The sequence below is a fragment of the Cervus canadensis genome, chromosome 24 (assembly GCF_019320065.1).
Source record: "Cervus canadensis isolate Bull #8, Minnesota chromosome 24, ASM1932006v1, whole genome shotgun sequence".
NCBI classification, from domain to species: Eukaryota; Metazoa; Chordata; class Mammalia; order Artiodactyla; family Cervidae; genus Cervus; species Cervus canadensis.
Genome location: NC_057409.1, coordinates 14,847,852 through 14,918,588, shown reverse-complemented (window position 1 = coordinate 14,918,588; position 70,737 = coordinate 14,847,852). Strand labels below are relative to the sequence as shown.

At 48.8% G+C, this 70,737-nt stretch overlaps 1 protein-coding gene and 2 long non-coding RNA genes across 4 annotated transcripts; 2 read left to right on the top strand and 1 right to left on the bottom strand.

Annotated features, from left to right (window-relative positions):
* The first annotated feature begins 13,769 nt into the window (after positions 1 to 13,769).
* TRIM62 (tripartite motif containing 62) lies at positions 13,770 to 50,160 on the top strand. Of its 2 annotated transcripts, XM_043445189.1 has the most exons (6): positions 13,770 to 13,864; positions 14,295 to 14,818; positions 29,328 to 29,423; positions 34,429 to 34,685; positions 35,783 to 35,898; positions 47,653 to 50,160. In XM_043445189.1, the coding sequence occupies exons 2-6, from the start codon at positions 14,411 to 14,413 to the stop codon at positions 48,201 to 48,203; spliced, it is 1,428 nt and encodes a 475-aa protein (XP_043301124.1). In that variant the 5' UTR covers positions 13,770 to 13,864; positions 14,295 to 14,410; the 3' UTR covers positions 48,204 to 50,160. The 2 variants fall into 2 exon arrangements, with proteins under 2 accessions (XP_043301124.1, XP_043301125.1); XM_043445190.1 differs by lacking the exons at positions 13,770 to 13,864; positions 14,295 to 14,818 and adding an exon at positions 19,182 to 19,897.
* Positions 34,608 to 45,466, bottom strand: LOC122426349. The gene is made up of 3 exons (XR_006265145.1): positions 45,345 to 45,466; positions 36,230 to 36,316; positions 34,608 to 34,739 (listed from the first exon to the last, which is right to left on the bottom strand). It is a non-coding gene; the product is annotated as an uncharacterized LOC122426349 (long non-coding RNA).
* A 3,277-nt stretch (positions 50,161 to 53,437) lies between the features above and the next one.
* LOC122426348 lies at positions 53,438 to 61,458 on the top strand. The gene is made up of 4 exons (XR_006265144.1): positions 53,438 to 53,818; positions 56,772 to 56,895; positions 58,814 to 58,962; positions 60,407 to 61,458. It is a non-coding gene; the product is annotated as an uncharacterized LOC122426348 (long non-coding RNA).
* The last annotated feature ends 9,279 nt before the right edge of the window (positions 61,459 to 70,737 follow it).

The following is a 70,737-nucleotide window of genomic DNA, read 5'->3' as shown; positions in this document are numbered from 1 at the left end:
GTTATTGATACTTCTCCCAGCAGTCTTGATTCCAGCTTGTGCTTCCTCCAGCCCAGCATTTCTCATGATGTACTCTGCATATAAGTTAAATAAGCAGGGTGACAATATTCAACCTTGACGTACTCCTTTCCTGATTTGGAACCAGTCTGTTGCTCCATATCCAGTTCTAACTGTTGCTTCTTGACCTGATACAGATTTCTCAGGAGGCAGGTCAGGTGGTCTGGTATTCCCATCTCTTGAAGAATTTTCCACAGTTTGTTGTGATCCACATAGTCAAAGGCTTTGGCATATTGAATAAAGCAGAAGTAGATGTTTTTCTGGAACTCTCTTGCTTTTTCAATGATCCAACAGATGTTGGCAATTTGATCTTTGGTTCCTCTGCCTTTTCTAAATCCAGCTTGAACATCTGGTTAGGCTACTAGGGAATAATTTGACCCTTTCAAAAGCTTTGCTTTTAAACTTTTTGGACAGGATCAGAGTAGTATTTAGCTGATTACTGCGATAACGTTATTTTTATTTCGCTACTCAGATTCCAAAGAATTACGATATTTTCCTCTCTAGTTGGTGGAAATGGCCTTATTACTAGCTATATGTGAACTCTGAGAATTTTTTCCTCAAATCCTTCTGGGAGGTCCTTTCCCCTGTTGTGGGTCATGTCCTCATATATGTACACTGATCAATACTCAGTACTGGGCATCTCTCCCCTAGCTGGTACTTTGTCCTGTAAAATCTAGCTTCTTTGGCCTCCCTGGACTCCCTTATCTCAGGGCTCTGTCTCCTGATCTCAGGAAGTCCTCTAGAGTCTGTCTGAGATCCCTCTCCCGGCACTGTGGCCTGGAAACTTTCTCTAGGCAGTAAGCTGGGGCAACTACAGGGCTCAGTTTGTTAGTTTCCCATCTCTCAGAAATCACTGCCCCTGGTAGCCTCCTGTCTGATGCCTTGAGAACCACCACTTCATACATCTTGTCTAGCTTTTCTTAGTTGTTCCAAGCAGGAAGGTAAGTCTAGTTCTTGTTATTCTATCTTGACTGGAAGAGAAGTCTTTTCCACTGCGTTTAATTTTCTTCTTTCTGAAGTTCATCCTTTGTAAATTCTTGGAGCAAAGTCTAAGACAAAATTCCCTTGTCTCTCCGTCTGTGAATCTCCGAAAATTTCTTTACTTTACATTCACATTTAAATGCTATTTAGCTGAATGTAGGATCCTAATTGTTTTTCTGTTCACGCTGAAGTTTTATTCCACTGGCATCTATTGTTGCTGATGAGAAAATGGCTTCAGGCAGAAATCATTCATTTATGGATAACCTCCTTCCTCTCTAGCAGTTTTTCAGATTTCCCTCTTTATCTTCATTATTTTCCAGTTTCTTTACAACATCTCTGGGAATGATATTTTAAAAACTACTCAGAACTCAGTGTTTTCATTTTAGGGGCTCATTTTTCTTCATGTATAGAAAATTCTCATTATCATTTCTTGAAATATTGCTTCTTCCCTATTGTCTCCATCTGGGGCTGATTAGATAAGTGTTGGAACTTCTTGCTTTCTCCACCATGACTTTTAATTTATCTTTCATATTTTCCTTTTCTCTGTAATATTAGATAACGTTTACTGAGTACTTACTATGTGCTATAAGAACTATAACTCAGTGATAAGAACCATAAACTCATTTAATCCTAATGGTAATACCATGAGGGCTTCCCGGGTGGCTCGGCAGTAAAGAAATCTGCCTGCAGTGCAGGGGACCTGGGTTCGACGCCTGGGTTGAGAAGATCCCATGGAGGAGGAAATGGCAACCCACAATCCAGTATGCTTGCCTGGAGAATCCTATGGACAGAGGAACCTGGTGGGCTACAGTCCATAGGGTCACAAAGAGTCGGACATGACTGAGTGCATACACAACAAACAGGTACTAGTATGTCTTCATTCTGCCTTTGAGAAAACTGAGGCACAAGGAGGTTTAAAAATATGCCTAAGGCCTTATAACTGGGCTTCCCACGTGGCTCTCGTGGTAAAGAACCCAGCTGCAAATGCAGGAGACATAAGAGACAAAGGTTCGACCCCTAGGTTGGAGGAGGGCATGGCAACCCACTCCAGTATTCTTGCCTTGAGAATCCCTTGGACAGAGGAGCTTGGCGGGTTATAGCCCACAGGGTCACGAAGAGTCGGATACGACTGAAGCGACTTAGCATGCAAGGCCTTATAACTAGAAACAGAGTTGAAATTTAACCCCAGGTGTGGGGTTTCAGAGCCCTGCACTCAGCCGATATTCTCTGCTAGCTGTCATAATTTCATCTCTTTGTGCTGCTTTGTGCTACAGCCTGGGTGATGTCTTCAGGCCAATTCAAGTTTACTAATTCTCTCTCCAGCCTAATGTCTAGTCTACTTTTCAAAACATGAATGAGTTTTCAATAGTTTATTTCTACTATCTCTATTTGGTTCTTTTTTATTTAAAAAAAGCTGTATGCCTTCTATTCCTAATTTTATCTCTTTAAACATACTTCTATTCATATCTTTCAGACCTTTCTGTTTTGGGCATGTGCACCATTCAGAGCTCCCTTCATTAAAAAGAAAAATTCACCCCATTCAACCACAAGGGGTGCAGTTAGCTGACAACCTGGGACTATTAGTATCTTTACAACCTGCCTGGGCTTTTGAGTTGAGACATACTCTTTCTTGACGGTCTCCAAGCAATGACTGATTAGAAATAGGGAACTAATGTCTTACCGTTTTTGTTCAACATGGGACTCCTCCAATGTGTAATATTTGCTCTGTAATTCCCCTTTGGGTTAGCAGCCAAGGCTTTGTCAAGTCTGCCTCACACCCAAGGCTCTCACTGCCCAGTCTTGCTTCCTCCCCTCCTATCCTTCATAGGCAACACCCCAACTCCTAACTCCAATCCTGCCTTTATTTTCTGGAGGACACAACTAACACAGCATGTGAATTATCCAAGTTGTTTTCATCTTCTAACTTTTATCTCCTAGAAGTCTTTCTCTTCTTATACTTTGTAATGTTTTACTAGGAGGAGTTGATTCTAAAGAAATCCTATGTGCCCTACATTGCAGAGGAGTACTTTGGGTAGTTTCACAAGAAACTTCATTCGCTTAACCTCCATGACAAATTTTCTTTCAATTTCTTGGTTTTTCCCTATCACCGACACCACCACCATTATATTATTAATACAAACTTAACCCTCACATCCACACTATAGCAAGCTGTGATTACAATTATTCCCAGGTGACTCTTTTCTGCCTACAGCTTTTTATCTCAGCTATGTATTTGAAAATACATTTATTATATTTTATCAATAATTTCTATTTATTTACAGTAGGAGGTGAAAGGGACTTCTTCACCAGAGTACCCCATACTTACTGAAATCAAACCCCAAAATACACAGTGAGTATATGTAGTCGGTTAATTGCATGTAACTGGTTTCTCTAGTCACCCTATCTATTTTTTTAACTTTTAATTTTGAAATAATTATAGAGTCTCAGGAAGTTGTAGAGAAGTCTTGCATGTGCTTCCTAGTTTCCCGCCAATCAGGAATCTGCATTTTAACCAAATAATCAGATAGATGTAGACGCTGTCAGTTCCACATGTGTATCCCTTGGACCTTTCCTAGCATCTGTCCGTAACCAGTTATGCTCAGAGTTGGTATATAAAACACCTCGTGGGACTTCCCTGGTGGTTCAGTGGCTAAGACTCTGAGTTCTGAATGCAGGGGGCCTGGGTTCCATCACTCATCAGGGAACTAGATCCCACATGCCACAACTAAAGATCCCACATGCTGCAACTAAGGCCTGGCAAGGTCAAATAAATAAATATATTTTTTAAAAAACCCACCTGCCTTACCCCTCACATGGGTTATTTCTGAAGAACATGTTTTGTACCATTTCCTAGAGTTTCCCTGCTGGATGAAGCTTTGATTACCAGCTGTGGTAACTGGTTGTCTTCCTTTCCTTCATCACCTCTCACTTCTCTCCCAATGCAACCGACACTTCCCAAATAAGTGAACTGAACTCAAATCCTTGTCAAATCTGGACAGTCTGTACCAGGAGTGGTATTAGGAATCAGATCCTTAGGATGGAATTCTAGAGTTGGGTCACCTGCCAGTCAGGGGCAACAGGACCCCATTGTTGGAAGTCCTTGACATGCCTTGAAGTTGGTCACCTTCACTATAACAGGTGACCAATTCCTGTTATAAGGACTCTCATTTGTGGTGAATGGGGGACTTGGATACAAGTGTAAGGGGTGTGATGGTTTATACAGCCTCTCTAACATTTGAGAGATATGGAGGCAATGTAATTAAAAGAACTTGTGGAATTTGTTGGTTAAGTACCATTGATGTGATGAAAGAAGAAAATGATAGGCTGTAACTAACTAGCCAACTAACAATCTAGGGCATAGCGCGAGAACCAGAAGACTTCTATGACAGCATTTAATGATCTCGTAATCTCCTCAGCTGGAGGGAAAGCCAGGACCAGGACCCAATGATTAGAGTGGCAGAAGTGTCCCACTCCCCTTTGTTGGAGGGTAAGAGGCTCCCTCTTCTTGCCTAGAGACCAGGCAGAGGCCTCACCTAAGGCATATACGTTGCAAGAAGGATACTTGCCCTCTCAGAGGCCTGCTACTACTTCCTCTTATCACTTCTGGGCTAATCACAGGTCCAGTCCTAGCATAGCACCAGTGAGGACGTACTACCTCCGCTTGAAGACTTTTACCAAAAACAAACAAATGAAAAATGCTAATAAGTAATTAGCATTGTTATCTGACTAATAAGTAGCAATAGCAGTCTGGGAATGGATTTTGGGGGTGTTGAGTGAGGAGCAGAATGGAACATGGTGCTGGATTACAGAAGTTTGTTGAGATGGAAGTACTTTCCCGGGTCTCTGGATCTGTCATCGTGGCAAAGGCGCATGGAGCTAGGATGGCTCTTTGAAACTTGAAAAAATTAATGATCTGGGTTCAATCAGGAGACGGAAACCTCAACTCTATTTTAATAAAATCTAGTGTGGATAGAGGCCAATCTAAGCTGGCAGGCCACAGCCCATAGGGTCACGAACAGTCAGAGGCAACTGAAGTGACTTAGCACATTGCATACACATAAAGTATTAAGTAGGTATAGTGATATTAACTAGATAACTGGAAAGGTAAAAAAAGTGATCACTAAATTGTCACAAAGGCAGCAATTACAAGAGCAGATGCCATGCCCAAGGGTCATGAAATAAGATAAGAGGGTGGAATTACAAAAATTGAAAAGCTTAGAGGAGGGACTCCAAAAAACTGAAACTCAGACCTCCAAGGAGAGGAACCAAAGTGTTGCAAACTTGCAACAGAGTGCTGGAAAAACTGCAAACTAGATTCAGTGGTCGCAAAGGCACTGCTGTGCTAGAAGGAAGAAGTCAAGTCCCTCCTTCGTGCTTTAGCCTTGTCAACACCCTGCTGCACTCCTTATTGGCAGGGCATAATGGGGAGCAACTGGAGATGCTGACATATGACTTTCTGACTCCTGGCTCCAGTACTAAACAACAGGGCATAGCATTTATGGCGTAGTGGTAAAGAATCTGCCTGCCAATGCAGGAACGCAGGAGATGCAGGTTCAATCCCTGGGTCAGGAAGATCCCCTGGAGGAGGAAATGGCAACCCGCTCCAGTATTCTTGCCTGGAAAATTTCACAGACAGAGGAGCCTGGCAGATTGCAGTCCATGGGGTTGCAAAGAGTCAGAGATGACTGAGCAAGTATGCAAGCACGCACATGTAGCATTTAGGCAATAGTTTAACAACTGACAGAAAAAATAGCTACAATCAGCGATAAAGCAACACATGAACTGCCAGAACTGGAGGAAGCAGTTAAAAGGTACAGAGAAGCAGGCTCCCTAGAAGAAAAGCATTACCTAAAACAAGAGGACCCTCTAGCTGAGATGTTCCCAACAAGCTGCTTTCACTGATACTCACTGGAAATGAGCTTATGAAGGGGACACTGGCCCCCTGGAGCAGCTCAGTGGTGGCTGTCCTTTCTAAGCTGAGGATGGTACGGGAGGATGCTATGCACCTGGACTCTGTAGTGTTTATATTAATGGTGTGACAGTGGGATTCCAGAACAGCAGGAAAAAAAAAAAAAAAAAGAACAGCAGAGGCCAGGTGGCAGCACTTAACCATCAGAAGCAAAGTGGATGGAACGTCTCCCAAGGGCCCCTGACCCACAGGGATCTGAGGGATCGCTGATAGACCTTGGAGTTCTAAACTTGGTTCAAAAGTGGAGGTGGCCTGCACATAAAGGTCAGTCCTGGGCAGTGGTGATGGCTTGGTTGGTTAATCAGGAGCCTGCAAAGGGCAAGACTGAAAACTTGGAGTTATGGAAATCTGGAGAAGCAGCTTGTGGATTGACCTCGGAGAGAAATTACAGAATGTATGGATCTCAGGCTCCTTTCAGTGTCTACTGGACAGTGCCCATTGCAGAGGAGGCAGGGAATAGGCAGGTAGAGAGCACAGTTCACCGCATAGAAATGAGCCATCCTCTAACCTCAGAGCATACACAATCGGCCGGTGAACCAAATAGCCATGGCAGCAAGGATGGAAGCCATGCATGGCCCGAAGGCATGTGCTCCCTCTCACCAAAGCCAGTCTAGGTACTACTACCCGTGCTCAGTCTGTCAGAGTGAAGACAGATGTACTTGATAGGGTACCACCCCTGAAGGAGGGCACATGGCGCCCTTGAGGGCTCCATGTAATCAACACGGAGGTTGATTAAAAAGAACCCAACCATCCCAGAGGGGCCATGATTCGTCCATGACTTCTTGGGATTGATGCAGGTTTGTCTTCTCCGTTCATAATCTCTTGGCTAGCATTACTATCTGAAGGTTCCCAGAGTGTCTAATTTATCATGATGGGATCCCCCAATAACATGACCATGGAGGAAGTGGGCATGACCATATTAACCACTGGTCCTACCATATCAACCAGAAGCTGCCATCTTCAGAAAATATTGGGATAATCACTTGAAAGTATAACTAAGGCATCAGCTAGAAGCTAGGGTCAAAATGCTGTCCTTGGTATATACCTTCAGCCAATAGCCATTACTGCTGTATTCCTGATCAGTAGCTATACAGCTCTGGGAACCATGGAAGTGGCCCTTCTCACCTTTATTCCTGGTGCCCCATTTGGTAAATTTATGCTTCCTATCCCCAAACCCTTAGGCTCTGCTAGACTAGAGATCCTATTTCCTAGAGGGTAAGAGAACACTCCTACCAGAAGCCACCATAATGGTTTTTACTAAATCTAAAATTATGTATGCCTCCTGGCAACTTTGAGCTTCTCCTGTCAGGAAAAGTGCAGGCAAAGAAAGGAATCACTGAACTGGCAGGAGTAAGTGACCCCAGCTGACTCAGATGAGAGGCATCTAGAATGAGTGGCAGAGGGACTTCCCTGGAGGTCCAGTGGTTAAGAATCCTTGCAATGCAGGGGATGCAGATTCAATCCCTGGTGGAGGAACTAAGATCGCACAAGCTGTAAGATCCCACATGCTATGGAGCAACTGAGCCTGTGTGCCACATCTAGAGAGTCTGTATGCCACAATGAAGAGCCTGTGTGCTACAGCTAAGACCTGACATAGCCAAATACATTTTTTTTAAATGGGTGGTAGAAAAAAATAAAAACAAAATGGGTGGTAGAGAAGGAAGCTGATGAGCATCACTTTATCTCAGGACCAACAACAGCAGTGGCATTTTGGCTTGTTCCACTAATCCTCCTATTGTCTTAAAAAAAAAAAAAAAAAAGACTGGTCACCATCCTGAAGAAGCAGGGGCAGGACGTGAAACTTGAAGTGGGGTGCTAGTTGATCTGAGAGTGTGTAAGAAGGAGGGCCGTCACAGATACTATTGTTGCCGTGTCCTTATCCTTCAGCCCCCTCAGTGGGCCAGCATGTGTACTGTGGCTGAGGGATCTTCTCCCCAGAACTGCAGGAAGCTGACTATATACATCACAGGTCACAAGTACTGGGGAGCAGGCTCAACACTCAGCGATGGTGTATAAATACCCAGCTCCCTCGTCCTTGGGGTGGGATCACTGTGAGGCATGTTTTTTCCCCGCTTCCTAGAGGCTTCCCTGCAGGAGAAATTGTCACTTGCCCTCTGTGCTAGCTGGCTTAATAGTACAGCCATAGGGCGCTTCCTCCTGTTCCCTGTATCACTTTCCCACTTCTCCGTAGTGTTACTTAAAAACACCTCCCAAATGAACTGTTTTCTCAAAGTCAGCTCCTGGAAGGCCCTATGCTAAAGACACATGTGGCTCAAGAGAAGAAATGATTTAGAGAGTGAACTCATTTCTATTTTTAAAAAAATCTCTCTCTTAAGAATTACCTTAATTTAAAAAAATCTCCCTCTCCCCCTCCCTCTTCCCTTCTTCCTCGTGTGTGTGTGTGTGTGTGTGTGTATGCATGTGTATGTGTGTGTTTATGTGTGATAAATGCCTATGAGGATATAAGCCAAGTATTAACAATAGTTCTTTCTGGGTGGTGCAATCATGAATATTTCAAAGTTTCTCTTAATTTGTCTCTGTGTTTTGTTTCTCTGCCGCAGCAGCTATGTATTAGCAGCTATCTTTAATTGGCAATTAGGAGGTTATTAGTGAGTTCGGGGGAATGGTGGGGAGCAGGGCCAGGCTGCCGTGGCTGATGAATGGCAGGGGAGGGTGGGCAGACAATTCTTCCAAGAGGCTGCGCTAGAGAAAGGCAAGAAGAAATGAGGTGGTCGCTCAAGATGGGGGAAGTGGAGAGAGGGCTGTTTTAAGAGAAACTCCAGCCTGTTTATAGGCTGAGAGTAAGTAGTCAACACCAAGGCAAGAAATGAAAATACAGGGTGGAGAAGCAGAGAACTGAAGGAGTCAGATCCCAGAGGAGGCCTGAGAGGATCCAACCCAGGCCTAGGTGGAAGAATTAAGGCAACTTCATTCTCAGACTAGAGGAAAGGAGCTGAGGATAAATCAAGTTATAAATGCACTGACTTCATTCCATTTGTTTATTTTACACTCAGCTTCATTGCACAAAGGATGGATACAGGCTGAAGGGGAGTGGATGCTAAGAAGGCCCCCTGGAGGGACTTTTTTCCTAGTATGGGATGCAAGGTCCCCCACTGAGAAAGAAGCAGGGGCATGTCTATGGGACTTGAGGAAACAGGCAAAGGTTTGGTGTGGTGGGGAAGGGAAGAGAAAGGGAGGCTAGCCGGATAGCTTATAAAGACCATCGGATAGAGCTATGGGCCCAGATGTGACCCAGTTCCAAGATGCACAACTGTGGAGTCTTCTCTCCAGTATCTGGGGGTAGAAAAGTCTGTGCCTTTTACTTGCTTTGGTTTGAGGCAAGTCACGTCTCCCCTTTGAGCTGCAGTTTTCTCATCTGCAAAGGGGGAGAAAAAGGACAAGTCTGGAGGGCTGTTGCGAGGATTAAATAAAAGTCATGGACACCAAGCACCTGACACACAGAAGCGGCCCAGTCCACGTTCATCCTCTCACCGCTCCCCCTTTGACAGACCTGAGCCAATGTTGCTTGGTGTGCTACACATTCTCTGAGCTCCGGGGCTCAGTCGTGTCCAGCCCCGTGGACTACAGCCCACCAGTCTCCTCTGGGATTTTTTCCAGCAAGAATACTGGAGTGGGTTGCCATTTCCTCCTCCAGGAGATCTTCTCAATCCAGGGATCAAACCCTCATCTCTCACTTTGCAGGCGGATTCTTTACCACCGAGCCACTGAGGAAGTCCACAAGCCAATGTTACCTGGAGGGAAAGGGGCATGGAGTTTGGTACCTCCTATTGATGACTGCTGTTAGACACAACTTTAAGTACAAGTGACTCTTGACATTCACATAGTTATGTTCCACTAAGTCGCTGCAGAGACTGAAATAGGGAATGTTGAATCATTGCCCCTTGAGGAAACACAGAGGCAGGTTCCTGGGAGCCTCTGACCACATTTTTGTCAACCAATCAATACATAACCTTGTTTTAAGTGTGTTTCTGTTTAAAAATGCCTTATTTAATATATATTGTTGATTCACTAATGTTGAACTCATGGCCAGCAGCACTATAACTTATGCCTGAATGAAGCTTATCAAACACACTCCCCCAACCGCCTCCAACCCCCAAGGCCCATCGCAGCCTTGGTGCACTTGAGAACACGGGACAGCACTTTAGTGCCATGCTTGGGAGTTATTCTAAAACAGCAAAATCACCAACAAAACAACCCAGAAGTGAGAAAAAAAAAAGTGGCACTGAAAAGATCATGAAAAGTTGATAGTATGAGAGCTGACACAAGAAGATTGGTTCCACCTCTGTTGTGTATCAGACAATCTAAATGTTTGCTACCCTGGGCCTGTGTGTGTCCACAAATGACAATGAAAACATCTCAAGTGTTGATTGGGGGTGGGGGTTACAAGTCAATTTGAGGGGCAGGTAAATTTGCAAATACAGAAGCCATGAAGATGAGAATCAACTGTGTCTTTTTTTTATTGAAGTATAGTTGATTTACAATGTAATGCCAATCTCTACTGTATTGCAAATCTTTTTTTCTGATTATAAAATTAAACAACAAGCAAACAGAGCTATACAGTGTCATAATTAAAGTCCCCCTCACCCTAGCCTACATGTAAACACAGTTAGGATTGCTATAGTGGTCTACAGACTTTTGCTATATAAATGCCTGTGAGCATGCATAGGGCTGCATGTGCCTGTGTCCATGTATCTGTGTTTATGGGGTCTCCTTCTCCCTTTTTTTTTTAATCACTCAACAACATCTCTTGGATAGCGTGAAAAATAATTTTAACTCCTGATATTATTCTTTAGAGTATGAATAGAAGTGGGTGGCATACCCTGCAGTCAGGATCACAAAGTCTTGATTGACCTCTCAGCCACATCAGGTTGGAGAAACATATCCAGAAAGAGCAATGACTTGCCAAACAAATATAACTAACAGTCTGCAGGAGTGTAGTGCCCAGTATCTTAGTGGAAATGGGGGTAAATTCAGAAGAACAACAACTCGAAGGGCAAAAAGATTGAAAGCTGGAAAGAATTGTGATGGGTCTAAGAGACTGCAACTTTCAGCCAGAGAAAACCATGTTCTATACTCTTTAGAAGAGACTGGTGCTAGATTAAGAGGAACTTAGCTATTGAAAAGATTTAGACAATAGCATAAAATAGTATCAAAGCCTCTTCTAAAAACAGCTATAGGGTAGCATGGGGTAGACTAAGCTGCTACAACAGAGTCCCAAAAACAAAGGCTTCTAGAAAGTGGAAGTTTATTTCTCACTCTCTAGTCCACATTGGTGGGTGGTCCACTCTATGCAGTTATTCAGGAACCCAGGTTCCTTCCTCATCTTTGCTCTGTCAGCCTCATTGAAGCATTACTGAAGCTGGGTTCCTTACATGTCTGTGTTTCAACATGAAAAGTCAAAGTGTTAGTTGCTCAGTCATGTCTGACTCTTTGCAACCCCATGGAGCCCACCAGTCTCCTCTGTCCATGGGGTTCTCCAGACAAGAATACTGGAGTGGGTTGCCATTTCTTTCTCTGGGGGATCTTCCTGACCCCGGGATTGAACCCAGGTCTCCTGCATTGCAGGCAGATTCTTTACCATCTGAGACACCATGAGGGAAGAGGAAATGGAACACAGAAGAGCACGTGCCTTAGGACTATTTCTATTATATTTTATTACAAGGGATTTAGTCACAAAACCACACTCAGCTGCAAGAGCAGCTGGAAAATGTGGTACCTAGCAGACTCATCCTTTCTCCAGCTACTATATTGCTATAGAAGAGGAGGACAGATTACATGTTGAATAAATGAAGCCCACTGCTTCATCCATCATCAAGCCTTTTTTCATTTCAAGTGCTTCAATAATTTAGACCCTGCCCTCTTTGTAAAAAAAATGAAGGTACATATCAGTGTATCATTTGGGATTCTTTTGTTTGCCAAGGGAAAGCACAGTGCTATTAAACCTGCTTAAGCAATAAGACGGACCGTCTCATATATCCAAAAGTCTAGACTCTCCATCAGTGTACCAGCTCCTCTTCCCCAGGATTCTCCCTGCCTCTGTCATGTATTGGCTGCATCCTCGGACTGGGAGCAATTCCAAATATCACCACCAAACACATACAAGTACATCCAGAAAAAGGGGCAGACTGGTTTTGATAGGGAAGAGACCCTTTGCAGAAGCTGTCTCCTTGCTACAAGATTCCCCTCTGGTATTTAAGGCCAGACCTGCATCATATGTCCAAACCTAAGCCATCACTGGCAAGAGGAATGTAACCATCATGATGGATTTGGACTGAACAGGACTTATTCCTAGAACTGGACTGGGGTCAGCCAACCCTTGGTCACATGGGGAAGTGGGGGCGCACCTGAACAAAATCAGGGCTCTGACTGCAAGGAAAAATCCATGAATAGTTGTTACATGAGCTACCAACTTATTTCTGGCAATGATGGAGACATGAAACCAGGTAAGGATGTGATGGAGGACACATAAATAGCAGAGGGGTAAATGTCAAGCTTTTTCTTAAAGTTTTTCTTAAAGTTTTCTTAAAGTGCTTTGATAAAGTTTAACGCCAGTGAAGACGTTGCTGGAGGAGCCAGAAACGGGGGAGCCACCTTCATGCCTCCTTCTTTCTCACTCCATGTTCAATCCATTACAAAATTTCAGAGTGTCTATACCTTCAGTACCCTGTCTTTCTCTCCTTACCCACTGTCATGGCGCCAGTTCAGGTCTCATCACCTGCAGGCATGACGACATTAATCCACTGCTGCCCAGTCTCTCCTCTTGAAATCCACATCTTTGCTACTGTTACTGAGCTACACACCTTCACTGTCCACAGAGCACTGCACATATGTGGGCAAATCAGAGAGTCTGCTTTCATCTTGCTGATGGGATAATAAGCATCTCCTTGACTTCCTGAAACCCACCTCAGACCAGGTCAGTCCCCTGCTTGAAAGCTCAATGCTTTCAGGAAATCCTTCAGCAAGACCCTCAACGCCCTCCACCACACTCTAGTCCCTTTTCCACCCAATCCCAACAGTAGAGAATCACTCACACTTCCCCAAAATTTTCCTTCCCTTTCACACCTCCATGCTCCTGCAGATGCTGCCCCCTCTGCCTAGAAATCCCTTATCCCCTCTCCATCTGGCATGCAGACCAGGTCTCCTATTACTCTTTCTCCCTCTTCACAATACAGCACTCATACTATAGCACTCCAGGAATGCTTGCTGAGTGGAGACAACTCCTCGGGTCAGATATTAGTCAGGGCCAGGACTTTCCAACTTCCGCCACTAGCACTGCTTAAGAAAGTGAAGAGGAAATGGGACCCCAGGGCTTAGAAGTGTGAGGATCTTGAACTTGCTCTAAGCAAGCAGGGTATTTCTCGAGTTTTATCTTTACATTTTATGCAAAAGTTGTATTCTACGCAGATTAAACAACACACCTGTATTTGTTTTAATACAAAATATTATTTTTCACCAATCTTCACATTGATGATCCAAAAAGATCCTATACTCCTTATCCTCTCAAATTAGCGGGCCCACTTCTCCCGCCCCCCACCCGCACCCCCCACCTCCGCCGCAGGGACGCCAAGCGAGACCTGGATGTTGTTCCAAGTGCAGACCCTGAAGGAAGAGCTGGCTTTCGCACCCCTGGGAGCTGGAGAATGGTGGGGGCGGGGAGGGGTTTCGCAGGCTGGAGTCCGGGCCCTGCCCCTCCTCTCCCCCGCCCGCCGCGAGGGCGGAGTCACTGGGTCCCCGCCCGCGGGGGCGGGGAGGGAGCCGAGGCCGCCGGCAGCTTTGGCTCGGCTGGTTCCGGGTTGAGAGGCTGCGCTGGGACCGAAGCAGTGGCCTCTGAGCCGGGTAAGAGGCCGCGCGGGGACTGGTCTTGGGGCCGGGATCGAGCAGCTGAGCTTGCTCACACCCCTTCTCTCCTCTGCCAGGCACAGCCGAGGGACGGCTCTTCCCCCTCCTCGAGAATTCCCCATCCCCAGCTTCTCCCCCTCCCCCCACCGCACCCATCCTGGTATTACAGCCCCCCAAGGCCTCCGCCCCCGTCCCTGATCCTCTTCTCCCAGCACCCATCCCTCGGGACTGCCCCCTTCCCTAGACGCTGCTTGCTAGGAGCACCCTCCCTCAGACACCCACGGCCCTCTCCCTCCAGCACCCATCGCTCCGGGTCACCCACTACCTCAAGACCACCTTCCTGGGCTTGCTTCTCGGATAGTCTCTACCCCGGACCTCTTACTCGCATTACCCCGCTCCCGGATAACACCTCTTCCTTCTGTTGTAGCTCCTGCTTCTCCGGGCCTGCTCCTGGCACCCATTCCCAGGCTGCCCCCGACAGCGCCGCGCTCTCCCCGCTGCCCCCTGCATCTCGGGGGGACCCGCTCCACCGCCCCTGGCGCCATGGCATGCAGTCTCAAGGACGAGCTGCTTTGCTCCATCTGTCTGAGCATCTACCAGGACCCGGTGAGCCTGGGCTGCGAGCACTACTTCTGCCGCCGCTGCATCACCGAGCACTGGGTGAGGCAGGAGGCGCAGGGCGCCCGCGACTGCCCCGAGTGCCGGCGCACGTTTGCGGAGCCCGCGCTCGCGCCCAGCCTCAAGCTGGCCAACATCGTGGAGCGCTACAGCGCCTTCCCCCTGGACGCCATCCTCAACGCGCGCCGGGCCGCGCGACCCTGCCAGGCACACGACAAGGTCAAGCTCTTTTGCCTCACGGACCGCGCACTGCTCTGCTTCTTTTGCGATGAACCCGCGCTACACGAGCAGCACCAAGTCACCGGCATCGATGATGCCTTCGAGGAGTTGCAGGTGAGCTGCTCGCTCGGCCTGGGGGCGGGGCGGGGCGGGGCCGGGGGCGGGGTCAGGGCTGGACCGCGCGCGCAGGGCCCAGTCAGAATTGCCATAGGGCGGGGCCTCCGGCAGGGTCAGGGCCCTATCAGAATTAGGACGGGGCGGGGCCGCGGCGAGGAGGCGGTGTTGAGGGTGGGCCCTTGAGCCGAGTTCTCCAGGCTGGGTCTCTGAACTGAAGCCGGCGGTGGGTCCATGGCTGGGGGAGAGAGCACCAATGGAGTGGGACGGCGGGGACAAATAGGATCAGAGCTGTACTGGCTGGGGCAAGGTTGGGGACGGGGCCGAATCAGAGCTGGGCAAAGGCAGGGCCACTATGGGAGGTCCTAGAGTAGGACCTGGAGACGTTGCCCACGTAAGAATGGTTCAGGATTGAGGTGGGGACAAAGACACAGGTGGGGGATGGGAACAAGGTCGGGACTGGACAGGGGGTGGGGCCGCCGTCCGAGGATGAGTCTGGACTAGACATTGTAGCTGAGCTGCAGGCTTTGGGGCACAAAAACCTTGGGGATTCAATCAGGTATGCATCAGGACCTGAGGATCAGTACTTGGGCTAGATCACTGGGCAGGTCAGGGTTAAATCTAAGAGAGGGTCTAAATGAGGGTCAGCAAACTGCTGAGAGAGTGGATTTGGGTGCCAGGGGCTAGGGCAAGGTGTGTGAGGGTCTAAGACTGGGATCTAATTCAGATACTGTAAAAAATCATTCTGAGTTGAAATCACAGTAGAGGCTAATTGAGAGTGAGGATAGTACTTACAGACTCAAGATTTGGGTAATAAGACCCTGAGGTGAGGTGATTCAAGAAAAGAGAGCGAATGGACCTCTAGGAGTTTCCAGGGACTTTTAGTGACCTCTTTAGCTCTGTCGCCCACATCAGGATCTTGAGGACTATGTGAAACAGTACATGCAGGGTAGCCTGATCATAGTCAGACTAGGACTGTACCTGATCTCCCTGCAGCCTTCACATCCTCACTGACCAACTCCTGTTCAACTCTCAAAGCCCTGCTCAAATGCCCTCTCTGTGTAAGCCTTCTCTAAACTCCAAAACAATAGCATTAGCACTGCAGTCTTTGTTAATAAATATAATATTTTTAAAAAATAGTGTTCCAGGAACTTCTCTGATGATCCAATGGCTAAGACTCCACACTTCCAAGGCAGGGGGCTGGGGTTGATCCCTGGTCAGGGAACTAGAGCCCACACGCTGCAACTAAAGATCCCACATCCCATAACTAAGACCCGGCATAGCCAAATAAATAAATAAAAATAAGTATTAAAATAGTGCTCCAAGATTAGCTATAATTAGGAAATAAAGTACATTCTCTATACCCTCCTTGGAGAATTCTCAGTGTACATTTGCATATTAAAGGCTTGGAGAAATCTTGTAGCAAAGAAACCCATCTTGCTGTTTTAATAAAATGATTCCCAAGCTTTTGTGAGCCTGGAATCTTTTTCTCAAGCTAAACCATTTAAATCTAGCAAACCTTGTGTCTTTGGCCTCAGGATACCAGACTAGCACACAGTCCCCAAGAGAAGGGACAGTCTCTTAGTCATCATATCTGTGGACCTAAAGCCTGGCCCAAGGCCTGGCCCACAGCGCATATCAGTAAAGGTTGAATGAATGACTAGCCCTGACCTAAGTTGGCCCAGACTATAGAGCCTTTGGAAGCAGAAGGTTTTTGACTCCTTAAGCAGGAGCTAAATGACTATTTTCCCTGTTGTAGAGGGTCACCCCCCTTATACATGAGTCTCTGTGAGCCAGCCTGCATCAGCAGATACCCTGGTCCCAGCAGAAATGACCCTGTGTTCACCTCATCTGCTCCTTGTTCCTTTAATCCCCAAACCACCTCTGACTCCCTTTCAGTTTGGCTGTTTGGGGATGGAGAGCAAGGGCTGGGGGCTCTGGGAGCTGGCACAAGGATGGCATTGGCCCTCTACTCTCAGAACCCCTTGTGCCAGGCTCTGGTGTCTCCGTCTCCCCGTCTATGAAGTCACATAAACAGGGAGAAGGAGAGAAGCTTGGACAGGACTGGGTGCAGGTAGTAAGAGTTTGGAGGGACTCTGTCTGAAACCATCTGTCCATCCTCTTCATTATGTAGATGTGCAGACAGGTCCAGAGAGGTGATGCGACATATCCAAAGTCACACTGCCAGACAGTGAGAGGGCCAGCCTAGAAAGCTCAGCCTGACCCCAGCCAGATCCCGTCCCTGCCGCTCAGCCCCACCTCTCCCTGTCTGACTTTCTAGCTAGGGAGAACTCCCTTCCAACATTTGAATCCCATGTCTGCAAACCAGCAAATCCAAATTATGGTGTTGTAGGGGTTTGTCGTCTGTTCCATGACCTGGGTCAGGCAGGAGAAAGTGAACATATATTTTCTCCAAACGTTTATTGGAACACTGTCATTCTTGGGTGAAAAGAAAAATAAGACTGCTACTCACTCACCCTCTAGTGTACTGTCCTGGGGTCAGTCACATTTAGGTTCCAAACCTTCCTTCAGCCCTGTCTGTCTAATCAGCACATCTCTTCACGGACGCCTCCAGGCTCTCGCCTGTAAACTGGCATTAGAATGATTCTTTCCTACCAGGATTTTCATGAGGCTGACCTGAAATGAATCTGCTATTGAGATGCCTGGCACAGGTTAGAGGCTGGGTCAGCACGCACTCCCATCCTTTCTCCTTTTACATATGAGACCTCAAGTGCCCAGCTGGGCGATTGCCCAGAGCTGCCTCTCACCTGAGAAGGAGGTCTTGTTTTGGTACCTCCTTTGGGCTTGGCAAGAAAGTGGCAGAGAAACATCCTCCCCCGTGGAGAAGTAAGCTGCTGGGTGAGGCTCAAGCCACTCCCCATGACTCCGGCTCTGTTCATGGGGAAGTGGGGCTCATTAGCTATTTATGCACTGGAAATGAGACTGGGCTTGTCTGTCACACCCCCTCCTCTCCCAGCAGCTGGTGGCTTGTCCCCAGGGCTCCTGAGGCCTGGGCTGGGCCCCTCTCCTGGAGAATAACAGACTCCGAGCCAGCAGGGCCTTGGAGATCATCTGGTACAAACTTCCTTTGACAGATGGGGAAATGGCAGAGCAGGGAGGAGAGGATCCTCCCCTTTCTCAAGGCCTTGAGGCCAGCGGAGGCTACTCCTGGCTCAGCGGGAGTCTCCTCACACCTCCCCTCCTCCTAACAGTTAGCCTGGAGCTATTTTCATTTATTATAAATCCTAGACGCAGCAGAGCAGAGAGGTAAAGGGCTCTGGCTTTGTACTCTGGCAGCTCCAAGTCTGCAGTACCATTTCTGGCTGTGTGACCTTAGGAAAGTTCCTTATCATCTCTGAGCCTCAGGAACCTCCTTCACAGCATGGGAATGATGGGACTGAATTCAATAAGATGACATTGGCCAGAAGTTGGTACTGCACTTGACACATAGTAAGCACTCAATAAATGACAGTTCTAGTATGTTACATCATACTTGGCACTAGTAACATTTGGGGCCAGATAAGTCTATGTTATGCAGTGCTTCCCAGGTGGCACAATAGTAAAAATCTGCCTGCCGATATAGGATGATGCAGGAGATGCAAGTTGGATTCCTGGGTCGGGAAGATCCCCTGAAGAAGGAAATGGCAACACACCCCTGTATTCTTGCTGGGAGATCCCATGGACAGAGGAGCCTGGCAGACTACAGTCCATGGTATTTCAAAGAGCTGGACACTACTGAGTGACTGAGCGCTCACACACACAAGTCTATGTTATGCAAGGCAATCCTGTGCACTGTGGGCTGTTTAGTAGCATCCCTGGCCTCTACCCACTGGGTACTAGTAGCATGACCCACCCCAAGCTCTGACAGCCAAAAATGCCTTCAGGCTTCATCAAATATCCCCTAGGGTCAAAATCACACCAGGCTGAGAACCCAGGCCTGGAGAAGTCCTACTATTGAGCTTTCCAGGCTCAGCTCAAATAGCCCCTCCTCTGTGAAGGTTTCCCTGACCTACCAAGTAGAATGGCTTTGTACCCAAGATTCCGATACTGGGGTCAGATCCTGGCATCATTGCCGATAAGCTGTGTGTCCTTGATCAGATCACTTCACTTCTCTAAGCCTCCACCTGCTAACATAAGGATAATATGACCATCATGGGAAGGATGTCGAAAGGGTTAGGGAGGTCGTATCAAAAGTGCCTGACACTGTGCTTGGCACACAGTTAGCAGTAGCAATTTTTAAATATCTTTATTTTTTCTGAGTATAAAATTAACATAATAAACAGAGCTATATAGTGTAAAAGTTAAAATCCCCCCATAGTCCCACTCCATGGAAAAATAGGATTTTACTTAAAGATTTGTTTACAGTTCTACAGAAATTTTGTCATGTAAACAGTGTGTGTGTGTGTGTGTGTGTGTGTGTGTGTGCCTTCCCTTTTTTTTCACTGCTGAGCACTGGACCACAGCGCAAAGTGGAGGGAAGGAGCCACCATCTCAGAAGGGTTTGGGGCTTCTCAGTCAGTATTACTGAGTTCTAGTCCACTGCCCAAGAATGTGCTAAGCATTTTTCGTGTACTGACTCATTTAATTTTTTTTTTCATCTAATGTTTTTCATAACACCCTGTCAAGTGGGTACTGTAATTTACTCTTTTTACATATAAGGAAACAGAGGCTCAGAGGAATTCAGTGACTTGTTTGGTCACCCAGCTGGTAAACAGCAGGGACAGTATTTGAAGCCTGGCTGAGTGGACCATGCATAGCCTCTGAGCTGCCTCCCAGGACCGGGTGGCTGTCTCCCCCACACCCTGCCTGTCTTTGTAGTTTAAGTGTACAGGGTCAGGCTGCGGACACCGTCTGCTTGTGCCAGCTGATGCTCCAAGGGCAGGTGCTGAATGTCATCTTACTCAGGCACAGCATCCGGCTCTGGCCATCTCAGCTTCCTAACCTCCAGGCAAGGGATTGGATGCAGTCCCAGCCACCCCCTCCAGGTCTCATGTGACCGCTGGAGCCTTTCCCAAGGCCTCCTTCATGCCAAGGGAGACAACAGTGGATCAGCCTTGGATGGGAGCCCTGAGGAGTTGGGCATGGGGCTCCAGAGACCCCTGAAAGAACAGAGCTGAGGACTGAATTCAAATCCTGATGCTGGCTTCTTCCAGCTGAGCAGAAGGTGCTGCCTTCTCTGTACCCTCTCCCAACCTGGGAAGTGGAAATCAGAACAAAACATAAAGAGGGAGAGCGAGTTGCTGCCTATCCAGAGACAACTGGTGTGAAGGTGCTTTATTTGCTACTATGGACAGCCCGGCTGTCTGTGTCCAGGGAAAGTGGCCTCTGCTGTTACTTTTTGCAGGAGAGGGCAGGACTTGTGTGCACAAAGCAGGCTCCAGGGGGGCAAGGCTGCCAGTGAGTCAGACCCACGGCTGCAGTTGGCATCTCTACTTCCCTCTTCACAGGTGTGTGTGGGCAACCAGGAAAAGCCCAGTTTATCCAGAACACCTTGGCTGAGCACAGGTCACGGGGCTGAAACTGAGAATGGAAGCTGGGGACCCCAGGACGTTTATTTTCTAGAGAGGAAAGGATCTGGTAGGAAGTGACAACAGAAACAATAACAGCCCTATAAAACATAAGCCAGAGTGTATTGGACCATTGTTATGTGCCAGGTGCTGTTACGGGCCTTGAATCCTCACAGAAGCCCTTTTTCTTTTCCCCACTCCCCAAGTAGGACTAGGATCAGCCCCATTTCACAGATCAAGACGATGAGGCTGAGAGGCTCAGTAACTTGCCCAAGATCATGCTGCAAGTAGAAGGCATAGCTGGGTCAGACTCTGGTCTATCTGACTCAGAATTCTTCCCCCTCACCAACACCATCCTAACTGCCTCAGGGAACATCCAGATGAGGCCTCAGAAACCATCCGCTTCCATCCTCTCCCCACTGTGCAAATGGGGAAACTGACTTGCCCAAGTTTGGTCCAGAGCCCAGCTCCCTGGAATCTCAGTCCAGTGCTGTTTTCACAGCATCATTTACTTTCTGGACCTTGAATTCTGTTTGAACATGGGGGGTGGTTGTCAGGATGTGGAGATGGTGTCCTTCTGGGATTCAGAGATTTAGTCAGTACCTTACTCAGTTGATACTCCTCCGCTGGCTCACTGAGGGCCAGGTCCTGGGCCCAGGAGAGAGCAAGACAAGCTTGGCCCTGCTGTGGTTCTTGGGAGACAGGCCCATAAGCTGCAGGGTCATGTCCTAGGCTCCTGAGGCCACAACTGAGGACTGGCCAGGTTCCCCAGCTGACAACTGGGTCTTGAGAGCAGAGAGAGGAGACGTTACAGAGGGAAAAACAACACCCATGGTCCCATGTGCAGAGTGCCAGGGGCAGACACCTATTCTCATTTCACTCTCACAGCAGCCCTAGGAGATAGGTCTCATTGCCCCATTTTTCATATGAGGAAACTGAGGCTCAGAGGTTGTGCCTAAGGTCATGCAACCAGTACATGTTGCTGAAGCCAGAACTTGGACTCAGATAATGATCTGAGTCAGCCAGGGATAGGCATGAAGGTGAGCCGGTGGTTCATTGTGACTGGAGGGGGAAGGGTGGGAAAGGGGCTTGAATGCACCACCCCTACCCTAGGAGAGTAGACTTGATCCTGGAGATGTGGGGGAACTAGGAACAGGCTAGAGCAGGCAAGGTTGGCCTGGTCAGTGTGCCTTAAGGGGCGGCATGTGGGTGCACCTGGTGGGCAGCCTGGAGGAGGGGGCACAGTCACACGGTGCTGCCCTGCCAGAGACCATGAGGTTCAAAGTGGACAGCGCAGGCTCAGAGGCCGAGAAGCTGCATCAGGGTTCGGGCTGACAGAAGAAACAGGAGCATCAGGGGTCTGCGAGTAGAAGAGGGATCTGGGGGAAGGGAGAGAAGAGGCAAGTTCAGTTTGCCCATGTGAAGATCTGGGGCAGCTTTGGGCCAGAGAAGGGAAGAGAAGGCAGTACTGGGTGCGGAGGAGGGGAGGAGTCTTGAGAACAAGGGGTTTTGAGTACCTATAGTGAGCCACGCCACGCTGGGCCCTTTCAAGGGTCTCATTTTACCCTCATCACGTCCCCGGCCAAGTGGCTCTGGTCCTCATCTTATAGAGAAGGCTCTGAGAGGGGAAGACGTGATCAACCCAAGGGCATGCAGCCAGGATTTGAGCCCAGGTTTTTCTGACACCCAAGTTCATGCTGTTACCACCGGGCAGAACGGTGACAGGGGTGAGAGGGTCCCTGAAGCCGGTGGAGATGGCTTCTGGCAGCTGCTTTATCCTCTGGGCTGGAGGAGGGATGGCCTTGCAGTCAGGGAGGTCTGGCCTTGGGGGCCTGTGAGCCCTGGCTATCTGTCCTCCCCCTCAGCTGCTGCCCCAGGCCTGGCCTCTTTGTGCACGCAGGAGCCCCAGAGTCTCTCGGCTGACATATTTGCATAATTGTGTGCTTACGTCAGCACTAGCCCTGACTCTGCCCCCTCTCCAGCAGCTCTGCCCTCAGGAGGGCATCCCCCCACCCCCATTCCTGTTCTGCCCCAGCGTCGATGGGGCCTGCAGAGTCCAGCTCCCCCAGGCTGACCTCCAAGGCCAACTCCGCCCCACCCCCTTGCTGCCCTCATCCCAGCCGGCCCCACTGGCCTTTCCAGCTGGGGACTCCACCCACATACCTGGCTCCAGCCACCCCCAACTGCCCCTCACTTCCTGCACACACCAGGAGTGCCTCTACCCAACCAGTTCTCTCCACCTGGAATGCTCTGGCCCCACCCTGGAGACTAGAAGGGACCCTGCCCAGCCATCCATCCATCTTCCCAGATCTTTACGTCAGAAATATACCCTCTCTAAGAAACTGCCTATTTCACATACAATTATAATTATTGTGATGTTAATGACAACTACGAGTGACTGAGCACTTCCTGGGCCTCCGGACAGGTCCTGCACTAAGTCACCTAATCCTCACAACCACAGAGCCGGCACTGTCATTAGCTGTACTTGATAGATTTGGCAACTGGGGTGGGAGGGAGTCACCAACACTGCTGGGTTCCTAGGTGTTCCCTCCACGTTTATCCTGTTCTCCCTTGCAGTCTACCTGTTTCTATTTCTGCCTCTCCTACTAACTGCAAACTCTCAAGGGCAAGGGCTGTCTGCAGCCCCCCAGCCCCCTGGAGTGGCTGGCCCAAAGCCTGACTGTGAGTGCCCAGACGTGATTACTGTATTGCTGATAGAGGGACCGAGTAGTTTCCAACATGGATTTTGGAGTCACTTGGATCCCCACTCCTGATTCTTACAAGCTCTGTCACCTTTGGCATACTGCCTGACCTCTCTGAGACTCTGTTTCCCCCTCTGAGAGACTGGGGTGTCAAAGGCACTAATCTCATGAGGTTGTTGTGAGAATTAAGTGACACGCTGCCTGTGAAATTCAAACCTAAACCGCACCACCTCCAGACCCGGTTCTGAGCCTCCGGGAGGGTCAGTGTCCTTCCTCACAGTTAGCTCTATCACTTAGGAGTTTATCAACAGCTTCCTGTTTCCTGTCTGACATCTGCTGGGAGGAGATTTCCCAGTTGGTTCTCTGTCAAGCTGTGTGGCCATGGGCCACTCAGTCCCTTTTTCTTGGACTTCAGTTCCCTGTTCTAGAAATCCGGATGGCTGGACTAGATGGTCCCTGGGGCCCCTTTCCATTCTGGCCATGTGAGGAGGAAAGGAGGGGCCTGACACAGCAAACCACAGGGACATGGAGAAGTGACCCAGGAACCTCACATGGGACATGGTGGCCCCCTGTCTCCCAAGCACCCAGTCCCTCCACTGTAAGGCTAAACACTTCTTACCATTATCTCATTTCACCCTTCCAACCCTAGGAGATATTGTTTTCCCCATTTCTCAGATGAGGGACTGGGGCCCCGAGAGGTTAGGGTCCCTGCCCAAGATCACACAGCTAATGGATGACAAAGCCAGTTTCCTAACCCAGGGGGTCAGGTCTGATCCCAGGCCTAGAAGGAGGGAAGGCAGGGTGAGTAACAGAGCCCAGGCTGCCTCCTAGTCCTGCTCTGTGGGTTCTGAATTTTGTTTTTCCTAACTTAGCTGTTCCCTCGGGATCTGTAGCCCACCTGAGAGCTGCCGGCCTGGGGACTCAGCCCACCCTTTCAGAGGTGAGCCCTGACCCAGCCCAGCCTTTCTCCAGGGCAGATTCAGGATGTAAACTCTGTGCCTGGCCCTCTCCTAGGTACTGAGGGTGTGAAAATCTTTCAGTCCCTGGCCTAAGAGCCTATACTTCATGGGGAAGACTGACAGGTAACCTTGCTGTTAAGATGCAGCATGTGCCAGATAGCGTGAGGGAAAGCTCTGCTCACAGGGGATTGTCTGGACAGAATGGAGCTGAGATATGGATTCTCAGTGGAGGTGAGGTCTGATCTAGGTCTTCCGAGATAAGCACTAGTCTAACAAGTAGAGAAAACCATGTAGCTGAGCCTTCCAGACAGAGGGAACAGCATGTATAAAGGCCTGGTGGAGGGCACTGCAAGTTCCTTCATGCATCTAGAGCAGCACTGTCCGGTAGAACTTTCTGGAATAATGGAAGTGTCCTGCATTTGCACCCTCTGATACTGTAGCCACCAGTCACCTGTGGCTGTTGAGCACTTGAAATGTTCACCCTAGTACAGCTGTTGTTCAGTTGCTCAGCCATGTCCAACTCTTTGCAACTTCATGGACTGCAGCACACAAGGCTTCCCTGTCCATCACCAACTCCCGGAGCTTGCTCAAACTCATGTCCATTGAGTTAGTGATGCCATTCAACCATCTCATCTTCTGTCATCCCCTTCTCCTCCTGCCTTCAATCTTGCCCAGCATCAGGGTCTTTTCCAATGAGTTGGCTCTTCCCATCAGGTGGCCAAAGGATTGGAGCATCAGCATCAGTCCTTCCAATGAATATTCAAGGTTGATTTCCTTTAGGATTGACTGATTTGATTTCCTTGCAGTCCAAGGGACTCTCAAGAGTCTTCTCCAGCACCACAGTTCAAAAGCATCAATTCTTTGGTTTTCAGCCTTCTTTATGGTTCAACTCAGTACAGCTGAGGAACTGAATTTCAATTTTATTTCATTTGAATTTAAATAGCCACGTGTGACTAGCAGTTACTGCATTGAACGTTAGGTCTGGATGAAGAGAAAAGGCTGGAGAAGAAATCTGGGGCCAATACTGAAGGGTCTTGAATGCCACATTCAGACTTGGTGCCCTTTTCCCCAGCATATGTGTGTGCTCAGTCACTCAGCCATGTCCAACTCTTTAAAACTCCATGGACGATAGCCCGCCAGGCTCCTCTGTCCATGGAATTTTGCAGGCAAGAATACTGGAGGGGGTTGCCATTTCCTACTCCAGGAGATCTTCCTGACCCAGGGATTGAACTGGTGTCTCCTGCAGCTCCTGCATTGGCAGATGGATTCTTTACCACTGAGCCACCTGGGAAGCCCTCTTCTTCCCAGACAATGTGGAAATCCTGCAGAGGGACCTGGGGGAGGAGATGCAGGAACACATCCATCCTGGAGAACCGTCATCTCAGCTGCTCTGTGAGGCAGGGAGGAGCCTGGAGCCATGGTCCAGAAAAGAAGTGATAAAAACTGAACCGGGGCAGTGGGTATAGAGAGGAGAGGACAAATTCCAGGGCTAGCCCGATGACTGATTGGATTGGTGGCTGGGCCGTGTCAAGGGTGACTCCTAGATTTCTGGCTTGGGTGGCAGCAGGTATAGGGGGTGTGCCCTGCACAGAAATGGGGAACATGAGAGGAAGGGCAGTTTTGGGGTCCCATACCACTATTCCAGCTTTCACTGTGATGTAAATGTCTCTGTCCCTGTCTCCCCCCGACCCACCCAGTCCATCTACATACCTCCTGAAGCATTATGGGTTGGGACTCACCCCCATCCTTCTCCCTTTCGTTGACACAGCAGCATGTGGGGCCCAAGGAGGCCTCATTCAGCACATGTTTGCGGAACGGACGAATGAGTGTTCCATTGCTCCCGGGATCCTGTTATTCCCTGACCCTGAAAGCAGGGAGGAATTTGGCCATGTCCCTGGGGTGCCCTGAGCAATGTGAAGAACGTGGCCTCCAGGGCAGTTTTCTCAGAGAATCTGAAGAACTGCCTGAGTGGTTGGGTCTATGAGGGCAACCAAGGGAGAGAATTGTAGCATTTGGTTCATCTCCTCAAACCCTGCATCTCAAGCAGACTGTCCCAAGCTGGACAGACCCAAGGCCGTCAGGGGGGAGCAGTCATTCTGTATTCTTAGGTGAATGTGATTTATCTATTCCAGTGGCTCAGATGCATGAGAATCTATGAGGAATGACTTCCAACTGTTAGTAATAGAGAGTTGCCCAAAGTAACTGAAAATAGATGAGGGTGTATTTCTCTTCCACATAAAACAGGTCTATAGGAAAGGAGCCCAGGCAATGGTGTGCCAGGGCCAACTTGCCCTGGTTCCTGAGAACTAACTGCAAATTTTGTCTCAGCTCTGCATCTGATGACCTTACATGGAGAGCTTGAAATTGGCTTTGAGGGAGCCTTTACACCATGGAAATTGGCCAGCACTATAAACTGAGTCTATTTATCTTTTTTACAGAGGGCAAGCTTCCTAGCACATCCCTGAGTGCAGTGATGGGGTGGCTACCCCATCAGGGACCCAGGCTGCTTCTTCCTTCTGTTTCACTGGGTTTGGCCTGTCATATCCATCTTTCTGGTTGCCTTATGGCCTGAGATGGTACGGGAGTTCCAGTTATTATGTCTGTGCAAGCTCTCTTCTCCCATAAAACTAGCTATTCCGAGTTTTCTATCTAACTTGTATTTTCAAGGCTGGGTCCTCTTCATCCTTCACTTGTCGTCTGAGGTGTGCCCTCCACAGGGAAGCCTTCTCTGACACCCTACTAAATTCATCACCCATCCTACATGGCTTTATTTTCCCTACTAAATTCATCACCCATCCTACGCAGCTTTATTTTCTCTAGAGCATAGACCATGTATGCATGCTAAGCTGCTTCAGTCATGTCTGACTGTTTGTGACCCTATGGACCGTAGCCCACCAGGCTCCTCTGTCCATGGCATAGACCATAACGGATAACTATCTGAAGGTTTCCCTGGTGGCTCAGTGGTAAAGAATCTGCCTACCAATGCAGGAGATGCAGATTCAATTCCTGGGTTGAGAAGATCCCCTAGAGAAGGAAATGGCAACCCACTTCAGTATTTCTGCCTGGGAAAGCCCATGGACAGAGGAGCTTGGAGGGCTACAGTCCATGGGGTCACAAAAGAGTCAGACATGACTTAGTAACTAAACAACAATATTATCTGTCTTCCCCACTAGACTGGAAGATCCCTATCAGTAGGGACTATGTCTGTCTGGTTCTCTGCTGTGTCCCCAATGCCTCACACTGCCTGGTACATCATAATTGCTCAATAAATATTTGTTGAGTGAATAAGGGATAGTAAGCACAGATCATTTTGTTTTCTACATGCTTCCCTTAGCATGTCATTGTGACCATTTTCTCACGTTGCTATCTAGCCTGTAAAATTAGTTGGATTAGATGTTTTCAAGGGCTCTCCCTGCTCTGATGAGACAGGAGAACAGGAGGTGGGGGTGAGCAGGTAAGTCAGCTCCCTGGCACCACTCACACCTCAGGCTGACTAGAGAGCTGGGGCCAGAGGCTGTTTCCATGGAGATTCACTCCCAGAGAAAACTTCTTTGAGCCCCATTTCAATGCCAGGCCATTGTTGGGTGCAGGGGAGATAGAAAATGGTAGGGTAGGCCTGCCCTGCATGGGGATGGATGAAGGACAGCCAGGAGAACAACCAGCTGTGATACCATGGACTAAATGTCCAGAAGTACTGGAAGCCAGGGCTTCCCAAGTGGTGCTAGTGGTAAAGAACCCACCTGTCAATGCAGGTAGACATAAGAGACACAAGTTCGATCCTTGGGTCAGGAAGATCCCCTGGAGGAGGGCATGGCAACCCACTTTAGTATTCTTGCCTGGAGAATCCCATGGACAGAGGAGCCTGGCAGGCTGCAGTGCATAGATTCACACAGAGTAGGACATGACTGAAGCAACTTAGCACACACATGAACTGGGAGCCATCCATCTCTGTGCCCCGTTCACTCATTTGACAAATAATTATTGAGGCCCTACTGTGTGCTGGGCACTATTCTAAGTGCTGAGGATAGAACAATGAACATGTCAGTCAAGATTCTTGCCTTCCTAAAACTCACATTCCAGTGGAGAAGAGGAACAGTAAACACACTGTCAGATAAATAAGCAAGATCATGGAGACCACAAAATAGGATGTGATGGAGGATGGAAGGAATGCTACTGTGCATGGGCTGGTGAGGCAAGACCTCTCAGAGGAGGCAGCATCTGAGTTGTTACGTTAATGCTACAGGGGAATCAGGGGAGGATACCTGAGAGTGAAGTGCACCAGGCAGAGGAAGCAGCAAGTGCAGGCACAGGGTTGAAGCAAGCCCAGAGTGAGGAACAGGAAGAAGACCGCTTTGGCTGGCTGGGAGTGATGGGGGAAGGATGGTGGAGACAGCGGTGGGACGGGCATGAGGGCACTGAGACACTTGCTTCAGGCACAAAGCTGAAGCAGGTGCCCCCAAACTCAGTAATCAAGAGGAATAATTCGTAATGAAATTTTTAAAAATCAAAATTAATGTCCAAAAAAATGCATGATGAACAAAATATCAGATTTGTAAATAGAGACAAGATGACTAGCCATGACTTACTGAGCCATATTGGAACCAGAGGCAAAGGAAAAATTAGTCATAATGATCCTGTCCTTTAAAATTTTGACATGTTGTCTATCATGGATTTTTGTTGTTGTTCATTACTGAAGAAAATTGACACCTGGTGTCATCATCATGGTCTCCAGAACTAGGCTTCCTGAGTTCCAATTCTGGCACTACCCTTCCATTCTTAGCTGTAAGTTTGGGGGCCAGTTTCTTGGCCTATCTGTACCAGTTTCTCCATTGGAAAATGGAGATTAATAACAATGCCTACTTCAGGGTTACTGAGAGGATTAGATGACCCCATACAAGCTAAGGTCTGAGAACAGTGCCTAGCCCACTGGAGGTGCTCAGAGGATGTGGGGAGTTAGTCACAGCCCTGGACAGTGGTACGGACTTGGTTCCTGCCAGAGCATTCTAAGCAAGGAGTCTTGACCATCAGGGGGTCAGAAAGTATGTGGAGGTGGATTGGAGACTGGGGGACCAGAAGCTCCTAGGATGGCCTGAGTGGAGGCTGTTGCAAAACTTCAGATGAAAGATGGGAACAGACTCTGGAGATACTTGGGAGACAGACTCTACAGGACTTCGTGGTTGTTGAACTGTGACAGGAGGAGGGTGCTGGGGCAGGGGAGGCAAGGGGCCAGGATAGCTTCCAGCGCCGGCAGCAGTCAGGCCTGGGCTCTGCATCACCGTTACCAGGAAATACCGGGCTGGCCCTGGCCTGCTCCGCGATTCCTGTCTTGTCTGTGTTCCAGAGGGAGCTGAAGGAGCAGCTTCAGGCCCTTCAGGACAGTGAGCGGGAGCACACGGAAGCGCTGCAGCTGCTCAAGCGACAGCTGGCAGAGACCAAGGTGAGCCCGGCCTGGAGGTGGGGGCGGGGCTGGCTGAGGTGGGGGCGGGGCTTCGTGGAGGCGGCGCCAGTTGGGCACTTGAAGGGCGGGGACTCGAGCCTGCTGCGGGGGTGGGGTTTCGAGGGCCCAAGCTCCAGTTGAGAGGAGTGCGGGAGGGCGGAGGCTGGGGCTTCTGCAAAGGTAAAGGGGCAGGGACCTTCTCCCACTTCAAAGAAAGGATTTGGGCTGGTGCCCGGGGTTAAGGATAGGATCCTCGCTCCCTGCTTTGGGTGAAATTTGAGATGGGATCAGGGACCCTCTAGGAAAACCCTGATGTCCTATGGGACTGGAAGAAGGTACCTAGTCTCTTTTTCCTCTCCTGTTATTAAACACACCCATTTTAAGTTAGCAATCCCTCCAACCTCTTGGAGAGAATGTTCCCTCCAAGTCCTCCTGATGATTTGTGGCTCAGCCCTGGTATAATCTCCTCTCTGAAACTCGGACCGTGAAGATATAAAGAGTAGGGGCAACCCCTGCAGGCTTTGAATACGATGGTCTGAAAAGTCTTTTTCCTTGACCCTAGAGGAAGGCTGTGGGTTCTTATCCAGGCACTCCATGCTGTGTGACTTTGGGTAAACTGCATCCTTTTCTGCACTCTTAATCTTCCCGTCTGTGCAGCAGGGACTCTGCCAGGCTCTGTCCAGCCATGCTATTCTGGATCCTAGCACACTTCCAAGGGGCTCCTTCCAAGTCCTCCACAGATATCTCTCTAACTGAGCAAGGCTTGCTTTGCTGTCTGCTGTCCTTCTGGCTGCTAAGCTCTTGGGTGATTTCATTGTCCTGGTAGCTCAGTGGTAAAGAACCTGCCTGCCAGTGCAGGAGACAAAAGAGATGTGGGTTCAATCCCTGGGTCCAGAAGATCCCTTGGAGGAGGGCGTGGCAACCCACTCCAGTGTCCTTGCCTGGAGAACCCCATGGACAGAGGAGTGTGGCAGGCTACAGTCCATGGAGTCGCACAGAGTCGGACACGACTGAAGTGACTTAGCACACACAGCATAGCACTCCATTTGCAGAGATGCCGCTGCCAGCAGCAGCTGGAGCCGAGCCTTAGGAATGTTCTGGGCCTCCAGAGGTCACTGGAGAGGCCATTGGAGATCCAGACTTGTGCCCCAGCTTGGCTGCCAACCCACTGTGGGGTCTCAGGGAGGTCATGACAGACATTTCTTCAGAGAACATTCTGGAGTGCCTCCAGGCAGGACCCTTAGCGGGCAACAGATGAGAAACAGACCCAGAACTCTGGCATCTTTGCTTCTCACAGCCTCAGTTTCCCCACCTGCATGGGGATCCGGTACCTCTCAGGTGAAGAGAAGAAAATGGAAGCCTCTGTCTGGGTGAGAGGGGAATATTATAATCTGTTTTTATCCCCAGCATTCTGTTCTTCTCTCCAACCACCGCCCCCCCCCCATTGTTTTTCTCCACTGACCTCTTCCTCCCCTGCCTTCCTGTCCATCTGTCTACCTCTGGGGGGTCCTGTGGGGCCACCTTCCCCTCCAGTTCCCCCAGCCCTGCTTCCTGTCTGGACTGGGGTGTTTATACAAGAAATGCCTATGAATGCTTTGGAGGTCATATTTCACCTGGTGCCTGACTCGGCTCGGCTTTCTTGTGGCGCCTGCCCCTCTAGTGGCCCGGCTTGAGGGCCTGTCTGATCTCCCTCCCTGGGCCCAATGTTTTCCTTGGTCGGCCCTGACCGAGTGACGCATTCTTGGCAGGGTATTTTTCTGAAACAGCCCCAGCTCCTCCAAGCCCCAGTGTGTTCCCAGGGATGTGGTGGGCTGAGGTAGGGGCTGCTTTCCCAGTCGAGGCACTGAAGGGATTGGGGGTGGGTCGGGCCTGGCTCTGTCCTAGAAAAAACTAGAGTAAATGGGGCACACCAGTTTAGCTGAATCTTTCTCTGTGCTGGGAATTGTGTTCCCCAGCCATTGTCCTGCTGAACTGCACAGAACGTCACCTCCATGACCGCAGGATTCCCCAGAACCTATACACTGTCTAGCACACAATAAATCAGTTCAGTTCAGTCACTCAGTAGTGTCCGACTCTTTGAAACCCCATGGACTGCGACATGCCAGGCTTCTCTGTCCATCACCAGCTCCTGGAGTTTGCTCAAACTCATGTCCATTGAGTCAGTGATGCCATCCGACCATCTCATCCTCTGTCGTCCCCTTCTCCTGCTTTCAGTCTCCTCCTGCCACAATTGTGCCTTCAATTGTGCCTGCTGCCACAATGATAAATAGTTGTAGAACAAATGAGTGAGAAAAAAACACACCTTTTGAAGTAGGAATTGTTGTCTCCATTTTACTAGCAAGGAGACTGAGGCATAGAGAGATTGCGGGACATGCCTGAGGCCCCATGGCTAGTAAGTAGCTAATTGAGAGCTTACTGTCTAATTCTGTCAGATCATAGGGCATATTCCAGCCTCACGCTGGGTTGTCCTCAGCAAGATCTCTGGCTCTGTGGTCTGCAAGCCGGGGAGGCCTAGAGAACCCATCAGGGACATACTTAGGGCTCCTGGGGTGGCTGTCACTCTGATGTTTCACTTCTGAGCTGCCCTCTCCCAGTTTCTTTCTCTCCTCTTGTGTTGGAGACACTAGGCCCCCACCAAGAAAGATGATGGAGTCTGCACCCACCTCTGCAGATCAGTCTTGGGCCAGACCCTTCCCTCCTTCACCATTCAAGCAGGTTCTGACCATCAACCTTGTGCCAGACCCTGGGATGGGCACAAAGAGTGCAGGGTTAAGAAAGATGTCATTCCTACCCAGGAGGGGTTCGTTCACTAGCTGGGAAGCCACATAAAACATGGGGCAGCATATTAAGAATATTTACAAAATGCTGTGGGAACATTTAGCCTGTTTAACTGGCTGCAAAATTTAGGGAAGGTATCCCAGAGAAGGGAGCTTTTGGTCTGGGTCTCACAGGATGAATAGGAGTTTGACAGTTGAATAAAGCATTTGCTGGGGGAGGGGTCCACTCTAGGTCAGTAGACTTACAGTGCAATGGCACTAGAGTGGTAAGTGAGATTAGAGGGAGGACTTTGAATTCCAGACTAAGGAATTTAGCGCTGTACTAGTCATCAAGGCGCCAAGAGATGTTCCTGAACACAAGACTGACTGTGACCCAGTTTGCACTTTAGAAGGATCACTCTGGCAGCAAGTTTGTTGACAAAGATTAGGTGTAGTTGACACGTTAAACCAGTGAGTTGGTGGAACCCATGGGCATGTGTGGAGGAGCAGGTGGAAAGATGAATGTGGCACTCAGGAGACATGTAAGGCCTTCAAGATGGATGGATCTGGAAAGCAGCCTCAGAGCAGTGGGAGTTGAAGATGAGGGAGGGCATGTCATGTATGAACAAAAGGAGCCAGGACTGGATGAGTCCTCAGGAACAAGGATGGCAGGGAGGGAGCAGCCACAGAGGTGGGAGGCAAACCAGAATTCTCGATTAGTAGAGGCTGGCCCTTGGGCCAAATGCTGCTGCGGACTGGCCGAGGAGGAGCCAGAAGGGCTGGCCGTGAGATTTAGGGTTCTTTGGAGGCAGCAGCAGATGGTCCAGGGCGGGCATGCCCCATCTTCCCCACCATGACCTGCTGCTGCAAGAACCTTGCCTTCCCTGGGTGAGGGGGCTCCAAGAGGCCATAGGCAGCCTGGCCCTTCATCCCCAGCCTCTCCCTTCACCACCCTCTTTGTCTGCCTGGCAAGCTGGGTGGGCATGCGCAGGGAGGCTGGCCCACTGCCAGCAGCTCTTCCTGCCGGCCCACAGCCACTACCGGGAGGGAACAGGCCCTAATTGAGCCTTTGTGGAGCTTCCCACAGAGCCCTGGGCACTGAACACAGCGGGGTCTCTGACTCTGTGAACTCCCAGTCAGAATCCCACAAAGTCAAATTGCAGAGGCAGGCCCCACACGCTGCTGCCGCTGAGCAGCACTTTTTTACCCTGTGTCATCCTGCCTCTTGCTGTCCCCTCGGCCCGTTCCCCGCCTCCACCCCCAACTGACATCCTGCTCACCCTTCAGGCCCCAGCTCAGCAGCCATCTCTCCACGAAGACTTCTTGGATGTGCCTGTTCCAGTGTTTAAATAACCAGGCTCTGGGGCTGCACCTTAAACAATGTCATGCGCTTTGTGAATCTCCCCTCACTTACCGTAGCCCTGCAATGTCATTGTGTAACCCTCTTCCCAGATAAGAAAACCAAGGTTCAGAGATATCAGGCAACTAAAGTTGCCACAGCGGGAGACTCAGTGCCCTTGGGCACCAAAGCTATGCCTTTTACCACTCAATCCCTTCCTGGGCCTGGCAGTACCCTTGGGGACAGAGAGAATCAATCAAGTCCATGCTTGTCTTTCTGTGACAATGGCTTTAACCCACAACTCTTGTTCCCTAGCAAGAGGGTCTGGGGGTGCTGGGACAGGGTGAGTGACCCTGAAACTTTGCCCAGTACATTGCCATTTATAAAGCTCTCTGACATCTGTGATCTCCTTGGCATCTTTGCTTAGGCTGCATGAGTGAAGTTTTTAAAAAAATAAAAATTTCACTGTCTCCTAGACTGAGCTCAGCATCTGCTCCCTGCCCATCCAGCCACATCTCCGGCCCACTTCCTCATCCCTCCCGTCCCCAAGCCAGAAATCCAAACATCATCCTCACACCTGTCTCTCCTTTACCCCTACAGCCAGCCAGTTGGTCACCAGGGCCACCGAGGCTCCCCCTACAGATGCCTTTCAAGCCATGTCCATCTGCTGCTCCTCTAGCTCAAGCCTCATTGTCTCGCCTGGACCACTTCATTTGTTTCCTAACGGAGACTATTTGTTGTCCTTGATCAGGCCAGCTCTCTTCTGCCGCCATGCTTTTTGCCATTTCCTCACTGAACGTACCTTTCCCGCCCTTTCCTCTCTGAGTGCCAAGACCCTCGGTCTCCTCCTCTCACACAAGGATCACCCCATCCATTCTCCCTGACTAACCCCTGATGACCGTGTCCACAGTCTTCCACCAAAAGCCTGCGGACCACCATCGGGGAGGCGTTCGAGCGGCTGCACCGGCTGCTGCGGGAGCGGCAGAAGGCCATGCTGGAGGAGCTGGAGGCGGACACAGCTCGCTCGCTGACCGACATCGAGCAGAAAGTCCAGCGCTACAGCCAGCAGCTGCGCAAGGTGCAGGAGGGGGCGCAGATCCTGCAAGAGCGGCTGGCCGAAACCGACCGGCACACCTTCCTGGCCGGCATGGCCTCGCTCTCCGAACGGTGAGTGCCTGCTGCCCCAGCGTCTTCTCCAGATGGGTCACTCCTCCCCAGCCCCTGTAGGACGGAGGGGTGGTTAGCAGAGAAATCATTCATTCAGATCTCCATCAAACACACAGGACATCTGCTCTGGGCCATAGCCTGGGGTGAAGGCTTTGTGTACGCACGCTATTTTATACATAATATTTATAATCCTATGGGATATTACTTATTTTGTGTGATTTATGTTACAAATATACATTTTATACTATTTATTATAATATCTTTTTTTTTTTATAACCCAACTAGCCCCTTGGAGGTCGTTACTACTGTCATACCTATTTCACACATGTAGAAACTGAGGCACAGAGAAACTGGAGCAACTGGCCAAAGCCCTTCATCTAGTACATGGGGGAGCCAGGATTCAAGCCCAGGTCTCTCTGGTTCCATGGCTACCTTTAATAATAATACTTGGGACTTCCCTGGTGGTCCAGTGGTGAAAACTCCACACTCCCACTGCAGGGGGCATAGATTCGATCCCTAGCTGGGGAACTAAGATCCTGCATGCTGCGTAGCGTGGCCACCCAAAATAACAAATAAATAAAATAATAATAACAGTTAATTGTTGGTTTTCCCTTGTGGCTCAGCTGGTAAAGAATCCGTCTGCAATGCGGGAGATCTGGGTTCGATCCCTGGGTTGGGAAGATCCCCTACAGAAGGAAAAGGCTACCCACTGGAGAATTCCATGGACTATATAGTCTATGGAGTTGCAAAGAGTTGGACACGACTGAGTGACCTTGACTTTTACTTTCAATGACCAGTATTGATAGCTGATGTCATGTATTGTGTTGACCCTGAGGCACACACCGTCTTAAGCATTTTACATGCATTAAGCCGCACAGTGCTCACAAGCCTAGGAGGCAGGTGTTATCATAGTACCCATTTTAAAGATAAAGAAACTGAGGGTGATAGCTAGAGAATTAGGAAGTGGTAGAAGCAAGCACTTGAGTCTGGGTATGGCAGACTTCCCACTCATGGCCTCGCCCTATGCCAGCGACCCTGAAGGTGCTGGGACAGGAATCTAGCCCCCAATGTGGTCTGCTCTCTTGCTCCCTTTTCAGGCTCAAAGGGAAAATCCACGAGACCAACCTAACCTATGAAGATTTCCCAACCTCCAAGTACACAGGTCCCCTGCAGTACACCATCTGGAAGTCCCTGTTTCAAGACATCCACCCAGGTAAGGCCCTTCCTGCCACTCACCAGAGGGCCCAGGAAGAGGCAAGGATCATCACAGGTCGGAGCTAGATGGGCCACTGCCCAGTCCAGCCCCCTGCTCTACACACAGCATGGGGGCAGGGCAGAGGGATGGGAAGGGTGCCTTAATGAGCACCTACTATGTTCCGGGGCCTGTGCTGGGCACCTGCAGTAACTCAATCCAGGGAATCTTTATATTGATACAACTCCAGGAGGTTGGTTCTACTAGTGTGCCCATTCTCTAGATGAAGAGACTGAGGCTGTGGGCTGTTCACTCATTCACTCTATGAGTACAGAAGAGATCAAGCACCTACCTCACACCAGGCACTGTTCTAGGTACTGAAGATAAAGCAGTGAACGAAACAGGCAAAACTTCCTACCCCATGCATCTCAGTTACATCCTAGGGTGTGAGAGAGAAAGAAAATAAATAAGTAAAACACATAATTTATTAGATAGTGATAAAAGATAAAGAAGGGGACTAGCAGATGTTGAGGCAGGAAAAAATGTTTGGTAGGGGATGCAGTCAGAAGACCTCCCGGAGAAGGAGGGAGTAAAGACCTGAAGGACGAAGAGTGAGCCATGTAGATACCCTGGGAAGAGTGCTCCTGGCAGTGGGACTAGCAGGTGCAAAGGTTCTGAGGCAGGACCACGCCGGGCATGTTCAGGGCGGAGTAAGGAGACCAGTGTGGCTGGAGTGGAATGGGTGAGAAGGACAGTGGAGCTAGCAGTAGCCGGACCATGAGGGCCTGTGGGCCCAGGTGAAAACTTTCAATTTTATGCTGAGTGAGATGGGAGTCCTTGAGGGTTTGGGACGGTAACATGAAGTAAGGTGAGCTTTTAAGTTTTTAAAGGATGCCTCTGGCTGCTGAGTTGACAATAGACTGCAGGAGTAAGGGGCAGAGGTTAGGAGACTATTGCAATAATCCAGGCGAGAGGTGATGCTGGCCTGAAGCAGGGTGATAGCACTGCACATGGCAAGACGTGACTGGATGTAGGATCCATATTGAACAGAGAGCCAACAGGATTTTCTAATGCATTGGATCTCAGATGTGAGAAAGAGAAAACCGATCAGGAAGACTAGAACGATTTTGGCTGAGGTGACTGGGAAGATGGAGTTGTGAGCATGTGAGGCTCGTGATGCCAATCAGATGTCTCAGTGCAGATGTGGAGAAGGCAGTGGAGATGACACGTATGCGGTTCAGGAGGAGGGTCTGGGCCAGTGGTGTCCACATGTGGATGGTACCGAATGAGCCAGGATGAGATCACCTAGGAGGTGAGTTGAGGGTAGAGAGAAAAGATAGAGGACCATGCTAACAATTGGAGCCCTGGGGCCCTCCTAGAAGTCAAGGACAGGAAGGGGACCCAGTCAAGAAAACCGAGAAGGAACAGCCAGAGAATAAGAGGGAGACCTGGTCCATCCTGGAAGCCAAGTGCAGAAAGTGTTTCGAGGAGGGGGAGTGGCTGGTGGTGGCCAGGCTGCAACGCCAAGTGTGGGAAGATCAGCACTGACTATTCTGTTGGTCCTGATGGCCTTGACAGGAGCCGCTCTGGTGGAGCGATGGAGGCAAATCCTGATTGGAGGCCATCCAAGAGAGAATGGGAGAGGAAGTGGAGACAGTGCTTTCAAAGAGTTTTATTTATGGGAAGGAGAGAGAATGTGGCTGCAGCTGTTTGTTTAAGATAGAAGAAATGATAGCATGTTTGGGGGTGGAGGGGGGGCTTCCCTGGTGGCTCAGCTGGTAAAGAATCCACCTGCAAAGCAGCAGACCCTGGTTTAATTCCTGGGTTGGGAAGATCCCCTGGAGGAGGGCATGGCAACCCACTCCAGTATTCTTGCCTGGAGAATCCCCATGGACAGAGGAGCCTGGCGGGCTACAGTCCACGGGGTTGAAAAGACTCAGACATGACTGAGCGACTAAGCACAGCATGTGGGGGAAGGGGGGGCACAGAAAAGATGCAATAGAAAAAGGTAGAACTGAGGATGAATGAGAGAGAGTTGCTGGAGTGCCGTCGGGTGTGGGGTCCACCCCTGCCTCTGCTGGGAGCCCAGAGAAGGGCGAATACATGGGCGCTGAAGCAGAGGGGCAGGTGGTGGGAGCTCGTGGGAATTCTGTTCTGATAGCTTTGCCTTTCCCAGTAAGGTAGGAAGCAAGGTCATCCGCTGGGTTGAGAATGGACTAGAGAAGGTCACGGGAGGTTGGCTGAGAGGGGAGAAAGTCTGAAATGGATTTCTAGTAGAGTCAGTAGACCCTGGGGCTCTGAGATCAACACCTTCCCAACATTACACAACCCACCAGGGCATCAGAGTCGAACCTATTGGCAGCAGGGAGCCTATGTGTTGAATCAGGTGGCAATGTCCTATAGAGAGGAGACGAGGATGTAGAGGGGACTAGTCCCTAAGAGGTAGACACTATTATTATATTTTAGATGAGGAAACTGAGGCACACAACTGTTAGGAACTGGTCATGGTCATAACCTGGTAAATGGTACAAACAAGATTTGAACCAGAACCATCAGACCCAAAGGGTGTGCCCTTCCGTACTAAGCCTACCAGGCATTCTCTGGCCTCATACCACCAACCCAGGAAGGGTGCTGGGGAGGTTGAGGCTCAGAGAGGCTCATTGATTTTCCCAGGTCACACAGCAATCAGAGCTCTTTGCACCTGTCTGGATTCATTCGTTCAATCTACAAACATTGAAAGTCCTTTGAGGCACGTTCAGGAGAGACAGATGGGACAACAGACCCTAACAGTCCATGGGAAAAGGGCCATGATGAGGGACTTACATGGGGCCATGGGAGCCCAAGAGGCAACAGGAAGCTCTGGGTGGGTCAGGGAAGGAGCTAGGGGAACACTGAGCAGATGGTGTTTGCACTGAGCACTGAAAACTGAAGGCTTTCCCACTTGGGGAGGGTGCGGCCTAGAGATGACCCCAGACAATCCCTGGCATTGAGAACGATAAACACAAAGAAGCATCCCAGGATGCTCATGATTGGCCTCCAGGTACAAATGGAGAAGGACTGAGGACAATCACTGAGGGTGTGAGTGCTGGACAGGGATGGGGCTACCCTCTAGGTGACTGAAGGCCGCCTCTGATGCATCATGACCAATTTCACAAAGATGAAGGGATACCTCCTAGTACCCTTTAGTCTGGATCTGTGCCCTCATTGACAGAGCAGGCAGTAGTTGGGGAAAGGGCCCATTTTCCAGCCAACTGGGTAGGGCTCTGGACTAACCTCCTGGGGTAGGGGTGGGGGGGTCTCTGTGTGCTCCCAGCCTTGGAGGGACCTTCATAGTGGGACCCAGCAGCGTGAGGGCCCGGTGAAGCAGCATAACTCAAGGAAGCTAGAAGCCCGGCCAAGGGTCCTGACCCCTCCCCTGACCCAGGGAAGCCCCTCAGGCAGATGGTCTCAGGAGCTGATTTATCTCAGCTGCCACCTGGCTCACCCCCATCACAGCTCAGCAAGGCAATCCAGGCAGTTAAACCTTATATATCAAGGCACTGTGAGATCTGGGCCCCGCCAGTCTCTCCTTCTCCCTCTATATCACACCCAGACACACGGAACCATCTTCAGGTCTTACATGAGCCATACTCCCTCTCCTGCACACTTTTCTCACTTTTGCACAAGTGAGAAAACCCTCGACACAAACCTCAGTCTTTGAGAACTAACTCCTACTCTCTTTCACATCTTAGTTTATAAACACCTCCTCTGAAATGCCTTCCTGGATTTCTCCAAGTAGCCCTGGGCTTTCCTGGTCTTGCTGTCTTATTAATGTCTGCATGGCTGTCTCTCTCGCTAGACTGTGAGCTCTGAGAGGTCAAGGGCTGAGTCTGATTCATCACTCTACATCCCCAGCAGCCAGTGCAGTAAATGTTTGTGGATGATTGAATAAAGAAATGAATGAGTCCTGGTCTCAGTTCTGTTACTAGAATACCCTGGTATTAAGTAGGTGCTCAGTGATTATTTGTTGAATGAAGGAACTTGCTGCACATCCCTGGACAAGTCCCTTCCTCCCTCCAAGACTCCGTTTCCTCCTCTATTATAGGGATACTAGTGTTCCCTTCTTGACTCCCCCACAAGAGAGCAAACGGATGTGGGAATTTGCTGATTGCCCCAGGGCAGGCTTTCTCAGCCTCAGAACTATTGACATTTGGGGCTGGATAATTCCTTGTCTTGGGAGCTGCCCTGTCCACGGTAGGATGTTCAACAGCATCCCTGGTCTCTACCCAACTAGATGCTACACACACATACACACCCAGATATGACAACCAAATATATCTCATTCATTGTCCAATGTCCCCTGTGAGGCAGATCCACCCCAGTTAAGAATGACTTCCCCAGAGAAAGCAGCCTGTAGGAAAGGGGCGGAGGGAGCCCCAGAATGTGCTCTGAACATCCTGCCAAGGATAGCAGCCCCTGGGGGTTCAGAGAACAGTGACCTGGTTAGCCGGGCCTCTTCCTTTGTCTGTAGGGCCTGTGAAGTCACTCTGGCTCTTCTGCCAAAACCAAGGCCCTTTATGTCTAGATGGGAGGGGCAGGCGCCCCCAGGGACCTAGCCCTGGATTCTAGCAGCTTCCTGCCTACCCGCCTTCCAGTTCAGGCTTCCTACTAGGTCACCAGAGAATTTTATTTAGCACCTGTCACTCCCCTCCTCTGGAACCTCGACTCTCCACCTCCACCCACACCCTTGCCCCACCCCTCAGCTGACACTGGAAACCCTCCTCCAACTGTCTGGCCTGACTGCCCCATCTCCCGGGCACCAACTTCCTCCCCACCCAGGACAAGTGGCCATTGTCCAGGGGACACCAGACGCTGCTTCCTTTGCTCCTGCCACCTCCCTTTCTGGGCTGCTCTCTCCCCCCACCCCTGCTTATCTGAATCCAATCATTTTGGGTTCCAGCATATTCACTGTCAAGCTGTGTGACCCAGGGCAGATCTCCACCCTGTCTGAGCCTGTTTCCTCATCTGTGAAACAGATGGCGGAAGGTGTGATTTATCACCCAGGGTAGGTAGGAGAATTAAATATATTTATTTGTGATAATAATCCTGGGACTTAGTAAATGCGTGATACCTATTTCTTACGATTATCACGAATCATCACATGTTTCCTCAGTCTTGCTGAACAGGCTTTTTGGGGCCACATAAAGGAAAGAACATGAGTGAAAAGACCTTAGCTCGAATTCCTGTTTCACATCCACCCCAAGTGGCAAATTAAGCAAGCCACTTAATTCAGAGAAATCTCCTTGGAACTTCAGTTTCCTCTTCTGAGAAATGGGTACAGTAATTTGTGCTGCTGGGGCTGCTGTGGTGGTCTCATGAGCTAGAGGATGTGAAAGGTTTTTTTTTAATGCCCGACTGGGTGCAGCTGAAGGTCTGAGTAGGCAGGAGGAATCAGACTTTTTAAAGGCCTGAGTAGAGAAAAGAACTGATGGTATTTCTTGCCCTGTCAGGCCTCAAAGTTGCTGTCCTTGAGAACAAGGAGGCACAAATGACTTGCTACCCAGTCTTTGGAGCTGCTGGACTTTGGAGTTTCTCTGCTGCTTGGGTCGCTGTGGTATGTGGTTGATGGTGACCAAGAGACAGATCCTGGGCCCCCCTGCAGTCCATGATCCTTCCTGAATGCCTCTTGACCTTGAGGTCTCAGTTCAGGTCAGTCGCTCAGTCTTTGCAACCCCATGGACTGCAGCACACCAGGCATCCCTGTCCATCACCAACTCCCAGAGCTTGCTCAAACTTCTGTCTGAGTCAGTGATGCCATCCAACCATCTCATCCTCTGTCATCCCCTTCTCCTCCTGCCTTCAATCTTTCCCAGCATCAGGGGCTTTTCAAATGAGTCAGTTCTTCGCATCAGGTGGCCAAAGTATTGGAGCTTTTCTAAATGAAGCTTGAACATCTGGAAGTTCTCAGTTCACGTACTGTTGAAGCCTGGCTTGGAGACTTTGGAGCATTACTTTACTAGTGTGTGAGATGAGTGCAATTGTGCGGTAGTTTGAGCATTCTTTAGCATTGCCTTTCTTTGGGATTGGAATGAAAACTGACCTTTTCCAGTCCTGTGGCCACTGCTGAGCTTTCCAAATTTGCTGGCACATTGAGTGCAGCACTTTAACAGCATCATCTTATAGAATTTGAAATAGCTCAACTGGAATTCCATCATCTCCACTAGCTTTGTTCGTAGTGATACTTCCTAAGGCCCACTTGACTTTGCACTCCAGGATGTCTGGCTCTACATGAGTGATCACACCATCGTGGTTATCCGAGTCATGAATATCCTTTTTGTATAGTTCTTCTGTGTATTCTTGCCACCTTTTCTTAATACCTTCTGCTTTTGTTAGGCCCATACAGCTTCTGCCCTTTATTATGCCCGTCTTTGCATGAAATGTTCCCTTGGTATCTCTAATTTTCTTGAAGAGATCTCTAGTCTTTCCCATCCTATGGTTTTCCTCTGTTTCTTTGCATTGATCACTTAGGAAGGCTTTCTTATCTCTCCTTGCTGTTCTTTAGAACTCTGCATTGAGATGGGTATATCTTCCCTTTTCTCCTTTGCCTTTCATGTCTCTTCTTTTCTCAACTATTTGTAAGGCCTCTTCAGACAACCACTTCGCCTTTTTGCATTTCTTTTTCTTGGGGATGGTCTTGATCACTGCCTCCTGTACGATGTCACAACCCTCCATCCATAGTTCTTCAGGCACTCTGTCTATCAGATCTAATCCCTTGAATCTATCTGTCCCTTCCACTGTATAAATCATAAGGGATCTGATTTAGGTCATACCTGAATGGTCTAGTGGTTTTCCCTACTTTCTTCAATTTAAGTCTGAATTTTGCAGTAAAGAGTTCATGATCTGAGCCAGTCAGTTCCCGGTCTTGTTTTGGCTGCCTGTATAGAGTTCCTCCATCTTTGGCTACAAATATAATCAGTTTGATTTCAGTATTGATCATCTGGTGATGTCCATGTGTAGAGTCTCCTCTTGTGTTGTTGGAAGAGGGTGTTTGCTATGACTAGTGCATTCTCTTGGAAAAACTCTGTTAGCCTTTGCCCTGCTTCATTTTGTACTCCAAGGCCAAACTTGCCTGTTACTCCAGGTATCTCTTGACTTCCTACTTTTGCATTCCAGTCCCCTATGATGAAAAAGACATCTTTTTTGGGTGTTAGTTCTAGCAGGTCTTGTAGGTCCTCATAGAACTATTCAATTTCAGCTTCTTCAGGATTAGTGGTTGGGGCATAGACTGGGATTACTGTGATATGGAATGGTTTGCCTTGAAAATGAACAGAGATCATTCTGTCGTTTTTGAGATTACATCCAAGTACTGCATTTCTGACTCTTTTGTTGACTATGAGGGCTACTCCTTTCTTCTAAGGGATTCTTGCCCACAGTAGTAGATATAATGGTCAACTGAACTAAATTTGCCCATTCCAGTCCATTTTAGTTCACTGATTCCTAGAAAGTCAGTGTTCACCCTTGCCATCTCCTGTTTGGCCTCTTCCAATTTACCTTGATTCATGGATCTAACATACCAGGTTCCTATGCAATATTGCTCTTTACAGCATCGGACTTTACTTCCATCATCAGTCACATCCACAACTGGGTGTTGTTTTTGCTTTGGCTCCATCTCTTCATTCTTTCTGGAGTTATTTCTCCACTGATCTCCAGTAGCATATTGGGCACCTACCAACCTGGGGAGTTCATCTTTCAGTGTCCTATCTTTTTGCCTTTTCATACTGTTCATGGGGTTCTCAAGGCAAGAATACTAAAGTGGTTTGCCATTCCCTTCTCCAGTGGACCACGTTTTGTCAGAACTCTCCACCATGACCCGTCCATCTCAGGTGGCCCTACACATCATGGCTCATAGTTTCATTGAGTTAGACAAGGCTGTGGTCCATGTGATCAGTTTGGTTAGTTTTCAGAGATGCTTAAATGGATGGAGAACACACCTGGAGGCCAGATGGGCTGTCTTGGCTCCTGCTTTCTGTTTGTGTAAAACAGTGTCCCAGGGCCTAGAAAAGAGCTCTGACCTTTAAAATGTTGAACCCCAAGGGTCAGGATTTGTTCATTCTCAGGAGAGTCTGGCACCTCTCCTGAAAATAAGGGATGGGTGGAGAGTTTGCCAGTCCCCATACGGGGACTGACTTCTCAGAGTTCAGGTCGGTTCAGTCACTCAGCCGTGTCCAACTCTTGGCGACCCCATTGACTGCAGCACACCAGGCCTCCCTGTCCATCACCAACCCCCAGAGTTTACCCAAACTCATGTCCATTGAATCGGTGATGCCATCCAACCATCTCATCCTCTGTCATCCCCTTCTCCTCCTGCCCTCAATCTTTCCCAGCATCAGGGTCTTTTCAAATGAGTCAGCTCTTCCCATCAGGTGGCCAAAGTATTGGAGTTTCAGCTTCAACATCAGTCATTCCAGTGAATACTGAGGACTGATTTCCTTTAGGATGGACTGGTTGGATCTCCTTGCAGTCCAAGGGACTCTCAAGAGTCTTCTCCAACACCACAGTTCAAAAGCATCAATTCTTCAGCACTCAGCTTTCTTTATAGTCCAACTCTCACATCCATACATGACTACTGGAAAAACCATAGCCTTGACTAAACGGATCTTTGAGGGAAAGGTATTTGTTGTGTCCCGGGCTGGGTACTCTCTGGTCTAAAGGCAATTACTCCTGCCAGTCATAGTCTCCGGGAGCACAGAAGGGAGGACAGAAGACAGGACCTCTGTTTATAAGGAGGTGAACCTCAGCCCAGGTTTTAGGGTGCAAGAGCCTGTTAAGAATCAGGTCACACCCTCGGCCTAACAAGGATGCCAGGCCCTGCCCTGAGCGTTTGGGCTGTTGGGCTGTTGGGCCCTGCTCACTGTGGATCAGGTCCCGCCCCCAGCCCCGCCTCTACTGCCGGAAATGACCAATGAACAGCAGACCCCGTCCCGCGGGTCCGCCCCCAGGAGTTAGCACTCGGTTCAGTACAGATTTCCTCCATCCTATAGCTTATCCCTGTCGGCCCAGTCTCAGAACCACTGAAAACCCACTTGGCTGCCTGCTAGAGTGCCCTCCGCACTCATCAGTGGCACTGGAAGCGCCCACGTTGCCCTACTTAGACGTGAGTATGAAGCTGAGCCCTCCAGGGCGCTAGTCTCTCACCCCTTCCCTAGCCCCGTCCTTCTCCGATCCTGGGTTCTGCCTGTCGCTGGTCTCCTCAGATTATGCTGGCACCTCCGATATAAGGCCTAGTTTCCCCCGGGGCACTCACGACAGCTGCCCACACCTTGGCATTGTGCCCATCTCCTGTCTCTCTTGCCCCTCTGCCACGAACACCTGAGTGTGACCCACATTCCACAGCCAGAGGAGTGGCCCCATGTGTACCTGATTAGATTTTTCTTCTCTCCCGAGCTCCCCCCCACACACATACCTCCGACACCCCCTCCACCTCCTACCTCTTGACCCCATGGTGGGAACACCCACATTCCGTGTGGCGGGAGCCTTCTGGTCTGACAGGCTGCGCTGTGATCAGAGGACAGGGAGAAGCGTTTCTCCGCTGACTCGGTGTCCTTCTCATGGCTCCCCTCGTCTGTGTCTCTGGATAGAGAATTATGTTTCCTTTGACCTCTCTATTCACAGGGCTAATTGTTTCCATACAGCCCTCTGGCTTCTAAGAATAGGAAAGGAGGGTGTAAAACTCAAGACTAAATTTATTCCTGACAGAGCTCAGGGAAGGAGCTTGCTGTAAGTCAATGGTCAGCTTTGTTAGTCGTCTGAGAACAGGAGCACAGTTGGGGGACTGGCTGTCACTCCCCGTTAGAGATGATGGCCATCACTGAGGCATTTTATTTCTCTGCATACATGCTGCCAGCAGAGGTGGCTGAATTTGGAGGTGACGCTCAAGTCAAGCATCATCACGGCCCCGCTCCACCAGACAACGAAAGCAGCAGAGAGTCAGATGGAGGAGTCCCTCCTTTGCTCCAAGGAACTAGTGACAGAATTCCTTCTTCTTTTCTCCCCTGTCTTGCTCTGCCATGGAAATGTTCATCTAGGCTAACAGGAGCGAATTCTTGGTTCCTTCTTCTGGCTAGGTATCAACTCCTTCGGGGGGCAAGAGTAAACAGAGTCCTTGACAAGAGTTCATGAGACTTTGAGAGCCAAGCCTGCGAAGTCAATGTGGCCACCTCAGAGCTCTGTGCCCCAGCCTGCCCAAAGACCAACACAGGTGGGGTCAGTTTGATTTGGTGAGCCTTTCTGGAAACCTTCCCCACACCAGGCTGTGGGGAAGATTGTATATGTCAATATGTAGATGCTGGGCACGGGGTACACCAGGGAGAACCTAGTTGGAGAGCACATAGTCCTTGCCCTCCTGGTGTACATGACAAGTTATGGACACAGAGGACTATCCCAGGTGTTGGGAGAGAGGCACAAACAAAGTTGAGAAATTTCAGAGGAAGCAACCAGGAAGGCTTCCCTGAGGATGGGCACTGGAATTGAGCCCCATGGGGATGATTACAAGAAGCAGAGGTGAGGTGGAAGAGGAAAAGGTCTGGGTGAAGGCTTGGGCCTGACTGAAATGGGAGGTGGTGAGTGAGAGGTAGGCAGGAAGAGAAGGCTGGGGCTGGATTGCACCTGGTCTTGATTAGTCCTGGCTCTGCCAGTGTTTGTTTGTGACCTGAGACTAGTCAAGTCTCCTCTCTGGGTCTCAGTTTCCCCATCTGTCAAATGGGAGAATTGGCCTAGAATCAGTGGTTTTCAACTTTTTCAGACCCATCATATACTTTTCATAACAAGTAATTTGTCATGACTCAAAATTAGTATGACCTTCTCACAATTTCAAGTATATATGCACCCATATATATGTATATAATCTATGATACATATAAAGGAAAAAAAAGGAAAGTATTTATAATAAAATATTGTATATGTCAATATGTGTTTGCTCACTCACAACCACCCCAGAAAACATAATGAATGAGTCAGGTGCTCACACCATAGGTAAAACACCATTCTGCCTCAAATGCACTCGAAATAGGTCGGCTATCTTGGTCAGTGGTGTTCTTCTTAGAGATGTACTTTTAAAAAAAAGCGAACAATTTTTAGTGAAGTTCCAGACAAAACAAATTCGGTCTTCCCCCAGTTTACAGGGTAGCTGCATTTCAATATATTCAGAATATATTAAAACTGTACAAAAATTATTTCATATTTATGTGTAAAATGGAGTTAAACTGTAGTTCTGGGTCATTGTAAAGATTTTTAAATCCACATGAATGTCTGGGGGAGCATCTGAAACTTATTGGTGGGGGACATGGGACCACCCTGCACATTTCATTCAGGGCATTTAGCATCCCTGGATCCTACCTATTGAGACAAGTCAAACACCCGCACAAGTTTCCAGATTACCCCATAGGGTGATTATCCAGCACCTGAAGAATCTTTAAGCTCCCTCCCAGCTCTGAAATCATCCAATTCTGGACCTCATTCAAGTTTACTCAGCAAATTTTTGCAGAGTACCCACTGTGAGCCTTGCCCCTGGGAAATCATCAGTGAACAAGCTGCCGTAGCTCTTGTCCCCTACAACTGAGTTTCAATCCAAAAGGCTCTTAACTGTCACATTCCCGTTTTACAAAGGAAGAAGCTGTGATGTATTCAGTATCACACAGCCTCCTGGGGGCCGACCAGAACCTGACCTCAGGGAGGCACCATAGAGTGGGTCCACAGCCTTCTCTCCACTCATCTTCTCTTCCTCCCCCATCCCCGCAGTGCCAGCCGCCCTGACCCTGGACCCGGGCACCGCCCACCAGCGCCTGATTCTGTCCGACGACTGCACCATCGTGGCCTATGGCAACCTGCACCCACAGCCGCTGCAGGACTCGCCCAAGCGCTTCGACGTGGAGGTGTCGGTGCTGGGTTCGGAGGCCTTCAGTAGCGGTGTCCACTACTGGGAGGTGGTGGTGGCGGAGAAGACCCAGTGGGTGATCGGGCTGGCGCACGAGGCCGCGAGCCGCAAGGGCAGCATCCAGATCCAGCCCAGCCGCGGCTTCTACTGCATCGTCATGCACGACGGCAACCAGTACAGCGCCTGCACGGAGCCCTGGACGCGGCTCAACGTCCGCGACAAGCTCGACAAGGTGGGCGTCTTCCTGGACTACGACCAAGGCCTGCTCATCTTCTACAACGCCGACGACATGTCTTGGCTCTACACCTTCCGCGAGAAGTTCCCGGGCAAGCTCTGCTCCTATTTCAGCCCCGGGCAGAGCCACGCTAATGGCAAGAACGTGCAGCCGTTGCGGATCAACACCGTCCGCATCTAGGGCGGTGGAGGGCGACCGTGGGCGTCTGGGCTTGGTCACCAGGAAGAGCCCTGCCCCACAGACGGGAAGCCTGGACTCCAACCCAGGGGGCCACCCCTGAGATCTCAGGCCTGTTGTTTACCCTTCAGCCTCGTTTCCCCATCTGTGAAATGGAGGTTGTGCTCCGTGACTCTGAAAATCTCTTCCAGCACTGATGTTCTGTAGCTCTGACCTTGATGGGGATGCAGTTGTGGTCCAAGAACCAGACGCAGTTTCTCCTCATGGCAGCCCCCGCCTAACCCCTCATCCTCCTCTGGTGGGCAGGGGACTGCATCCCTGTGTCTCCTTCCTGCCCCCATGCCCTGACCTCAGGATGTGTCAGAGTGTTGCCAGCAGTTGGCAACTGCAGAGAGAACCCTCTTATGCTCCCAGGCCTGAGACTTGCCCCTGACCAAGCTAGTGATGGGCCTTTTTGTCCTTGATCACAACCCATGGTGGACACAGGTGGTAGCTAGTCCCAAAGTCGCCTGAGAACCCCCCTCTCCTTCCACCCCTGTACCAAGAGTTTTATAGTTCCTGATTTTCCCATTTATCTGTGGGTAAAAATGATATTGGGCTTCCCTGGTGGCTCAGTGGTAAAGAATCCACCTGCAATGCAGGAGATGTGGGTTTGATCCCTGGGTTGGGAAGATTCCCCTGGAGAAGGAAATGGCAACCCACTCCAATATTCTTGCCTGGAGAATCCTATGGACAGAGGAGCCTGGTGGGCTACAGTCGCAAAAGAGTCAGACATGACTTAGTGACTAAACAACAACAAAAATGATGCTGTGGCCTGTGGAAGGCACCCAGTAGTTGAGGCCACATGTTTCAGCCAGCTAAGCCCACGGGTCTTAAGGCAAGAGAATGGCATACCCCAAGGCTCATGTCGGACAAGCATCACTGGATGGTGGAGGTCCCCAGCTGCTCTGAACTAAGGTCCAACCAGGCCTCTTGACCTGGTGAGGGTGTAGCGAGGCTGGGGAGAGCAGTTGTTTAGGCCCTGAGCACTGGGGTGGGCTGTTGGCTAGGCGCCCCCATCAATCTTGGCCTCTGTCTCAGTTGGGATACTATTGCAGAAAACATGAGCTGCTTTAGCTTTTTTTAATTAGACAAAGATTTATTACCAGGTCCCTAGTGGCTTTGCAAAATCACTGCAAGGGCTGGAGGAGCCGACTCTGCTGAATTTCCAGGAACAGCTCCCAGCCGCCAAATTCATCACGTCTGCTGTGACCAGGAACGCTGCTCCCATCAGCAGGCAGCCACTGCATCAGAAGCCGCTGGCTGCAGAACTGTGCAATCTCTGCTACTGTCCATGCCAGTAAATGATGTCCTGAAGGCTGCCTCTCTCCAGGCAATTCGGTTTCCAGATCCAAATCTCTACAAGGGATTCTGTTTGGGGAAACATAAATCAGATCCAGAACCTTGGCTGCAAGGGAGTCTGGGAAATGTACTTTTCTTCTTTCCAGCCTCATCCATACAAAATGGCACAATACAAGAAAGTGAGAATGTGTGTTGAACAAGCTCACTTTCAGTTTTTGCTCTTGGAATCCACCTCTAGGCCTTGGCTTTGAGGCAGCAGAGCCTCTAAGTGTCCTGCTCCAAGACTGTGTCCCTGTCCAGGACAGGCACCCCTAGAGTGAGCCTGCAGAACCAAACTGAAAGCCTCCCACCCTAGGCTTTCCTTTCTAGTTCTGGGGCCTAGATTCTGAACTTGGGGTCTTTGATCATACCCATCTCGAAGGAGCCAGACTAGCTGAACCTGGGGGGCTCCCACCTCACAACTGCTGCCCATGGGGTCCTCCCTTGGGCAGGAGGAATCCTCAGTCTCACCTCACTCATTCAGCTACCAGAATCTGGGCCACCCCCAGCAGTATTTTTACTTTAAATGTTACCCATTTTGTGAGTTATGATGAATTTGTATTAAATTAAAGTTACAGGCTGTGAGTGGTCAGTGCCATTCATTTTGGCACACACAGAGGCCCATCTATCCTGGCCCAGGCAGCATACATAAATCAACATGGCTAATCCACAAAACAACCCTGCTGAGTAGCACCATGCCCATTTTACAGAGGGGGGAAATAAGGTTCATAGAGAGGACATGACTTGCCTATGGTCCCACATCCTGCACTAAGTGGATTTAGAATTGAGCCCAAGGCACTCACATCACAACTTACCAGTCAGGGAAGACTGTCAGTCTTGGCCTGGAGGAGGGCATGGTGGTAGCCTTGGAAGCAGAGAGGAGCTCATGAGACAGTGGCAGGAGACTGGGCCCTAGAACCCCACAGACCCAGGCTTAAATCCAGGCTCTGTCACTGTGTGCCTCTAGAAAAATGAATTAACTTCTCTGGACCTCAGTTTTCTCACCTGGAAAATGGGGATAATCACACCAATCTCACATGATTTGTTATAAGCTGCAAAATGCCGTGCATTTAGGGAGGGCCTGCCTGTCACTCCTGCTGCCTCCGAGTCAGTGCCTAGAACTGGGTGGGTTTTCTCAACCTCTGGGCTGGCTCTGCTCCTAAGGAGTCTTCTTGTGCCTTGTGAGGGGGTGTGGGACCACCCAGGCCAGGCAGTTCCCCAGGTTCTCTATGTCAAAGGAGGTCCATCCCACCTCCACCTGGCCAGGAGTCAAGGCCCGGCATGTGGACACACAGGTGTGTAGACTAAGGAGAAAGGCCGCTGGGACCCCCTATAGTTGTGCGGTGCAGCGCAGTAGCCTTGGAAGCAGGACTCCTGGGCCTAGTCTTAGTTCTGTGCTGACTTGTTTTGTACCCTGAGGGTCCTTTCCTCCAACTCCTCACCTACAGAATGAGGGAGGTTAGACCGGGTGCTCTCTAAGGCGCCAGGTTTGGATCTTCACCTATACCTGGAGGCGGGAAGGAAAGAGAGGGAACTACCCAAGTCACTACTTGTTTGCAGTTCTTGGAAGATGGACATGAGTGAGAAGGAGGAGGGGCTGTTGGAGAGTGCAGAAGGAAAGGTGTCTGAATGGTTGACAGCGCCCCAGTTTACAGAGAAGCTGTAGGGAGTGAACCTGGGACTAGAGAACCCCATCACCCCCTCACCCCATACTTTCAGATCGCTGTGACTCCTCCCAAGCCACACTCCTCTATTTTGCTCAGGGCATCTGTCCCCTGGAGGAGTACCCTGTCCACGGTCCTTCCTTCCCCTTCCCCCACTCAGGCTCAGCACCTTGTCCCAGAAAGGCTGCTTGCTGCCCCATCTTCATGCCTGGTTTCTGAGTGTCTGGGAGTGTAGGGATCTAATTTGAACACCCAACTGGGGACTCTGGGAAATCAGGGGACCTCCAAGAGGTATGAAGTGTCCAGAGACTTCCTGAATGAAAGAATTTGCGGTTGTCAGTATAACACCAGGAACCCCACATTTAATACAGGTAAGTGAAGAGGGGAGACAAAGGCAGTCCAGCCTTGGGGTGGAAGCAGGGATCAGCAAGCATCTTCCCCAGGGCAGGAAAGAATTGATAGAATGACAAAAACCCCACTCACAACCATGTTCATGGTCAGCAAGTGAAGCAGTGGGACTTTTTGCACCTTATCTAACATTGAAATAAGCCAAGAAGTCAGTATCATTATCTCAGTATTTTAGCAGGGAAACACTACTTCCCAGGGGACCCACAGCCAGTACTCAGTAAAGCTGGAAATCAGACTCACGCCTGTCCAAGGCTAAAGCCCAGCTCTTCACTGGCCTCCCTGGAAATGTTTCTCAACTTTGAGAACAGCTTCAGTGACAAGCAGCAGCCACTAGAATTGTGATCCCCCTGGGATTCAAGGTGGGAACTTAACCCAGACTCCACACCATTGAATTATGCAATTGTGAGTTAAGTTTCACCTATAGACTCCACCTTATGTACCTGCCAGATCAGAGGTGGACTCGTGAAGGCACTATGTGACCCGGAGCGGGTCTCTCTCCCTTTCTAGACCCCTGTTTCCCAATTTCTATCAAGGAGGGGTTCAAATTCTAGCTAACTGATTGCCAAGGCAGTGGTTCTGATGGCCCAGGATCCTGCAAGTCTTAGGTTGGTCCCAGGGCTTGGCCTACTCAGCACCTAACAAGGCCATCAGCTCTGAGTCTTTCTCTCTGGGGTGGCAGCAGGAATAGAAAACAACAGAGATAAGGTCTCCTGGCAGCACAGTCTCAGCTCAGGGAGTCTGGGATGGGCCTTCCCTCCTGCCAAAGAGGCCATCCCAGGAGGCTGACTGCTCACACCTGGGCAGCATTCCTGGCTTCATCCCCTCCTGCCTGAGTCTTGGCTCTATTCACTCTCCCCACATGCTCCACCAGAATGTAAGTTGCAAAGGACCCTGTCACAGGCTTAAATGCAGACGGAAAGGAGTGGGATGAGGTTGGGGGAGGGGCCATGTGCTGACCAAGGTGCTGAATCTTCATTCCCCCCAGGGAATGGTAATTTCTCCTTATTCTGGGACATCTGTAATTCTAGCCAGTGCCTCTGGGGAAAAAGGAGTGCTGGGAAGCAGAGTAGAAATGAGAAGGAAAGGGAATGAGAGAGGGAGGGAGGGAGAAGGAGAGAAAGAGAGAGACAAGTAGAGACGCATTTAGGAGGCGTAGCCTCTAAAAAATAGCAAGAGATGGGGACTTTTATTTTGAAATGTGCTCATTTTCCTTTGTTTTTCTTTTCTATCTGGTTTAAATTATGTGGATTTTTGTTTACCCTAGATAGAGTATAGAACAGTCTTCCATCTTCTTTCAAAATGTTGACAGTTCTATCATATTTCTGACTGTTACAAAATGCTCCCCATTCACTCTAGGAATTCAGTGAAGTAGGGGAAGAGTAGCCACTTTGGACCCGAGGACCAGGGGGCTTCCTACTCTGATGTCGTGTCAAGGGAGGGCCTTTCAGGAGGCTAGAGCCAGAGGCACAAGGCCCAGGCCCTGGTGAGCTCCCCCAAACCGTGGGCTGCAATATGATCAAATCTGAATGCTCAAGGCACCTAGGGGCTCCTCCAGCCCAATCCGGAGGCCCAGAGAGGGTTTGTTTCTAGTTCAAGGTCATATAGCACATGACAGAGCCAAGCTGGGGAACCCAGGCGAGGAAGAGGAACAAGCAAAGTCAGAAGTCCTCTCTGGGTGGAGACAGCCCAGTTGAGCATGCTAGTCAGCAACATAGACTCCAGGATGGCTGCTAAGAGACCACTGGCCTCAACTCCATCATTTCACAGGTAAGAAAACTGAGACCAGGATGGGAAGTCACCAGTCCATGAGGCAGAGCAGGCCCAGACCCAGGTCTCCAGACTCACATGCAACCTTTAATCTCCCCCCTGTGGATTCTGATGCCTCCTCCTACCCCCTGGGAACTTGGAGTCAGAGCCAAAGGAGAAGGGGAGTGGCCTTGGCCCCTGCAGCTCCAGGCACCAAGAGCTGGTTACCTTTCTCTATCCTCCTCCCAGAAGAGAACAGAGAATTGGCCTGGACCCCAGCGGCCCCTCCTCCAGGGCAGAGTCAGTCGGTACCTACCCACACCTGGTACCTCCCTTACTGGCAACAGAGTCCAGAGCTAGTAACAGCCACAGCAGGGACAAAGCCACCTGGGCAACTGCTGGAGACACTGGGAGTCGCAGGTAAGAGAGGGCACTGGGAGTGATGGCCCAAGGAGGTCCCCTGATTCCATGGGGATTTGGGATTTTTCTCCTAAAGAAGGGGCTTTTGCCCCCCTCTCCCTGTAGACGGAGCCCCGGGGCCTCCTTCCTGTGCTCACTGCAAACCCCAGGTGAAGTCCCTCGATGACTAAGCTGCCAGATATACAAATCAGGAATGGGGTCCCAGGCTCAGCAGCTCTTCTCCTGCCCCTGGGAGGAAGGAGAAGCAGAAAAGGGCCCCAGGAAGTCCCAGGAAAAAGCAGAGACCAACTGGAGGGGTGTGCATCTCACAGGTGTGGGCTGTGGGCTGAGATCTAGACAAACCTGCTAAATCTGGAGTGGACCCCTACTGAAGTCTGACTCACCAGTGACCCTGGACAACTCCCGGCATAGCCACCTTACTGATGTCCACTTTTCGTTTGTTCAGTGGAAAAGAAGGGTGGCCCTGGGCTATGGGGCAACCTCCCGTTCTAAGGTTCTAGCTTGAGACAGCCTCATGGAATTTGTTCAACAGTCTCTACCTGCTTCACCTTCCCTCTTCTTTAGGGGTCTCCCTCTGTCATACTTCTGGAATGCCCTCCTCCACCCCTTTTATTCCTCCATCAAGACTTACCCTCCTGTGTTCCTTGGAGTAACTGACTTGTGGTTTTCGATGCCTCCTTCCCTGACCCATGCACATGCATAAAGAAACCTCTTAAAGAACAGCTAGTGGTGGGATTCCAGACACCACACCAAGATAATAGTGGGAACAGGAAGGCAGAGGAGTCCTCCACATAGGCAGCAATACAGCAGCAGTTACTGTGTGGGCACAGATCTGGCCAGAAATGACCATGGCTCTCATGTACTGAACCAATCCAAGTCCTACTCTTGACCCAGCCTTCAGCCCTCCCTCACCTGCACCCAACAGGCTAATGGTGACACAATATTGCCTTTCTGTTTTGAGGCTCTCCTGGTAGAGGAAACAAATGATGATGTGTATAATATTAGCATCAGAGCACACAGAATATTAGGATCAGGACTTCCCTTGTGATTCAGTGGCTAAGACTCTGTTCTCAAATGCAGGAAGCCTGGGTTCAAGCCCTGATCAGGGAACTAGATCCCACATGCCGCAATGAAGATCGAAGATTCCATGAGCCACAACTAAAACCCAGGGCAGCCAAATAAATAAACAAATATTTAAAAAATAATACTATTGGGGTCTCAAGTGAACAGTGTGGAGCAGATTTTGGTCCTTAACACTTCCGCTTTTGTAATGCCCGTCTACCTCCTAGAATATCCTTGCCCTTCTTTTTCTTCCTGTTGAAATCTTACTCATCCTTCACGTCCCATTCAAGGTGAAGCTGTCCTGATCATTCAGGTCCAGTGGAACTCAATGTTCTGCACCCTTGAAGCACTTTGGGTCTCCCACTACCACTAGACCATGAGCATCGTGAAGCAGGGATCATGTTCCCTGGGGTCATGGGTGAAGATAGGGTCACAGAAAATGTTTGCTGGGGAATTCCCTGGTGCTCCAGGGGTTAAGACTTTGCCTTCCAATCCAGCGGGTGCAGGTTCAATCCCTGGTCTGGGAGCTAAGATCCCATATGCCTCAAAGTCAAAAAATGAAACAACATAAAACAGAAGCAATATTGTGACAAATTCAATAAAGACTTTAAAAATGATCCACATCCAAAAACAGAATTTATGAAAAAAAGAAAGAAAGAAAATCTTTGCTGGCTGGAGCTGGTTAGTGTCCAAGCTGGAATCGTGGTTAATGTCCAAGTTGGGAGGGAGCATAGAGACCAGGGATGGTTCCACCCTAACCCTCCCTAAAGATGCCCAGGACAAGCATACTGACACACCCCCAGCCAGGCTCTGCCCAGAGAGAACCAGGAAGAGCCAGCAAAGACTAGGAACATTGCTTGATTGTCTTTTCTTCTTTTTCCCCATTATAAAATAACTTCTGCTTTTTGCAAAAAGATTACAATAGACATAAGCCTATTAAAACAGAAAGTCCCCTCATTCTGCTCCCAGGAGTCAATACCTGTTTACAGTTTGTTGCAGGTCCTTCTAGGCATTCTTGTTTATACATAAACAAAGATAGCTTTTTCCTTTATAAAAAATATGTTCATTTTTTATTTCCTATGAGTTCTGTGCATGGATGCATCGTGTCTGACTCTTTGCGACCCTGAGTTCTGCAAATTCCTGCAATTTGTTGGTCAAAAGCCTTCCTCATTTTATTCTTTTTTTTTATTCTATTTTTAAATTTTATTTGTTCATTTATCTCTGGCTGCACTGGGTCTTCATTGCTGTGCTCGGGCTGTCTCTAGTTGTGGTGAGCAGGGTTACTCCCTAGTTGCCGTGCACCAGCTTCTCATTATGGTGAATTTTCTCGTTGTGGTGCAGACTTAGTTGCCCTGCGGCATGTGAGATCTTCCCAGCCCAGGGATCAAACCCATGGCCCCTTCATTGGCAGATAGATTGTTCACCGCTGGACCATGAGGGAAGTTCCTTGCTCATTTTAAATGTCTTGCTTTCCTAAGTAAATGTTTTTTCTTATAACATGTTCATTGTAGAAAAATTGTGAAATAGTCAAGACACACAGAGTACATATTTCCTGTTAGCCATTTTTCAGAGATAACCACGGCTCATGTCTAGGTGATTAGGTTTACAGGTTTTTCCCCATGTGAGTACATGAGTTTGTTTACAAAAATTGGAACACACTCTCCTGTTGTTCGCTAGTTTATTTTTTTTCTCCACTTAATAGATTGTGTGCATTTTTCCATATTGTTGAATAGTCTTCTACAGCATCAGTTTAATACAATAAGGTTGCTTGACCTTGAGGTCCCCCTAGTAGCCTTTTTCCTGACACCCCTTCTGAGTAGGGAGCCTGCTGCAGCAGTGAGCCAGAGCCTGTTGCACCAGGGTTTAACCTTGGCCTGCCCCCTACTTTCAGGAAGGGAAGGCCTGGGAAGGCCTTGAACACCTGCCGCCTCTACCCCTCCTGGGAGAAGGTCCCAACACCCCACAGATGGGCTCAGGGCCCCCCTGTAACATCTCCACCGCCGCCCACCGCTGCAGTAAGTAGACAGCTGTCCCTTCCTCCGCTGCTGTCTTGGACCCTGGGTTCCTTGAGTCCTGGAGGGTGAGGGACTTGGGCAATCTCAACCTTGAGGTGGAGTAGGGAGGCTGGAATCAAGTGGAAGGGGAGGGGCAGACTGCCACTTGTCCTTGTACTTCAGCCAGCTCTTCAGCCAGCTTTTCCTCATACTGCTGGGACTGGGGGAGTAACAGGGGCAGATGAGGGTGGGGGGAGAGTGGGGGGAGGAGCTGAGCCACTTGAAAGTTCTCTGGTTCCCAAAGCAAATACGCAACTTCCAAGCCCAAGCCCATGCTCTGCCCCAGGAATTTACCAGCCAAATAGTAAGGAATTAAGTGTGATCCTGGACCAGACTCTTATCCACTTTTTGGGCGGGAGGTGGGGTGGTGGTTGGGGGGCCTCAGTCTCCTCTCTAACGTACCATGTGGTTCCTAAGGCAAATTCCCCGCTCTGAAATTCTGTAACCCAGTTCAAACCCATGTTTTCCCAAATGTTCTCTTTTCTCTCCAAGCCCCTAAAGACCTTGTGATTGGTTAAATTTAACTGTGCACCAGGCCTTGTTTGAGGGATCATAACATAATGCGTATTATTAGCTGTCAACTTATTTAATCCTCACAACAAACCTAAGAGGAGGTACCCACTTTTATCCCCATTTCACAGATGAGAACACTAAGCCCAAACAGTTAAAATGATTTTCCACATTAAATGGTAAAGCTCGGATATGAACCCAGGGCTGTGGGACCCCCAAACCTACGTTCCTTATTATCATCCCATCCACATACCACCGTGATATGTATGCGGAGATCATTCTTCCCTTGCTAGAGTTGAGGAAACTGAGGCCAGAGAAGGGAGGTGAATTCCTCAAGGTCATACAGTGCGTTCATGGCAGAGCTAGGTGAAGCCAGGCTTTCTGCCTCCCAGCCCACCCTCACCTCCTGTGTTTCCCTGGCTAGCTTTCAAAGAGGGAAGCTGCTGAGCCAGAAACAGCCCTTGGACTGGAGTCAAATGCCCAGAACTAATTGGGGCAGTCAGGTAGAAAAGGTTATGTTTGTTCAGCCCAGCTTGGTTCTACCCTCCTCTGGCTCAGTTCCAGGAAGTGTTGACTTTGGGCAGGTCCCAAAGGAGAAAAGGTGACATTACCTGTGGGTGGGGGAGGGCTGGGCCAGAGGAGCCCCTTCCCCACTCTCCTCTTAGACAGCCCCACTGTGCTCTCCACCCCCTCACTCTGCCATTCAGTCACTTACCTGACAAACCCTTATTGAGCGGCTACTATGTGCTGGGGCTGAGATGAGCAAGGACAGGTTTATCTCAGGTCTCCATCAAAGAGGTGATAGTGACCAGACAGTCACAGCACATGCGCAGAGGGCTGGGCTTGGACAAGAGGGGAGAAAATCAGAGGGGCCACTGGAGGAGGTACCATGGAAGTTGAGACCTCCAGCATGGGTGAGAGTTGGGGACAGTGTTCCAGGCAGAGGGAACAGCATGTGCTAGGGATAGGAGGCCAGAAATGAGATCATATGGTTAAAGCATTGAATGTGAGCCCAAGAGGCAGCCTCTGCATCTCAGCTTCTTCATCTGGCAAATGGAGACAGCAGCTTGCTAGTGGGCTAAGACACGGTATGTAAAGCACCTTGTGTTATAGCACGACTCCTCTCCCTTTTAGTCCACAAACATGTGCCTAGCACAAAGTGCCAAACACTGGGGGAAATGAACTACTGCCTGCTTGTCCAAGGTCACTCAGTCTCTGCCTCCAAGCCTGTGATTGCTCTGTACCAGTCCTCCTTCAGACCTGGGCCCCAATATTATGTGGGCCCCAGCTACTGAGGGCCAGGGCACAGCCTGCCCTTGGGGAGCACTCCACGACCCCTGCCCTGATGCCTCTGCCCCTTCGTCCCCAGACGTGGGTGGCCTGCAGGCTGCAGTGATCATCATCCCAACCCTGCTCTCCTCATCCACTCTGCTAATCGTCAGCTTCATCATATGGAAAACTTGCCGCCGGTTGTCTCGAGTCACCCACCCCCGCCTGCCATCCACATGAGGGGCCCAGGTAAGCCACTTAAGCACCTTCAGCACGGGGGGGTTCTAGATCAGTTTTATTCTCTGTCTCCCGTAAGAGAAGAAAGTCTCCTTATTGTCTTGAGGCATAAGGGATGATGTGCTGAGCTGGATAGAGCCTTGCAGAGGCCACAGCCACATGTGTGGGCTCACAGTCTCCTGTACGTTTGTCCAGGTTCTGTTGGGTGTAATCATCAACCCTGCAGGTCAAGGAAGCCCATTCTGCATCCCCTGTAACTGTGGCTCTGGGTGACTATGAGACCAAGGCTACCCTTGGCCACACACTGCCCCCCTACCTCCCAGGGATGCCCCAGGGAGGCCTGGTCGGGCCTTCACAGGGAACCTGACCAAGGAGCAGAAAGTCCTCCTCCCGGGACTGAATGAGAACACTCCTGGTTTCACCCCAGTTGTGGCGTGGCTTATCACAGCATCCAAGGCTTGCAGTCCTTCAATCTTTCCACTTCTCATATCTCTAAACACTCGCACTGCCAGTGCTTTCCTGAGGTCATGGTGTTTCAGCTTATTCTATGGTTCTTAGAGGGGAACATAGCCCTATGGCCTCTAGCAGGCAAGGCTTGGATGGCACGGAAATTGCCAGGAGACTCCTTGTCTACCACCTGAGACCTGGGATTCAGAGGAGCAACAAAGTGAGGAAATTGGGTCTCACGCAGCTTAATACAAAAGCCCAGAATTCTCACCACTGCCCTAAGATCTCGGGATGTCTGTTCTGATTGTCTGCCAGCCACAGGTTCACAGCGTCTTACATTCATCCAGTGGTACCCAGGTGTGTAACATGTGCCAGGCATGCCAGGTGCTGGGTTTATAACAACAAATGAGACCCAGACTAGAATCTAGTGGCTGTTACAGAACAATGATAACAGAGTGTGAGAAGTGCTTGGATAGGGTACAGGAGTCTAGCGGAGCGTAAAGAAGAGACCAACAACAGCTAGAGAAGGAGGGAGGGTCAGGGAAAGTTTCCAAGAAGTGGCATCTAAACTGAGACCTGAAGGATGATGGGAAGTTGCTGGAAGGAAGGTGGGAAAGGATAGTAGAGGCAGAGAGAACAGAAAGTACAGTGTAAGGTGTTGGCAAACTAGTTTTATGAATTCAGTTTTATTGAGATATAGTCACATCCATTCATTTACATATTGTCTCTGACTGCTTTCGCTTTACACAGCAGAGTGGAATCGTTGTCACAGACTCTTTGGCTCACAAAGCTTAAAACATTTACTATCTCGTCCTTGAAAGAGAAATATTGCTGACTCCTAGAAGTTAGAGAGCTTATACTGCCTCTTAGGAACATAGTGGCAGTAGGGTTGAGGGTGAGAACTCTACAATAAGCATCTCACAACGAGTTCTTCTCTTAGTCACTGTGGATTGATCCAGAAGTAGACACACCTGATTTACACTGACCTAATCAGATTCTCTCTTCCTAGGAATTTCAATTGTGGAATGTGACACCCAGAAATGGAGCTGAGTGATATTCATGCCCATGAACCTCTGCTGCTGAGGCCCCTGGAGCTACCCTGCTCCTTTCAAAGATCCATTCATCAATAATCTTTTGATTCTGAAAGTCCTTGCAATCAATTCCCCAAACTTTTAATTTTCATTTCTTTCAGAATCAGTTTGTTACTTTTAAAGAAAAAACTTTAGCTAAAATTAACAGTGAAGAGAGATGAAGCTATACAGTGGGGTATACAGTCAGCATGGTCCAGTGTAGGTATAATATGACCCACATATGTAATTTTGTATTTTCTAGTAGCCACATTTTAAAAATTGAAGAGAAGTTAGTGAAATGAATATTAACAATGTGTTTCATTTCACCCAATATAGATAAATATTATTTATCATTTCAGTATCTAGTCAATATTTTTAAATTGCTAATGAGATGTTTTACATTCTTCTCTTTGAACCATGTCTTTGAAATATGGGGTGTATTTTACACATATAGCATATCTCAAATAAGACTGGCCACACTTTGAGTGCTCCATAACCACAGGAGGCTGGTCGCCTGCATAATGGATAGCACAGATTAAGATATTCAAGGTGATGAAGGACCTGCTAAGAAGTCCTGGCCTCATTCTGAAAGCAGTGGGCATCCCCTGAAGAGATTCAAATCTAGAAGTAACATGATAAAATATATATGTAACTTTAGGAAGATCACTCTGACTTCCACTTATAGAATGGACAGGAAAGGAATTGAAGCTCAAGTTAGGGAAATCAGTTAGGAGGAGCTGAAGAGAGAATGAGAGGTAAAGATGTTGATGATAGACTTTGGTGGCAGCAGCTGAAATATTAAGATGCAGTTCACCTCAAGGGAGGCTAAGGAGGCAGAAGTGATGCACCTCATCTTCACTGCTAACCCTACACATGACATCTATTTCCCACCTGCACACTTTGTGTATCTCCTTCCCATCACTTCATCTCACATATCTTCCCCTATTCTCTCTGGCAACCAAAGAGGCAAATCTATGATATTTAAGGCATAGTCCCCAGTAGTTATGACTGCAAAGTGGTCCACAACAGGAGATGAATCAACAGATGTGTCTTTCCTCCCTCAACGAAATCTCCTCTGAATGCTCTTGCCCACACACTGATCCTGAAATTTGAAAGACAGGAATATTGGCCCAATCTAAGATAAACTGGAGGTCCTGTCCTAGGAAGTTTCCAGAAACCCTAAGAAGAGCTTTCTGCTGCATGGGTGAAGGAGGAAGGTTATATTTAACCAGGGTTGTGGTTTTGCTTAGAGAGTATACATACAACAAATAGAAGAGGCAAGGAAGTAGTGGGTGAATGCAAGGGAATGATGATAAAAATAACCATGGAATTTAAGCTGGCATGGGAATCTTTAAGAGATATTCATAAAAATTCCAGTTCTCCAACCCCATCCCTTGCTTCTGGACTTTGGGAAGAAATGCATTTTTCTGTCCATTTGAGGCAGGTATGACCATGTGACGAGTTCTGGCCAATTAGATTACAGATTCTCCTGCTGCTGCTAAGACGCTTCAGTCGTGTCCAACTCTGTGAGACCCCATAGATGGCAGCCCACCAGGCTCTCCCGTCCCTGGGATTTTCCAGGCAAGAACACTGGAGTGGGTTTCCATTTCCTTCTCCAGATGGAGCATTTAATTGCCAACAAGACCCTCCAGAGTTCTCTTTTCCCTGTCACACAGTGACCAACATTATTTGAAATGGTGGCTTTTCCATCAGCCTGGGTTTCTGACTATGAAAAGCAGAGCCCTCTGTTGACCCACAATGTTCAAGCTGTGTGAGCAGGAAATAAATCTTTCTTCACTGTATTAAAGCTTAAAATGTAAAAAAAAAAAAAAAAAAAAAAAGCTTAAAATGTTAAAAAAAAAAAAAAAAAAAGCTTAAAATGTAAGCCTTAAATATAAACCTGAAACATCGGGATTGTTTTGTTACTGCAGCACCACATAGCCGAGCCTGACTGATATAACCAGAAGAGAGGACATTAACAGGGAGGAAGAAAATGCAAAATACAAGATTAATATCAGTTCCTGGCACTGAAGATTGATGGAGTCAGAATAGGAGAGAGGAAAATAACTGGAAAGACATGAGGTATTGTTTAGAGTTAAATTCATGGCAAGGTCTAGGACAAGATCGCTGAAGCAAGAAACTGAGAGAACATTGTCAGAAGGACAATCTTTGACAATCTTTGAAATTGTCAAAGATGAAGACAGAAATAACGTCGAAGAGAGTTAAGAGGCAGAAGCCAAAATTCTTATTGTTTGTCTTCCCGAAAGGAAGGTATGAATGCCATGAAGGCAAAGACTTTTGTGCTCACATTTATGTCCCCAGTGCCTGGGACAATGCCTGCCACAGAGAAGACACTTAACATATACTTGCTGAATGAATGAGCAGAAGAAGGGGAGAATAGTACACCACACATTTTGACAAATAAATCTAATTCAGGCAAAAGAGCTCTTTCCAGTTCTTAATCTTTTGATTCTGTTTTTTTCCACAATACCTTTCCCCCAGACCACAGTGGCTGTTCTCTTTGTCCAGGAGTCTGCTTGTTGATCTATCTTCTTGTTGCCAGAAATCTCAAGGAGCTACTTTTTAAACTTTTCCCCAGAGGCTTGCATGCTGGCAACTCTAGCTAATACCATCCCCCTTGTTACAAAACACCAGTGTTATTTTCTCCTCCACCTTCTCCCTCATTCCCACATCCAACTTCATTGCCAAATATCTTTTGTTTATTTGAGACCTATCTCAAATCCATCCACCTCTACAGCCAATGCTCCAATCCAGATTCTCATTATCTCTTCCCTGGCCTAGAACAAGTGTCCCCTCCTAATCAGCCTGCTTTCTCTTTGCTTCCAATCCCTGTCTATTATCTAGTTATCTACTCCTGCATTAAAATTACCTTAAATATTTGTTAAAACTTAAAGCCACAAATATGTATTATCTCGAAGTTTCTGTGGGTCAGGAATCTGGGCATGGCTTAGGGGGTGCCTCTGGCTCAGGGTCTCTCACATGACTGCCAGCAAGTGTTGACCAGGGCTACAGTCATGCCAATGCTCACCTGGAGGAGCATCCACCTTCAAGCCCACTCATGACTATTAGAAGCCCTCAAGTCTTTGTTATTGGACAGAGACATCCATTTCTGGACACCTAAACCTCTCCATAGGACAGGACAGCTTGTAACATGGAAGATGTCTTCCTCAAGAGCAAGTGAGCAAAAGAGGGTACCAAAAACAGAAGCTACAAGTTTTTTTTTTTATAATTTAATCTCAGAAGTGGTAACCCATCACTTCTAACATAGTTTATTCATTAGAACAGAATCAACAAGCCCAGTCCATACTCAAGGAGAGAGAATCATATCAGGGTGTGAATACTGAGGTTTGAGATCACTGGGGACATCTTGGAGACTGCATACCACAACCTCTTCACTGCCTCTAGTGAGCCACCTAAATTGCAAAGCTGATTTCTTCTCTCCCTTTCTCAGAAACTTCTGTTAACTTGCCAACACTACCGCACTGCCCTTCATAATATGCCTCAATCTCTATTTCATTCTCATCTTCTATCCTGTGCTCCAGTTCCTAAGAAAGTGCACCGAATTACTGCACCACTATCCCTTTCCACACCATTTTCCCTGGTTTGGAAAACTTCCCTCAGCCTTCTCAGGCTTTTCTACCTGGTCAACTCCTACTTTTCCATCAAGGTTTCTGCTTCCATCCACTGCTTCTGCCAGGTCCACCCTAACTCTAGCAGGCAGTTTCATCTATCACTAATCAGATCACGCTTGCAACCCTCTGTTTTCCACTAACACACAACTTACCACACCAAGTTATAATTATTTCCATTTGGATCTCTCACAGGATCTCAGATTCAACACATTCAGAAGTTCATTTCTGCTGACTTTTCTATCAGTGAGATTTAGCAGGAGTGGATCTTGCAGCCTCGCCATCTTCAATGGAGATGTACAACAGTGAAAAGTGTTAGTTGCTCAGTCGTGTCTGACTCTTTGCCACCCCATGGTCTGTCCGTGGAATTCTCCAGACAAGTATACTGGAGTGGGTTGCCATTCCTGTCTCCAAGGAATCTTCCCGACTTGGGGATCAAACCCGGGTCTCCTGCATTGTGGGTAGATTCTTTGCCATCTGAACTACCAGGGAAGCCCATCTTCAATAGAGGTGTATAGAACAAATTATAGAACCTCACCATCTTGACTGGTGTTATTTAAATGCCCAGAGAGCAGTCATTTGGTATAGGGTCTTACTCAATAAATACCTATGGTTCTCTAAAGACAATTATGGTCCCCATAGGATTCCACAGGAAGAGGGTTGGGTGAGTATGATTGAGAAGTTTCTCCAGAGTGGGCAGAGCTGCTTCCCTACCTACCTCCACTAGTAATTAACACTCTCTATTCTAGACAAGTTACTTCATTTCAAAGTCTCCATATCCTATTTTACAAATGGAGGTCACCTAAGTGGTTCCTATGGTGACCACGGATCAGCTGCTGCTCTGAGTATTTTAAACATGCTAACTTATTTAATCCTCAGAATTAGGGTATGAGATAGGTGTATTATTTCATTTTACAGATGCACAGGAGTCCAGGATTCCAACACAGGCACTGAGGAATCGGAGTTCCTGTTATAATGTCCACTTCACAGGCTTGCGCGGGTTAAGTGAAAAAGATGAGGGTGAAGGGGTAGGGCAGAGCAGGGCACACAGTATCGTTTTGAAACGTAAAACACATTGGCCTGCAAGTCAGAAATTCATTCAAAGCCCGTGATTTTCTGCGTGAATTCATCAGGCGTCTCCTCTAGGGAGAGAAATGGATGAGTGGGGAGGACACTGAGGACAAGCCTCCCAAGATCGATAAAGCTCTCACGTCCCGTTACTCATGGATACTCCTATTTTGCAAGGCCAAGTGGAAGTAGCTGGTGGGCAGAAGCCCACTTCCGGTGTTACTACAGGCCTTTCTAGCCGAGCAGGGGCCCGCTCGCACCCTTTCCTGCCTCCTGTGTCCCGGGAGGACCCCTTACCGGTAGGGGCCCTCCCTCGGCAAAGGTTCGATTTTCCATTCGTGGAGGCTGCGAGCTCTGTCTTTTCCTTCAACCAACGGACTCGGCTGTCTTCTCGCTGTTTGGTAGAGTCCTCCTCCACTCCGGCAGGGGGCGCCAGAGCGCGGGGGCGCGAAACCTGAGAGGCTCTCTGACACGAAAGTGACGTCACGACGCCGGAAATCCGCGTCTGCGGGGACTTGGGATGGGACGGGTAGGTCCCGTGGCTGGGAGCCGAGCGAGCAAGGCTAGTTTAGGCGGTGTTTAAAGGCATCGTTTCCGCTCCGGATAGACTCCCGAGACTCAGATGAGAAAAGTGAGCTTCTAGAGGCAGGGATTTGTTCATATTCCGGCGAGAACCTCTCCCAGGACCAGCGCGCTTCCCACGCGACTCCTCGGAGCGGAGGGACGTCCTCGGGGTGGTTTGCTCCACCTGAGAAGTCCCCTGAGGCAAGTGCCTCTGGAATACACCCATTGCTCAGATGGGGAAAACGAACCCAGAGACAGTGACTTGCAGGATCGGGTTGCCGGATTGAGCAGCTAAAATGCAGGACGCCCAGTTAAAGGTGAAGTTCAGATAAACAGCAGTGTTAGTACATGGGTCATACGTTTACTGAAAAAGTAGCCGTCGTTTTTCTGAATTCAGCTTTAACTGGGCGTCCTATATTTTACATGGTAATCCTACCCCAAGGTCACCCAGTCGAGTGGAAGAGCAGAAAGAGCTATTGAGATATCTTGTATACCTCTCCACCCAAGATTCACTGGTATGTGGCCCCGCGCTCCTCCTGGGTAGTAATCCTGGAAGCCTGCAGGGCCGCTAGTCTTTTCCAGTTAGTGGTCTGCCCTTAGCGGGATCTAGACTGCTGTTCAGGAGCTGAGGAGAAGGGCCTGGATATTCCTGCCTCGAGGTTCAGGGATAAATCCTCGCCACCCCATCCTCCAAGATTAGTTTATTCAAAAGACACTAAGCACTAACTTGGTGTCCAACACAGACTCAGGCGCCAGATGACATTGGCAAGTAGGAAAAACATTCCCTCTCTTTGTGGAATTAACAGGTTTGCAGGAAGACAAGAAAAATTACAATGCACTGTGATCAACAGTTCTTTTATATGGGTGAATACAGAGCAGTGAAAGTGCAGAGATGCAATTCACAGGTATAGAGTAAAAGAAAAGGGATATATCCAAGCTGAGACTTGAAAGATTTGTTCAACTTATATGTTGGACATTCGTGTGTAGGGTAGTGTTTTAGGTGCTAGAAAAATGGCAACAAAAATAAACGTATCTCTGCCCTTAATAGCTTCAGTTCAGTCGCTCAGTCGCAGTCGCGTCCAACTCTTTGTGACCCCATGGACTGCAGCACGCCAGGCTTCTCTGTCCACCAACCCCTGGAACTTGCTCAAACTCATGTCCATTGAGTAGGTGATGCCATCCAACCATCTCATCCTCTGTCATCCCCTTATCCTCCTGTCTTCAATCCTTGCCAGCATCAGGGTCTTTTCCAATGAATTGGTTCTTTGCATCAGGTGGCCAAAGTATTGGCACTTCAGCTTCAGCATCAGTCCTTCCAATGAATATTCAGGGTTGATTTTCTTTAGGATGGACTGGTTGGATCTCCATGCTGTCCAAGGGACTCTCAAGAGTCTTCTCCAACACCACAGTTCAAAAGCATCAATTCTTCAGTGCTCAGCTTTCTTTATAGTCCAACTCTCACATCCATTCATGACTATTGGAAAAACCATAGCCTTGACTAGACGGACCTTTATTGGCAAAGTAATGTCTCTGCTTTTTAATATGCTGTCTCAGTTCAGTTCAGTTGCTCAGTCGTGTCCGACTCTTTGAGACCCCATGAATCGCAGCACGCCAGGCCTCCCTGTCCATCACAAACTCCCAGAGTTTACTCAAACTCATGCCCATCGAGTCAGTGATGCCATCCAGCCATCTCATCCTCTGTCGTCCCCTTATCCTCCTGCCCCAATCCCTCCCAGCATCAGGGTCTTTTCCAATGAGTCAGCTCTTGCATGAGGTGGCCAAAGTATTGGAGTTTCAGCTTCAGCGTCAGTCCTTCCAATGAACACCCAGGACTGATCTCCTTCAGGATGGACTGGTTGGATCTCCTTGCAGTCCAAGGGACTCTCAAGAGTCTTCTCCAACACCACAGTTCAAAAGCATCAATTTTTCGGCATTCAGCTTTCTTCACAGTCCAACTCTCACATCCATACATGACCACTGGAAAACCATAGCCTTGACCAGATGGGACCTTTGTTGGCAAAGTAATGTCTCTGCTTTTTAATATGTTATCTAGGTTGGTCATAACCTTCCTTCCAAGGAGTAAGCATCTTTTAATTTCATGGCTGCAATCACCATCTGCAGTGATTTTGGAGCCAAAAAAATAAAGTCTGACACTGTTTCCACTGTTTCCCATCTATTTCCCATGAGGTGATGGGACCAGATGCCATGATCTTAGTTTTCTGAATGTTGAGCTTTAAGCCAACTTTTTCACTCTCCTCTTTCACTTTCATCAAGAGGCTTTTTAGTTCCTCTTCACTTTCTGCCATAAGGGTGGTGTCATCTGCATATCTGAGGTTATTGATATTTCTCCCAGCAATCTTGATTCCAGCTTGTGCTTCTTCCAGCCCAGCGTTTCTCATGATGTACTCTGCATATAAGTTAAATAAGCAGGGTGACAATATACAGCCTTGATGTACTCCTTTTCCTACTTGAAACCAGTCTGTTATTCCATGTCCAGTTCTAACTGTTGTTTCCTGACTGCATACAGGTTTCTCAAGAGGCAGGTCAAGTGGTCTGGTATTCCCATCTCCTTCAGAATTTTCCACAGTTTATTGTGATCCACACAGTCAAAGGAATATGCTGTCTAGGTTGGTCATAACTTTTCCTCCAAGGAGCAAGCGTCTTTTAATTTCATGACTGCAGTTACCATCTGCAGTGATTTTGGAGCCCCCCAAAATAAAGTCTCTTACTGTTTCCATTGTTTCCCCCATCTAATTGCTATGAAGTGATGGGACCAGATGCCATGATCTTAGTTTTCTGAATGTTGAGCTTTAAGCCAACTTTTTCACTCTCCTCTTTCACTTTCATCAAGAGGCTCTTTAATTCTTTGCTTTCTGCTCTAAGTGTGGTGTCATCTGCATATCTGAGGTTATTGATTATTTCTCCCTGCAATCTTGATTTTCCAGCTTGTGCTTCATCTAGCATTTCTCGTGATGTACTTTGCATATAAGTTAAATAAGCAGGTTGACAATATACAGCCTTGACATACTCTGTTCCCAATTTGGAACCAGTCTGTTGTTCCATGTCCAGTTCTAACTGTTGCTTCTTGACCTGCATACAGATTTCTCAGGAGGCAGGTCAGGTGATCTGGTATTCCCATCTCTTGAAGAATTTTCCATAGTTTGTTGTGATCCACACAGTCAAAGGCTTTGGCATAGTCAATAAAGCAGAAGTAGATGTTTTTCTGGCACTCTCTTGCTTTTTTTGATGATCCAAAAGATGTTGGCAATTTGATCTCTGGCTCCTCTGCCTTTTTGAAATTTTAGAATTAAGAGCTTCTAATTAAATGTATGTCAGATGATGAGCTATGTGGGGTGGGAGGAGGTGAGGCTATGGAGGGGATCATGGGACAGTAGGGTGGGAGTGGGAGTGTTACAGTTTTAACAATGTTCAGGAAGGCCTCACTGAGAAGGTGGCATCTGAGCAAAGATCTGAAGGTGTGAGGGAGAGATATCATAGAGCTATTTGGGGTTATAAGGAAATGCACCTGGCATGTTAGAGGAAGACAGAGAAATAATGAACTGCTTCCAATAGGATAGCTTTCTCAGGGATTTTCAGCAGCAACTTTGACTATGTTTCTTGCCTTAAATGTTACCTTTAGAATCTACTTTCTGTAAAATGTGACACACACACCCCCCACATAATTAGATGGGAGGGGCACTTTGAATAGGGTGTACAGAAAGGTAAGATGGGAATGAGTCAGCCCCGGAGAGCTGGAAGAAATGCAGTTTAGGCAGAGGGAACAGCAAGGGCAAAGGCCTGGAAGCAGAAAAGAATTCCGATAAACGTGAGGAACTGAAAAGAGGCCAAACAGGCCAGTGCTTGGTGAGAAAAGAGCAGCAGGAGATAAGGTTGGAAAGTGGTAGGAAATCTCAGGCAATTTAACTTCTATTGGGGCATCACAGTGGGAAGCCACCAGAGAGTTTTCAGCAGCGGATTGACAAGATTGGATTCATATTTCAAAAAGATCCCTCTGACTGTTAGAAGCCTACATCGAATAATTTTGCAGGTTAAGTTTACACAGGCTTAGCTACTCATCAGCTAGGTGCCAGGAGGAGGGTTTAAAATGGAACAAAGGGTTGATTGGAAACTCCCATCCTGCTGCCTTCCCTATGGTCCCTTTGATGAGCTGGCTTGGGCAGGTGGGTTTCCTAAACGGGGCGGGGTGGGGGGGTGAGGGGGGTGGAGGGGGTGGGTGACACCCAGAGAGTCACTATCTTCCTCCTGAGCAGGGGTGGACAGAGGTGACAACTTGTGTCTTTTGCACCCCCTGGCTGGACCTGCCTTAAACAGGCTGGGGGTGAAGAAGTGGATGCTCCCACCAGGTCTCCCTCTGCCCCTTTTGAATAAGCTTCCATTTATCCTCTCAAAGGTCTTACCATGCTTCTGCTCCAGAGGCATATAGGGCTCCCTACTGCCTGCAGAATTAAGTTCAGACTCCTTGCTTTGTTGTTCAGATTTGTAGGACTGAGCCCTTAACCTGTGGGATCTGATTCTATCTCTACTGTAAGTAGGTAGTATCAGAATTGAGTGGAGTTGTAGGACACCCAGCTGTCGTCAGAGAATTGTTTGGTGGGGTAGGGGGAAAAACGCACACATTGTACCAGGCCTACCCAGGAAGAAGCTCAAGTGAGGATGTAAAAATAACTTCAACTCAGAGAATCTAGACCAGGCAAATCCACAGAGGTGGAAAATAGATAAGTGGGTACCAGGGGCTGGGAAAGGGAGAATGGGGAGTGAGTGTGAATACGCAGTTTCTTTTTGAGGTAATGGACATGTTCTAGAATTAGATAGTAGTGATGGTTGCACAAACTCTGTGAATATACTAAAAACCACTGAATTCTACATTTTGAAAGGGTGAGTTTTAGGGAATATAAATTATATCTTTTTTAATTGCAAAAGAAAAATCTCTAGGATCACCCATTAAGAGCTGGGGGAACTCTAAAAGC

Bases quoted from the DNA above. Each gene is read 5' to 3' on its own strand.
- TRIM62 (XM_043445189.1), top strand. From the start codon at position 14,411: ATGGCATGCAGTCTCAAGGACGAGCTGCTTTGCTCCATCTGTCTGAGC. The intron at 14,819-29,327 runs GTGAGCTGCTCG...TCTGTGTTCCAG, and splicing joins ATGCCTTCGAGGAGTTGCAG to AGGGAGCTGAAGGAGCAGCT. The intron at 35,899-47,652 runs GTAAGGCCCTTC...CCATCCCCGCAG, and splicing joins GTTTCAAGACATCCACCCAG to TGCCAGCCGCCCTGACCCTG.